Below are 72,089 nucleotides of genomic sequence, written 5' to 3'. Positions count from 1 at the left end.
GTAACTTATTTGACCACGTAAACTTTTGGGTGATCTAGGATGTTACCGCCTCTGGTGTTGCAAGTCACATGCTGATAGAAGTCAGGTAATACCTTTCTCAGATTGCCGCTATTGAAATCGCCCAGCACCAAAATGGCGGCGTTAACGTTCGCCACTTGTATTCTATTTACCTCGTCGTGGAGTCTGGAGAGCGCAACGTTGTTACTGGCTTGCGGTGGAATATACACTCCGATCAGGACGATCGCCGTTAACTCCCTCGGGAGGAAGAAAGGACGACACTTGATGGTTATATATTCCAGTTCTGGGGAGCAGTGGTTGGATAATTCCTTCACGTTAGTTGGATCGCTCCAATTTTTGTTAAACATGAAGGCAATACCTCCTCCACGTTGTTTACCGGACTCTGCTGTCCGATCCTTGCGATGGATAAAGAAGTGATCGGCTGGTTGGATTGCGTGGTCTGGAACCTCCGGTGTGAGCCACGTTTCGGTGAAGCAGTGAACGTTGCAGTCCCTAACGTCTCTTTGGTATTGAATCCTTGCTCGGATGTCATCCAGTTTATTGTCAATTGATTGTACATTGGCTAGCAATATACTGGGCAATGGTGTTCGGTGGCGTCTGGATCTCAGCCTGTTACAGATCCCAGCTCTCTTCCCTCGCCGTCTGATTCCTTTGTCTCTGGGGGCGAGCTCCGGTCCTGATGTCCTCAAGATCTCAACAGGCCATTGTTTTGGTTCAGAGAGCTGATCCAGAGAGTAATCCAGTCGGTAAGTTTCCCGTAATCCAATGTCTATAAGTGACTGACGGTCATACATATTAAATGCACCTACTGTTGGTACAGACAAAACTCTTAAAACTATAAATATTAACAAAAGTAAGCACAGTCTCGACGGAACGCACAGACAGGCAGCCGGTCGTAGCGGCGCCATCTACCTGGACCTGTAGCTTCTGCAAATCCACGGGGCACACAGACAAAGTGTGCAGAAAGAACCGCGACCAGAGCGCACGGTACGCGCATGGACAAGATGGTGGCTGTGGACAAGATGGCGACGACGGTGGACGTGAGACGAGTCGAGACGACGCCCGGAGAGTAGCGGGACAAGAGGACTTCATCTTCGGGGCGCAGACAGCGTACGTCACCCAGCCAACGCAGCTGCAGCAGGCCCAAAGGAAGGGACTGATCGTGGACACAGGTGCGTCGTCCCACGTCATCAACGACAGGAATCGATTCAAGAACTTTGACAACACCTTCGACCCGGAGAGACACAGCATGGAGCTGCCAGACGGGAAGCACACCTACGGGTTGGCGCAAGGGAGAGGAGACGCACAGGTATGCCTCATAGACAGTGAGGGGCGCCGGTGTACAGTGACGTTAAAGAACGCTCTCTACATACCCTTGTTCCCACAAGAACTATTCTCTGTTAAATCTGCTACTGCGAATGGTGCCAAAGTGTTCTTCAATGAAGGTAAAACATTTCTTGTAGAGCCTGACGGTACACGATTTAACATAGAGGTGTACAAGAGAATGTATTATCTACAAACAGTGTGTAATGACAATGACAAGTGTAATAATAATGATATGTGTAATGTGACTGTCAGTCACGATATTCAGACATGGCATGAGATCATGGGTCAAATTGGGTCATTGTAATTATGAGGATTTACTGAAACTCCAAGCAGTGACAGAAGGCATGCACATTGAAGGTGAAAAGCGTAGACCTGACAAAGAATGTGTAGTGTGCATAAAGGGGAAGTTCACTCAATCGAGAAACAGAAATACCACAGAAAAAGTAAAGGTACCACTTGCGCTAGTTAACACAGATCTAGCCGGTCCAGTAAGAAACGAGTCCATAGGAGGCTTTAGATATGTACAGTCTTTTACAGATGTGTGTACAGGGGCAGTGTTTAATAAACAACGAACAGACAAACAAAGAAACAGAACAGCACGTCAAAACAAACAAGGCAAGAGTCAGAGTGAGTCAGGGAAGGCTAGGGAATATAGGTGAGTTTTGAGCTTAGATTTAAAAGACTCGATGAAGGGGGCAGATTTGATGGACGTGGGGATACTGTTCCAGAGGTCAGGGGCTGCGACAGCAAAAGCACGCCCCCCCCCCCCCCCCCCCCCCCCCCCCCCCCGAGCGAGCAGTCTAGCAGCAGCGTTGTGGGGTAACTGTAGGCGGGCTATGATCGACTTATTAAGCCCCAGGTACAGGGTAGGCAAAGCCAGAGCAGCCTTCATCATTCTGAAGAACATCTGGTCCTCCAAGGACATCGCCATGACAACCAAAGTGCGGCTCTTCCATTCAAATGTAAAATCCGTCCTTCTCTATGGTTCAGAGACGTGGAGAATGACGAAAAGAATATTGCAGAAGATATAGACCTTTATAAACAGCTGTCTGAAACGCATCTTTGGGATCCGGTGGCCAAACAAAATCAAGAATGAGGAACTATGTCTGAAAGAAAGACAGGAACCAGTAGAGAAGCAGATCCTGAGACGAAAGTGGGGATGGATATGCCACACTTTGAGGAAACCTGCAACCAGTACTACAGGCCCTGACTTGGAATCCCCAGGGGAAGCAGAAGAGAGGGCGGCCTAAGAACACCTGGAGGCGGGACACTGAGGCGGAGCTCAAGAGACAAGGAACTAGCTGGGGGGAGGCAGAAAGGACAGCCCAAAGCCGCGTTGGATGGAGAAAAGTCGTAGATGGCCTAGGCTCCATTGGGAGCGATGGGCCTAAGTAAGTAAGTAAGTACAGGGTGTTACAATAATCTAGCCGTGAAGATATGAAAGAAATATATGATGGGGGAAGAAATATATTGCACTTTGCTGGGTCCTTGGCTGACTGTCAACATATGCAGCAAGTTTGAGCCAAATCTGATTAGAAATGGAAGTCAATGTCAGTATCCAGTCATTGTCAACAGGGAAACTCAGATTCAATTATCTGGGTTTCTAGCTTTGGGAGCAAGTTGTCCACAGTTACTTATTGAACCGTCCAAGGCCAGAAGAATAAAACTATATATAACACATTTTTCAACTGACTGATATTCGCCTTTAGGATGATCCTGCCGTGGATTAAAAAACCCTCTCCCTGTAGCCCGGTGTTTGCAGTGTGCAGAGGAATGACCCCGATGCCCGTTGAAGCGTGCCGAGGCCGGGCAAAGCACTGATACCGGCTCGACACCCCTGACAGAGGTACCCAGAGACTACAGTATGTGGCATTGACAAGTCTTATCTGGCACCTTGAGACTAGTAATGGTGTTGACAGAGAGTGACGCGTCCGCTGGCCTCCCCTCCTCCTTCGGGGGTCCGTGCCTCTCCGTCAGGCCTGTACAAGCCGTGGAGAGGAGCAGCACCAGAGGGTCTCCTGGGGGCCCGAGCCGCGCGCCGAGCTCTGCATGTATACTGCATGTCGGCACCTTCTGTCTCCGCACCAGGGGATTCTTTTGATGGTGGTGGGGATGGTTCATGGCGTGTGTGTGTGTGTGTGTGTGTGTGTAGTCTTCCCGCTTGTTTCTAGGCAGTAATATCTCCATTAAAGGCACAATCTGTAACTTATTTGACCACGTAAACTTTTGGGTGTAACAGTTGATGTGTAAGACATTCTTGGCCCGGTATAAGTGAAAGCAAAGGTTTGTTCTACTCCAGTGTTTACAAACGGAGAACCAAAGTGAACAAACCTGGGATGTAAATATAAATGGTAAATGGCTGCATTTATATAACAGCTTTCATCATACCTGCGGGAAGATGTTTTGAGTAGGGGGTGCTGTGCCGACCACGCAACACCCCCCCCCCGCCCCTCCCCTGGCGGGGGAAAAATTGTGTTGTATCTTGCTGCGTTGTATCACGTGGTGGCACTGTATAGACTATATAGGCTGTATACACTAGTATAAATGCGACCTTCAGCACCATGGACAAGCTGTCACAAATCACGGACCATACAAGTTTTATACACTACACCAAACTGTAGAATAACTACTTTACAAATAATGGATTGTCCAAACGTCGGGTTATAATACGAAAGTGTCCTTTATATAGAAGTTTACCGGTGCACGTTACATTACATTTCTCTACTTCACTGGCGCTCTCTGTGATCTATTCTAGTCGATTCATTACTAGTATGTATTACTCACCCTCTGCGCTGCTGCCTGTCAGTTCAACATAATGATGCGCTCCTTATACATCTCCGCGGCTTCAATCTCAGCATCCAAATCATATATCAGAGTTAGTTAGCTGTTCTATTTCACGGTCAGGTTCCAACAAACTGTCTTCTTAACTCCCAGTACATCCAATAAAGTGCTCAAGTGATCAACATTCAGAGTTTCCTTGTCAATTTCAATGCCCATCCGATAAAAAACTTGTGTAGTAACACCTCCGATTGCGCCCCGCTTTCGTCATTCTTTCAATTTCAGTCCGACGTTCCCCTTCACCCATTCTAGAGCTATCCAAAACGCTCATATCTCCCGGGTTTTGGCACCAAAATACTAGTATAATAATGTGACTGTTATGGTTTGTAACCGACCCCAATCGCACAACACAAGACAGGTATGAGAGTAAGCCAAAACAGGGCAAATATTTATTATAGAACAAAAAGCGGCACAGTCCCTTTAGGGGAGAACACAAAACACTAGAGTCAAGGAAAACTGGAAAATGCGGCACTGTGCCTTTAAGAGGCGAACAGGCTAAGGGACTAAGGCTAAGGGCCAGGGCTAAGGACCAGGGCTAAGTGTCAGGGCCAGGACCAGGGGCACTGGAGAGGGGGACAGGGACAGAGGCCCGGAGAGGCGGGCTGGAGACAAAGACAGAGAACAGGGTTAAGGCCTTGGACAGGGCGAGGGCCAGAGCTGCTTACAGGGATGAGGACAGGGTTCCGACGGCGGAGGCCTGGCACGGGAACAGGGGCCCGACGGCGGATGCCTGGCACAGGGACAGGGGCCCAACGGCGGAGGCCTGGCACGGGGACAGGGGCCCCGACGGCGGAGGCCTGGCACGGGGACAGGGGCCCGACAGCGGAGGCCTGGCACGGGGACAGGGGCCCGACAGCGGGGGCCTGGCACGGGGACAGGGGCCCGACAGCGGGGGCCGGGCACGGAGACAGGGGCCCGACAGCGGGGGCCGGGCACGGAGATCCTCCTCCTCCTCCTCGGATGCTGCAGACTGGCAGCGCAGAACAAAGGGGGTCCCAGGGGACCGGGATGGGAACACGCCGTCCTCCCGTGGAATACTAGGGAGCGACGACGAGCCTCACCCCATGAACGAGGATCACGAAGAGACGCCTTCTTCCCGTGGAATCGGGAGCGATGGCGTGCCGCCTTGACGTCTGGAGTGGGAACACTGGAAAACCTCCCGTAGAGAATTAGAGAGCGAAGACGGTGTCCCACTCCAGGCAAACGGCGACAGGTGGTGATGGCTGGGCCGTCGTCTCACGCCGGAGACGCGGCAGGTGATGGTGACATACAGAATGGTAACGTACAGAACTCCATGAACACAGACACAGATACAGAACGACCCGACCAGGACTGGAAGGGAGGTCCAGGTATATAAAGCCCTCTGGGGCGCTAATCATAAACTATGACAGCTGCGTGAAGGTAGTCCAAGGGTGGGGGCTGGTGAAGAGTAGAGGAGAGTAAATCATCGCAAGGGTGGGGGCTGGTGAAGGAGAGTAGAAGGCAGGGAAAAGTTCTCACAAGGGTGGGGGCTGGTGAAGAGTAGGAGGCAGGGAAAAGTTCTCACAAGGGTGGGGGCTGGTGAGGTGAGGAGACAGGGAAAAAAGGTCCAGGGAACAGGCGAATCCTCACAGTGACATTTATTTTGGATCAAGATCCATTCGTGCCGCGAGGGGGTGCTGTACCTCTAAGTGTGGATGCTGACGCCCCTTCAGCACCCCTACTTCCCGCGGCTATGGCTTTTATCCAAAGCGCTTTGCAATTTGTTCCTCACATTTTACACATTCACTCACACATTCACACACCGACAGTGGAGGCGACAATGCAAGGTGCCCAACCTGCTCATCTGAAGCAATTAGGGTTTAAGTGTCTTGCTCAAGGACACTTCGACACGCTGCCCGGGAGGAGTGGGAATCGAACCGGGAACCCCCTCCTAATGTACAGTCTCCTCCAGTGGCGGCCGCCACTGGGGGGCGCTAGGGCGCCGCCCCCCCTTCAGGCCCTGCCTGGTTACATGAGAGTAGAACAAGAATAAGTATCTTTTTGTTTTTTGTTTTATAGCCCTATAAATAATATAAACATGTTTAAAATGAATAATATTTACTCATTTTAAGTATGTTTGTATTTCCAATGCACAATATAACGTTATTATCGCAATTAAAAAACACTCGTTTTCCAGAGCAGGAAGTGACATCACGTTTTTTTTATTTTTTTTATTTTTTCGTATTTCTCGGCCCGGGCTATACTGCCCTGTCAAGGCAGACCGCAGTAACTTCAAAAAAGTGAAACTGAGAAAAATGGCTTTAAAGTTTTTTGACTTGCCATCCAAAATGTGTTATAGGTAGATAGATGATAGTACCCAGATTTAACATGTATTAATTAAGTAATCTTTAGGCATACAAAAATATGACATAATTATTTTAATTAACCCCCAAAAAGCAGATACTGCACTCTGCTGCACAGTTCCCTTAAATAATTATACAGGTAATGTACAGGCAAAGTGCAGTAACTTCAAATACAATGTTGTTTTCCCTCCAGCTTTCATAACTTAACCTAGCCATTTTATTTGGATCATCATCATTCCAATATATTCAGGTGTTAAATTTCATTTTCAAAATGGCTAGGTTAAGTTATGAAAGCTGGAGGGAAAACAACATTGTATTTGAAGTTACTGCACTTTGCCTGTACATTACCTGTATAATTATTTAAGGGAACTGTGCAGCAGAGTGCAGTATCTGCTTTTTGGGGGTTAATTAAAATAATTATGCCATATTTTTGTATGCCTAAAGATGACTTCATTAATACATGTTAAATCTGGGTACTATCATCTATCTACCTATAACACATTTTGGATGGCAAGTCAAAACACTTTAAAGCCATTTTTCACTGTTTGGAAGTTACTGCGGTCTGCCTGGTTTTTGAGTGTGATTTTGTAGTTACTGCAGTTTTTAAAACCCCATATCTCCAAAACTGAGCGACATTAACATCTGAAACTTGGTCACAAGATAAAACATTTATTGACAAGTTCAATTTCACTCATAACTCAATTCTGACTTTTTTTGAGTTACTGCGGTCTGCCTTGACAGGGCAGTATACGCGACAGCGCTCTGAGTGCGCGTCACAGTTTGATCGCTGTATCCGTCACAGCCAATCAGTGCATAACGCGTTGTGCGTTGAAATATGACTATTATGTTGGAATCTGGGCGCGATTTGAAGCGGTCTAGCCAGTAGCGTCAAGAATATCTGTAGCCGCATTTCGCGGAGACGCTCTCTGATTGGCCGACGCCAGTATTTTTTTCCGTAGCAGAATTTCACAGAGACGATCTCTGATTGGCCGAATCCAATTTCTAATGTTCCAATTCTAGGTTATTCCGGCTAGGTTGGTTCCTAGGTTGGTCGGTGGAGATAGTTGTGTTGTTGTGAGAATGATGCAGGCAGCTGTTTGTCTTAGACGAGCGTGCCGTGACTGCAAGTTCTTTAGACTGTTAAGCTTAGGCACTCTTTCAAAGTTGGTTAAGGTTAGAGTTTGTCTTAGAGCATGGCGATAGAACGCCAGGTAGTTTGCAGTCTGTTCGAGCGGAAATGGACAAAGGAATGTACTTGTGTTGTGCTAACGAGCTAACACTTGGCTAACAAGCTATATGGCGGATGTAGTCTGGAGACAGACTACAGTGGACAGTGGTCTGGAATACATCATCAGTGGATTATACACATTTATCAAGCTCTCCTGCCCTGGACGTTTCAACTAAACAGTGAGTCTCTCTCTCTCTCTCTCTCTCTCTCTCTCTCTCTCTCTCTCTCTCTCTCTCTCTCTCTCTCTCTCTCTCTCTCTCTCTCTCTCTCTCTCTCTCTCTCTCTCTCACGTTAGTAAATCGTTTTTTTTTAGGAGCAGTACTGTTAGGCTACTGCTGGCCATTCATGAAGCGAGACATTGCTGATTGTTTATTTATTTTATAACACAAGACTATGACTACCAACTGCCTAGCCAGCCGTGTATCAATCTTGGATGCAATAATAACGTTACGTCGTTACCACACTGACTATGTCGATGGCTCATTGATTTAACTACTGCAGCTCTCTCGGATTGAAAATACGTGGATTATGGCTTGTTCAATATCGTCTATGTTTGAATGAATGAATGAATGAGAACTTTATTAACAGATTGCAGAATGGGTACAATACAGTACGGCTCAATACACACAATTGTTAAGGGGATGCAGACCAGAGAAAGACGTTTGTCTTGTTTACATCAGGGTCCCAGATTTTCGATTCATATCCATAGTTTAATAGCTAGCCTTGGCTCGTTTAACAATATGCAAAATATGTGTACAGCCCTGTACTCATACTGAAGTTATTCTTGGTATATAATAGGTCTGATTGTGTAACGAATCGATTCCACGTCGCGCTGTGTGTGAGAGAGAGAAGGAGAGAGGGAGAGATGTTTGGTATAGCGCCCCTAGTGGCGAAGTACCCACCGGCCGCCACTGGTCTCCTCCCCATCATATGTATATATTTTCTGTTAGGATCTCTGGGTAACAGTACTGTATATTTGCATATCGTATGTCACAAATATAACAGTACTATATACCTGTATGTCATGTATGTCCCTATGTCATAAATGTCATGATGTCATGTATGTTGTGTATGTCATAAACGTCACTATGAATTGAAAATGGGGGACCCTGATGTAAACAAGACAAACGTCTTTCTCTGGTCTGCATACCCTTAACAATTGTGTGTATTGAGCCATACTGTATTGTACCCATTCTGCAATCTGTCAAATAAAGTTTTCATTCATTCATTCATTCATTCATTCATTCATTCATTCATTCATTCATTCATTCATTCATTCATTCATTCATTCATTCATCCTGCTCACTAGACTTGAAAAACTAAGTATTGAAGGCACCGCATTCGGTTGGCCTGGTCCTACCTTTACAACAGATCACTCACACATTCACACACCGATGGCAGAGGTAACCATGCAAGGTGCCAACCTGCTCATCGGGAGCCATTAGGGGTTAAGCGTCTTGCTCAAGGACACTTAGACATGGTGTCGGGCGGAGCCAGAATCAAACCGGGAACCTTCTGATTCCCTCTATCACAGTTCTTAACAGAAAGCAGCAGGTTCACCAGAACAGTACTAGAGGGAAAAGCGCATTTAGTAAATCAGCCTTCTCGATAAGAGCTGCATAGTTTAGGAACACCATCCCATCACACATCCGCGGTACTAATACACTCCGGTCCTTCACACACACACACTCAAAGCATGGCTGTTAGAAAATCAGGTCTGTGACCATTAGCAAGTCACGTCGCAGTCCAGCTGCCCAACCCCTGTATGCTTGCCCACTAGCCTGACTGTCCTGATTATGTATATGTAGCCTGCCTATACAGTGCTTGTTCATGTATGGGCTTTGATTTGTCCCTGTACACTATGTTTTTATAGATGCATGAATGCCTAGTGCCTAATGTACAGAATATGTTTTAAATTGTTTTTATATTAGCTTTAATGTCCTTCTATTTTTCTGTTTCTTTCTGGCTTAAACATCTAGCCCAGGGACTACAACTGAAAACTAGCAACCCTGCTAATGTTGGCATATTTAAAGTTTTTTTTTTATTTGTATTCATTTATACATGTATTGATATGCACTGTCCCTGATCAAATAAACTGAGTAAACTAAACTGATTACCAGATGACTGCTCTACTTCCTGAGCCACTGTCGCCCCACATCCATTATAAGCTTATACATCTAGTGATTCATGCACAAAAGTAATTCTTAGTTACAACAAGATTGTATGAACTAAGTGCTTGCCGTATTTAAAGATCACCATTGGCTATTACAAGGCAACTCTGGCATAAGCCCTGTTTGGAAATATGAGTCATGTGTTTCGTGTTCTAGTAAGACATTGGAATGCCTAGAGACCTTTTTCAGTGGACTAATTTGCCTAATCTTCATGTGAAATGTAGTATAGCAGTATGTAGAAGTTTAAATGTAGAAGAAGTATAGTACCGTGAAATGTAGTTCCTGGGACTAAAAGTTCAGGGTCATTTTGGTTGAAAATGTGCTATAGTATTTATTGTATGCTGTACCACCAAACTAAATTCAGATCGAACTGTCAAACTAGGCATTGCATAAATTATCAAATATGCATGAAATGTTGTCAGAAACATATTTTAGGTTAAACTTTAGGTATAAAAAGAGAATGTTGATGAGCAAACAAGTCGCCATTGTCTCTTTGAAAACAGGAGCAGAGAACCAGGGGCCGACCAGCTAGCAGCGTGTTTATCCAACCAAATGCATTCCACGTGGGGAATCGCTAAGGATGGCTCCAGTGCATCCTTGATCCAGACTCGCCCAAAAAATCCTGAACACCAAAATGGTGAAAGGGAGTATAACGTTCTAACTTCACAATTCAGTACTACATAGTTCACAGTCTTTTCACATGTTTTCAGAAAATATATTCTAACATTTATAATGTGTTTAGAAACAAATCTCTAAATTTGATTAACCCAGACTTTAAACACTGGACATTTATTTTTTATTTTAGATTGATGTCCGTACATCACACCGATGTCATGGATCACCAGTCCTAAGGGCCCATGGTGATGCTTACGGGCAAACAACTCATGCTGATAGAAGGAGCACATTCAGTGTTAGACTAAGACTCCCAAGATACAACACTGAACGGCACAGGAAGTCCTTCATTCCAACAGCCATCGGACTATATAACGCATCACTGTGCCTCACTGCATCACTAAGCAGAGAGTAACAGTACAAGCTCTGGCATATCTTTCTGTACTTTTTACATCGATATTTTACATGTTTTACTGTACATTTGACTGCATATTACTGTACATTTTTGGCTGTATACTTTAGAATGTATATACATATTTTAGAATGTATATCCCTGACTGTATTTTTATTCTTATTTGTGAATTTTGACTACCTAAATGTTTATTGTGAGCGATCTGTAGTGCTGAATTTCCCTCAGGATCAATAAAGTACTTCTATTCTTGTTACGACGGAGCAGGTAGGGTCCCAGTTGTGGAGGAAATAAACAGAGGCAGAGATTGATTTGCTCGTTAACAGTGGTTCTCTTTAATAAAAGAACAGTACACCTAGAGCAAATACTTATAGGGCAACACTGACGCAGAGCGTCTAGTAGATAAAAGGATAACAGGAAGCAACAGCAAAGTCCAAGTCCAGTGGTACCGCAGTGTACCGCGCTGGTGGGAATGTGAAGGACCGATGACTAGAACACAGAGAGACAGGGGTTAAGTAGGTCCACATACCAAGCATACCACACGCACCCCAGTGACAGCCAATAGGAACCCAGAGTGACAGGGGGACAAGTGACAGGGGAGACAAGTGACAGGTGACAGAATGGTGAGTGGTTCTCAGGCAGCAGCTAGAGAACCCAGAACGTCACAGTACCTCCCCCCGACGAACGGCACCAGACGTTCACCTAGGGGCATCGGGATGCAGCCGCCGGTAATCATCGATCAGGCTGGGATCTAAGATATCCCTTTGAGGCACCCAAGAACGTACCCCTCCCAATCCACCAAGAACTGAAACCCCCTACCCCTCCACCTACAACCCAGGATCCTCCGCACCGTCTAGACAGGCTGACCATCAATAATACGAGGCAGAGGAACAGCAGGAAGTGGCGGGGCCAAGGGCGATGAGAGGAATGGCTTCAACAGTGACACATGAAACGTCGGATGAACCCTCATAGAGCTTGGACGCCGCAGCCTGTAAGCCACAGGGTTCACCCGACGAACCACTCTAAAGGGTCCTATGAAGCGAGGAGCCAGCTTCCTGGATTCCACCCGGAGAGGGAGATCACGGGTGGAAAGCCAAACCCGCTGCCCAGGACGGAAAACCGGAGCCGGACGGCGCTTGCGATTAGCCTGCCGCTGAGGTTTAACCGAAGCCTTCTGCACCGCCGTTCGAACCCGGCACCACGTCCTGCGACAGCGAGCCACATGTGCCTGAGCCGATGGCACCTCAGCCACCTGCTCCTGCTCGGGAAACAGAGGAGGTTGAAAACCATATTGACACTGAAAGGGCGACATACCGGTTGAGGAGGAGAGGAGGGTATTATGCGCGTAACACCTCAGCACCCCCTCCAGATCCTGGTTGACGCGCTCCGTCTGCCCGTTCGACTGCGGATGGAATCCAGAACCTGGAGGCGATCTGAGGACTCCGGTCAGACACAATATACACTGGGAGCCCGTGGACCCGAAAGACGTGCTGTACCACCAGATCAGCCGTCTCTCGGGCCGAGGGAAGCTTGGGGAGGGGAATGAAGTGGGCCGCCTTAGAGAAACGGTCCACTACCACCAAAATGGTAGTGAACCCATCTGACAGGGGAAGGCCAGAAATAAAATCCAGGGATATGTGCGACCAGGGGCGTTTGGGAATAGGAAGCGGCCGGAGGAGACCCGCTGGTGCACGGCGAGAGGTCTTACTGCGTGCGCACACCGGCCAGGCTGCCACAAAGGAGCGCGTATCCCCCTCCTCTGTCGACCACCAGAACCTCCTACGGATAAACTCCAGAGTTCAAGGCCTCGCGATTTACCCGGTGGCTACAACAACACATGCATGCATGTAGTCACTGTGTGTTGTTGTAGCCACCGGGTAAATCGTGATTTTTTTTTATTTGTTTGTCATGACAAACCAATTACATAATCCAACATATGTGTAAAGGCACAACATATTCCAGTTAACTGTATCTTTTTTTAATGATTCGTTACGGCGCAATCAATACTTCCATGCGTTCGGGTATTCATCAGACAAATCGGATCCGGGATTCGGCTCCCATCAGTCGGGCAAGAACGGCAGGTTTTCAGCCTCTCTCCTCTCTCCTGGAGCTTAGCGCTCGGCCAATCAGAGAAATGCGGAAGGCGCTCGGCCAATCAGAGAAACGCGGAAGTGCAAGTTGGTTGCCTTAAGTGTTCACGCATCCCGGTCAGCGTGTCGAAGTGTCCTTGATCAAAACGCTTAACCCTTAACTGGAGACATCCACCAGAACCCAGGACCTGTTTTTACACGACAACAGGCGAAGAATCAACAGCTCATCCTCACACCGTCGCCGGCCGACGACAGCGTCAACAACAGCAACGCAGCCTCCACTACAGACAGCAGATGCACCAACCCACCAGCAGGCGGCGACATCCCCTCACCGAAGCCCATGCAGAGGAGCCGAGAGACGAGAGGGAGAGAGCTTGTATGGGACATGGGACACAGATCAGCGCGGGACGAGATCACCAGGGACCCGCTGGTTGACTTGGCTAGCCCCGCCAGGCCAGGTAGGCTACCCGGGCCAGGTCAAAGGACAGACCCACCCCCCCTCCCCCACAACGGAGGGCCTCCAGACACATCTGAGGACAGCAACCAGCCCCCCCCCCCACGTCGCGGGCTTTCACACCGACCAAACACACCAGCAGAGGACAAAGGATCATCCCCACCCCCCTCCCATCGCGGGACACCCACCTTGATCAAAGGATCCCCCACCCCCCCTCCGGACATCACAGAGCCCCCCCCCCTTCCCACAGAGATTGACGACACAGCAGATAAAAACGGACTAGGATCCCCCACCCCCCCTCCGGACATCACAGAGCCCCCCCCCCTTCCCACAGAAGAAGAATCCTACCTATATCTCAAGGATATTGACGAAACAGCAGATAAAAACGGACTACATATCTTTCATCTTAATGTAAATAGCCTCAGGCACAAACTGGCAGAAATAAGACAAAATTTCAGTAGCGGAAAGGTAAACATACTATGTTTCTCAGAAACTAAACTGGACTCATCAGTAACGGACCCGGAAATTGAATTAGAGAACTATTCTTTAGTCCGCAATGACAGGAACAGGCATGGAGGAGGTGTCTGTATGTACATCCATCAAGACACCAAATTTATTAACCATACAGACCTAGATCATGAGGCTATTGAAACTGTTTTTGTAGAAATTCTATTTGAAAGGGCTAAATCTGTTCTAGTCGGCACAATTTACAGACCGCCAGACCAAAATGGCTTTTATGACGTGTTGGATGCGTGCTTAGCTGGAGTCGAGGATACAGAAATGATTCTTATTGGGGATTGGAACACGGATATGCAACAAAAAGATGCACCCGTCTTCAAATCCTACAATAGGTTTTGTGATCTGCACGGCCTCAGCCAGCTAATCACACAACCCACACGTGTGTGTGAGTCAACTCAGACTACCATTGACCTCATCCTGACCTCTGACAAGTCCAAGATCGCCAATAAAGGGGTTATAGCATGCGGGTTAAGTGATCATTATATGATATTCTGTACGCGCAAAAAGCTAAAACAAAAGGCTGGCTGTCACAAAACAGTCACATCTAGAGACCTAAAAACGTACTCTAGCGAGGCCTTTAACCTTGAACTGAAGAGCCTGGACTGGTCAGATGAACTCAATGGTACACTGGTTGAAGAAACATGGCTTGGCTTCAAAACCAAATTTTCAACGATACTAAACAACATGGCCCCCCTAAGAACCACTAGGGTAAAAAATCGCGCTGAGCCGTGGATGCACGCTGAAATACTGACCGCTATGAAAACCAGAGACAAAAAATGCTCTGAGTTTCGTAAAAGTCAGTCAAAGCTTAACATAAGCACGAGCAGTGAACTCCAAGCCCACGTGACTGAACTCAAACTAGAAAGAAACAGTCTAAGAAATGATGTAAACTCCATGATCAAAACAGCAAAGAAAAAATTCATCAATGACAAAACCGAGGAAAACAAAAACAAACCGCGTGAACTTTGGAAATTACTCAATAACCAACTAGGCTGCAGTAAAAAACTTAAACCCAGATTCTCAAACATAAACATAAAGACGGACAACACGCTCATCACAGAAAAGCTGGATGTAGCCAATTACTTAAATAGTTTCTTCACAAACATAGCCACAACACTGGTAAACAAACTACCCTCCCACTCAGGGCATTATGGGGTAGAACACATAGTAGCATACTACAAGAACCTAGGGGTCCACAAAGACGACTTCAAACTGGAAATGGTAACAACAGATGAGGTACTCAAAAAACTGAGCGCCCTCCAACCCAACAAGGCCACTGGCCATGACAACATCCCCTCCAAATTCCTCAGAGACTCAGCAGCCGCCATCACCCCAGTCATCACACACATAATAAACCTCTCCATAAAACAGGGACACGTCCCCAAGGACTTCAAAATTGCGAGAGTGACCCCTCTGCACAAAAAAGGCAGTAAATTAGACCCAGGCAACTACCGCCCTGTTTCTATCCTTACCTCCATCTCGAAAGTCATGGAAAAAATTGTATACGAACAGGTCGAAAAATACCTTGCGGAAAAAAATCTAATCTACGAATTCCAATCTGGCTTCAGAACATCCCACTCCACTGACACATGCCTTCTCTATTTAAACGACCACATCAAACAAGAGGTGGACGCGGGCAAATACTGCGGCATGGTCATGCTGGACCTACAAAAGGCTTTCGACACTGTCAATCACACCATTCTGATTGACAAGCTAAAAGCAATTGGTTTTGATAGTCTATCAGTGAGCTGGATGCAATCCTACCTGGAGGGGAGAGAGCAGATGGTGGAGGTAAACGGTACCCTATCCCCCCCCCTCACAGTAAACTGTGGTGTTCCACAAGGAAGCATACTAGGTCCGCTACTGTTCCTAATTTATGCAAATGACATGTCGTCAGCTTGTGACTGCAACTTGTTCCTGTTTGCGGACGACTCAGCCCTGCTGGTCTCTGACAAGAACAAGTTACAGGTTGAAAAAACCCTCAGCTCAGAACTAGGCAAAATCTGCATATGGCTCGCTGATAACAAACTATCATTACACATGGGCAAAACAGAGTCCATTCTCTTCGGTTCAAATAACAAACTCAGCAAGACCGACGGCTTCTCAGTTACAGTGGGTGACAATATTGTCACAAGGAAAGAAGATATTACCTACCTGGGTTCCATCCTAGAGGCAAATCTTTCCTGTGACAAAATGGCATCCAATGTAATAAAAAAAGTCAACCAACGAACTCGATTCTTGTACCGGATCTCCTCACTGGTAAACAAGAATACCCTGAAGACTCTAGCAGGAGCACTCATTCAAGGGTACTACGACTATGCTTGCACCTCATGGTACCAAAGCACCTCAAAGGCGCTAAAAACAAAATTACAAACATCTCAAAACAAACTGGTCAGACTACTGCTTGACCTTACTCCTAGAACCCACCTCACCCCTGCCCACTTTGACAACCTAGGATGGCTTAGAGTAGACGACAGAGTACAGCAACTTGCAATGGGCCTGGTCTACAAGATACACTACACGACCAAGGTACCCATGTACATGACAAAATACTTCCCAAAGGTCAGTGAATACCACGATCACAACACCAGAGGGAGCTCCACAAATCATGTTAAACCCAGATTTGGCTCAAACAAGGGACTAAACACGTTTCGCAATTATGCCACATCAATGTGGAACGCCCTACCCAAAGCTGTAAAGGAATGTGAATCACTACCCACTTTCAAAAACACTCTCAAAAAACACCTAAGGGAGACTGCAACCCGAAACTGGCCCCTGTAAATGTCCGAACACAACCCCCTCCAATGTACAGTAAATTACCAAGTATGGTCTTGTCAATAATCCAATGTACAGTGTTGTTTGTACAGTTGTACAGTGTCCCCCACCCACCCCTCCTACCCAACCCCCCCACCCACCCCTCCTACCCAACCCCCCCCCCCCACTCCTACCCAACCCCCCCCCCACTCCTAACCAACCCCCCCCCCTACCCACCCAACCACCTCCAATGTACAGTCCCCCCCCACCCACCCAACCACCTCCAATGTACAGTCCCCCCCCACCCCAACCTACCCAATCCAATGTACAGTTTCCACGCCTAATGTATATACTCTTTTCTTTCTGGACTCTTTTTGTATCACAAACAGTACTGTAATTGCAAATCTGGTATGTCATAAATGTATAGATGGAGCAGTACTGTCTATCTGTATGTCATGTATGTCATATATGTTACGATGAATTGAAAATGGGGGACCCTGATGTAAACAAGACGAAAGTCTTTCTCTGGTCTGCATCCCCTTAACAATTGTATGTATTGAGCTGTACTGTACTGTACCCATTCTGCAATCTGTTAATAAAGTTTTCATTCATTCATTCATTCAACTGCTCCCGATGAGCAGGTCGGCACCTTGCATGGCACTCTGCCATCAGTGTGTGAATGTGTGAGTGAATGGGTCAAATGTGAGGAACAAATTGTAAAGCGATTTGGATAAAAGCGCTATATATATCCAGCCATTTACCATGATCCATAATGTTCTCTGAACATTTACAACTGTACTTTTCATTGCTACCTGGCCAATAGCACTTGCCTTTATTTTGTGTCTGAAGTGGCTCCCTATACTATATACAGTGTGAATATACAGATTCTGTATATATATATATATATATATATATATATATATATATATATATATATATATATATATATATATATATATATATATATATATATATATATTCACATTGTATACATTTATCTATATTTGTATATATATTCACACTGTATATATTTATCTATATCTGTATATATATTCACACTTTATTTACATTCATCTATATCTGTATATATATATATTCACACTGTATTTACATTCATCTATATCTGTATATATATTCACACTGTATTTACATTCATCTATATCTGTATATTCACACTGTATATACATTCATCTATATCTGTATATATATTCACACTGTATATACATTTATCTATATCTAAACCACTAGCTAGTATGGTTTATAGTGTATTCATACTTAGCATATTTACTCCATAGCTTTCGCTTTCACTGTTTCTTTGCACTCTGGTTAGATGTCAACTTAATTTCATTGTACTCTGTACTTGTACTTGTGCAATGTCAATAAATCTAATCCAATCTAATCAGCATAGACTGAATTCACCTGAAGTTGCATTGTTTATGCCCTATGCCATAGTTTACCTGAACACAAAGCGCATCCAGTTAGAGAGAGACTGTTGACTTGGTGAAATGACCTCTTCAGTCTTATCCTTCTGTGGTAATAATACAAATCAAAATGACAGAAGTTAGCGACTCGTATAGAAGCTGCCACTGAACTTCAATAAAGTAAAATGACAGAAGGTATAGCGACTCATATAGAAGCTGCCACTGAACTTCAATAAAGTAAAATGACAGAAGGTATAGCGACTCGTATACAAGCTGCCACTGAACTTCAATCAAATGTTGCTGAATCTATTCAAATAAATAATTAGGGAAATAACTGACACCTATTGTTTGGAGGGAAAAAACATTACTTGTTTTTTCTCTGAGCAGTTCTATGTCGTATAAGCTCTCGCTCAGCGTCTATTGCACATATCTCACTCTTGTGCATGTGCACTGAATAAAAACTCACAAAATGTACCTTTACATACCAACATCCATCTGGCCACACCCCCCGCCACCTATATAAGCAGGGGTGTGGCCACACACTCACCTCCTTCTTCACTTTCACCACAAGAGAGTGCCTGTATACCAATCACTTGACGAGGTTATTAGCTGAAGAAAGTTGAGTAAAGCGTTCACATTATTTCTTGCTTTTTTCTTTCTCTCATACAATTCAAAAGAAAAAGGCTAAGTTATAATGTTTACCTCGGGGGGTCACACTAGCAACGTCGCACTTCACCAGCGATTCTTCGTTGCCTCCTCTGCCGTACGTCTTGGGGCAGGTTTGACGCCGCTGTCGTGGGCGGCGTCCGGTGGGTAGCATGCCTCTCCAAGGAGCTGGTGCACCAGTGTCGTCTCCTGTGAGATGGCCTGTTTCCGGCTCTGGTTCCTTTGCCGCCGGAGAGTCGTCTGCCGTTGGATGGCCGGCTCCTCTCGTGGCGGAGGATTTGAGACGCAAGCTTTTTTCGTCTGCTCGCTCTCGTCGTAGGATGGCAGCTTGCAGACGCGAACGGCCTGGTTTCGGGGAGTTGCTGGAGCCGGATAATTATGCGTCTGTTTCTCCGTGGCCGATGGAAACAGAGGATTACATGGTAGAGGCAGATGGGTTGTTGTTCGACGCCCCGGTGGAGTCATGTCCGCCTCCCGTTCAGGTTGAACTGGCAGGGGGTGATATGTCTCCTTGGGGTCCCTCGTATTCTGGTGTTGGGTTAGAACCTCCGACTCAGCAACGAGATGGCCTACTATCAGCCACATCGGAATGTGGCTCTGCAATGGTCAGTAGTCTGTCGCATGTGAGGGACGTGGGCTCGGTGGGAGAAAGTATGCAGGGGGAACTGCGTGCTTTGTTCCCCGAGCTCATGGCGGCGGCGGCAGTCGCAAATGGCGTGCCCCTGCCGCAGCCACTGCCTGCTCCTGTCCCTGATGATCTCATAGGTCATTTATGGCAACGTCGTCTTGTGAGGGAGACGGGCGTTGCCTACCCATTTTTCCCCTCAATGGAGGCCTACGTCCGTCAGGGACAGGTGGTCTCCCACATCACGGGCCTCACTTCCGCCTACGTGCGAGTCACGAGGCTGGTGGGTCTGGTAGAGGGTATGACGGAGGGGGTGCCTCGGCTTGATAGGTCGATGGCGGCTCTCCTTTGTCCTGAGGTGGTGTGGGAGCCTTTGCGGAAGCCGGTTCCCCACGGGAAATTGGCGAGGCGGTTGGCCAACTGGAGCGACCAGTCGTTCATCGCCGCGACTCAATCCCTAGCTGCCACGTCTAACATCGCGCAGCTAGCGAGGTTTATGTCCGGGATAATGACGGGCGGTACGGAGCTGACCGAATTACAACATGATCAGCTCGCCCAGGCGGCCGGAGCCATCCTGCATCTGGTCCAGCTGCAGGCCGTCGCCGCTGGGAAGGTACGCGCCCTGGCCACTCTGGCTCAGTGCCACCTTTGGCTTGAGCAGGCGCGTGTGCCGGAAAAGAAGAGGTTTCTACTACTGACGGCACCCGTCTTTGATGCTGGGCTCTTCGGGTCGGCGTTGCAGCTCATGACTACAACCTGCAGGGAAATGCAGGAGGAGCGGTCCGTGCTCCAGCCTCATTTCCCCCCGCCCGATGTCGCCGGTGGAGTCAGGCGGAAGGCTCGTCGTTGGGGATCCGCGGCCGAAGCCGCCGCCGCTACCACCGCCACTGCTGGCCCTTCGGCGAAGAAGGCCAGGAGGAGAGAGGGCGCCTCGACCACTGCAGCCGGCCCATCCACCCTCGGAGGTGACGGTAGGGATCGTCGAGACCAGGTGCCAATCCTTTACCGTCCCTCCGGGGCTCCCCGCGGTGGCAAACCCTGAGCGGCTCGTGGCAGGCGTCGCTAGAAGAAGTGACTTTTCCCCCTATTGTTTCCCCCGTTTCCCTTCCCCGGCCCACGTATGATTTTGTCCAAATAAAAGTCCTTCCTAGGAGGGACTGTATTTTGTTACAAACTGTGTGTTTATTCACTACATATGATGGGGATACGATGTGTGAACCTTCGCTAGTGTGGGTTTGATAGGAGAGCTAGACTTTTAGTCTTTGTTTGGTCGCTACATTACATGTGTGCTTAGCAAGACCTGTGGCTGACACTCGGTCGAAAGGGTTTTTTCTTCCTCGACCTGAAGACTTATGTTCTTCATATAAAGGTAGAGGTTAGTTGTGTGTTCTGTTGCTTAAACGGTGATATTGAGCCACAACACTGTTGTGTTGGTCTGCAGTAGTGCTCGTGTGTGTAATGGTACCACGGTCTTTTAGACCGCTCTCTCTCTCTATCAAATCTTCTGTGTTCTTGCAACATAAAACACGGGTGTCGTGTTCACATATAAACCTTGGCCTTGTTATAAACCCTGTTCACAGACTTGTCTGTGGCTAGCGTGCGTTGGGCCAGCTTATCCTTGGATATTCGCTGTTCGTTAGCATGCTGGCTACTTAAGGTATCATATGGCTATTGTTGTTGTCGTATTCGAGGGTTGGGCTTGCAAGGGGGTAACCGCATAAACCCCTCCTTCCCTCTTCTGATTGGTCGTTTTTTTTTTTTTACCCTCTTTTCTTTTGGTCCGGCCAAGCTGTTAGGTCAGCTCGGCACAGGGGGGGGGGGGTTCTCTGACTCCGCACCTAGCACGGGCAGTTGAGTCATGGGATTCCCCCCGTCATAGAATACATCACTGGGCACGTTTCTATTGAACGATGGCTTCCGTGAGTTTTTTACAGACCCATGTGTTGTTCTCTGTTATTGTCAAGTTGTCGGCGCAGAGCGTAGGAACTTGGTGTTCTGCTACGTTCGATATATGTGTAACTTGAGTCTGTTGGTCACATGGCTCAATGTTACCTTGACTTTTCAATTTATGGCTCACGTGGGAAGTCTCTCTGAGGATTCCCGTCTCCCTCTTGTGGAGAGGTTGGCGGGGTGTAAAAATGAAAAGATTTTTTCCCTCAGCCGCGTCACATGGGATCCATGTCAGTCTGTGTTTTCTCTCTTTCTTGAATAAAGAGCAGAGGAAATGAAGCACGGCGGCTTCTTGTCGTTCTCCCAGGCGGCTTGGAGGAACAATGTCTGGTGTCTTGTAGACTATCCATTGATGTGTTTGGGTCTCGACGTGTACATAGTGCTGGCCCTGGGTGTTTCTGATAGGAATCACGCATGAGGCTTGCGCGCCTTGGTTGCTCATTATTAAAACAGCGTTTTTATGGGGCAACTGGGATGGAGTTTGTCTCTTCCGAGCGCCAGTTTACTAGGTTTGTCTCGACGAATTCTCGTTCATATCTGGGGGATGTTAACGGAATATATCAAAGCATAGGTAGAGGGGTCTCATGCCCTTGGGGTGGGCCACTGAGCGCGGTATGTATGGGACCGTCTGGTTGGCGCCCTCTATAATGTTTTAGATCGACACGCGTACCTACCCCCCCCCCTCCTAGAGTTGGGGATGTCGGCGTGATTAGGGCACGGGACTGGTTCTGGTCACGCTGGTCCAGGTCAGTTAACCCGTTGTCCGCCGGGGATGCAGATCTTCTGTTCTGGTACCCTGAGGGACTTGTGCTTTTTTCAGGGGGGAAAATGCCGGGTCTGCCCGGGTGTCACAGGGTTAGGCGTTATGGAGATGTTCGTGGTTGTACTACGTTTACCCCTCACTATCGCTTGGTACATGTTGTGTTGTACCTTGTGCTGTGCTAAAGGGGCCTGGTTTTTTTTCTCCATTCTTTTCGCCCCTCTCTTCTCCCACTTACGCATGGCTGAGAGGGGGCTTGTAACTGAGGGGTACAATTCCCTGACTGTATTGTTAGATATGATACTTACTACCACTACCTCTTGTACTTTAGACTCTGGCCACCCAGTACTAGGTATAAATAATTATGATGAACACTCCCACCTGATGAAACGGATCCAACACAAATGTACCAAGTCGAAAGTCTGCGTTTAATAATAATACATAGCAAAAGGTATGTACAACGATCACTTAATTACATTTATGATTTGAAATAGTATGCACTTTTATGGCAAATGAGTATTCGTAGGTAGATCAATATCGAATGTCCAATCTCTGATTGCGCAGGAAGCAAATATACAACCTGGAATATTTAGGGAACAATAGCAATGATACTTGAATGATTATATAGCTGGATACACTAGGAGAAGGTTCCGACTGCTTGTAGGACAGCTGGAGGGGGGGGGTAGAGTCTGGCTGTATCCCGTCTGGCCGAGGGTATCCTGGGAGAGCCCACAGTCGTGCGACCCGGTGCCCAGCGATCCTCGATCCACAGATGAAAGCAGTTGGACTCTCTGTGGCCGGCGTCCTCCGGTCCACGATGGAGAGACGTGAGGCGACCTCGTCGTGTAGAGCGTCTTCTCACCTGTCGTCCTCTCCGGGGGGGGTATTTCCAACACACCGCAGTGTTGGCCTTTATCCATAGAATAATCAAAGTACTCAAAGCATAATCCAAGCCGGGGAAGGCTAGCCGTCGTCGGTAGAATAATCCAATATACAGGTCCACTCGCTCTTTGGCCTGGAGCTCCTCGGGTGCAGCTTCACGTGGGGTCAACCACCCTGGATAAGCGTCCAGCTGATGCCCGAAACGATGGGGGTGCTGATTACTATAGAACTCTTACCGCACGAGGCACTACATATGAATAGACTATTATTAGCTTAATAGAATACGTCCAACTCGACGATATAGTGCCAAATATGACTATTCAAATATTAATATACAAGATGTCTCAATGCCGATACTGGGCCGAATTGGCCTTACTGCCCACACGTGGTTCGCGGGGAGGCTTTTGCGTCTGCCACTCTGTTGGAGGGTAAGGAACTGGACTAAAAGAAAGCTCTACTTTAATAGCGCAGTATATATACGCACTATGAACAAATAGTACCATTAGTGGTGCGGTAGACATATTCCTACGCGGAACTAGGACTTGTCCATACATGTTGAGCGGTACGATTGAACCTGGTCTGAGGGGTATGGCGACCTGGCACCAAGGTCTCGTCCAATGGTAGAATGGAGACTATTATGGGATGTTCAGTAGACTAGAAGGGATATTCAATGCATATTGTACAAGGAATATACAAGGGATATCAGGGGATATACAAATACAATTAAATATATATATATAAATAAATATATATATTCGGTTTAATCTGATCCTTCAGAACAGCCGCCCCCTAATTGGTCCCAACCCAATTAGTTAAGCAGAGACAGATTAACCGCACTGTCTACCACTCAAGGGTTCGCTGTAAGGGTCAGTCAACTCACAAAGTCATAGGGTCATGGTCATCATCGATTGTGTCTGGGAGTCGGGGCAGTTCTATGAGCCTCGCCACAGGACGGGTGTAAATGCGCCCCTGGACGAGTACTTCAGCTGCTCGGACCTTGCCATCGGCACCGGTGATCACTTTGCTTACGCGGCCAGCCGGCCACATAGCTCTGGGTAGTGACTGGTCAATAATCATGACGACTGTTCCTTCCGTCAAATTGTCTCTCTCTTTTACCCACTTCTGGCGGGTCTGTAGAGACGGTAGGTAGTGCAGTAGGAAACTGCTCCAAAACTTGTCGGCTAATACTTGGCTGTACCTCCACATTCGTCGGCCGTTCGCTTCTTCAGGCCGGTACATTGTCTGGGGTAACGCGGGATCTAGCCGCCCCGTCAGGAGGGTGTTGGGGGTGACTGGGTCGACATCTGCTACATCACTGGAGACGTAACCGAGGGGCTTTGAGTTCAATACTCCCTCAATCTCCGTGAGGACTGTCATTAGGACTTCTTCCGCCACAGTCTGGGCCCCAAGTACTGCGTACAGGGCTGTCTTTATAGAACGTACTTCTCGTTCCCAAGTTCCACCGAAGTGGGGTGCGTTTGGGGGGTTGAATTGGAAGTCAATCTGGGCTGGAGCGAGGTGGGTCTTAAGTTCTGGGCCCATAGCTTGGAAGCTCTCCCTCAGCTCTCTTTCTCCGCCTTTGAAGTTTGTCCCGTGATCGGACAATAATGTAGACGGTTTTCCTTTCCGTGATGTGAATCTTCGGAAGGCCATAAGGAATGAGTCTGCGCTCATGGTCGGAAGGAGCTCGATATGTATCGCTCTGGTGGTCATGCATTTGAATACAATACCCCTCGTTTCTCGGTGCCTCTTCCTTTCTTTATGTGCAGCGGGCCAAAACAGTCCATGCCTGTTGAGTGGAATGGCTTGTCGCCGAGTCGGAGGCGACATGGAGGTAGGTCAGCCATCCGTGGTATGCTGGGCTGCGCGCGCCACTTTCGGCAGTCTAGACAGGTTCGCTGGAAGCGTCGCGCCGCCTCTCTTCCTTGAAGTATCCAGTAACGACGTCTGATTTCCGCGAAGACTCTCTCTGCTCCTGCGTGGTGTACATCCTCGTCGTATTTCTTTATAATCAGCTCTGTGACCTTGTGTCGGCTGTTCAATACGATCGGGTACTTAATGTCATCCGGTAAATTGGGGGCTCTCCGCAGGCGACCACCCACTCTGATGAGGGTATGTGTGTCACTCTCGGGGGCCAGATGAATCAATCTGCTGTCTGATGGGACGGGCTTTCCTCCCTGTAGACAGTCTAGTTCATCGGGGAACGAGTCTCTCTGGGCTCGTTGCAGTAGAAGCAGTTCTGCTTCCTCGTAGTCAGCTGCTGACATATCAGCGGGGGACTTAATCTCTGGGTGGTGCCGCAGGAATGTCCGTTGCTGCGCACTCTCTATGGTAATGCAATCGTCTATGTTGGGGTCTGCGGAGACAACAGTGCTCAATCCACAGAACATGGGTTTCTTATTCTCAGCCTCCTCGTCACTTGCTTCCCTCGGGGTGGGCGTGGGCCAATCTCCTTCCGGGAGCTTGAGGAATGCTGGTCCGTCACTGTAGATGTTATGACGGGTTATGTCATCTAGGGACATTCCCCGGGTGATGACGTCAGCTGGGTTGTGTTTTGTATCAACATAGCGCCAGTTTGCTTCTCCGGTTAACTCTCCGGTTAACTCTTGAATCTCAGTGACTCTGACTCCCACGAAGACTTTGTATTTGCATGAATCCGATTTGATCCAGGCGAGTACTGTCGTGGAATCTGACCACAGGATTGTTCTATGCACCGGAATGGTGAGCTCACGTTGGATGAGCGTGGCTAGATGCGCTCCTGCGAGGGCTGCGCAGAGCTCTAGACGTGGGATAGACTGTTGCTTGCGTGGGGCTATTCTCGAGCGGGCGAGGATGAATGCTGTGTAGATCTCTCCCCCCTCTTCTTGGGCCCGCAAGTAGGCTACTGATCCGTAGGCGACCTCGGAGGCGTCACTGAAGACGTGTAAATCCATTTTACATGTCTCTGGCCTCACCGTGGGTGGGAAGTAGCTTCGGCGTATATTAACGCCTGGGAGTGAGTGGAGTTCCATCTCCCACTCTCTCCAGGTGGATGCAAGGTGTGCGGGAATGGGGTCGTCCCAGCCCTGGTCCTTGTCCCACAATGCTCGTACAATCATCTTTGCCCTGGTGGTGTACGGTAGTATACATCCTAACGGGTCATATTGTCGGGCGAGTGTTCTGTACACACTCCGTCTGGTGGTCGGTATTGCCGTCGACCTTCCCTGCTCCGTGGTCAGGGGTTTGTGTCTATAGTGGAGCGAATCTGTTTTGAAGCGCCACACTAGTCCTAGTGTCATCTCTTGGGCTTCTCCTGGGATTGTGGCCATCCAGGTCTCGCTGCTCGCTGCCTTGTCCGCGGAGGAGAGGCTGCGCAGTACGTGCGGATCGCTGCTGGCCCACTGCCTGAGATCAAAGCCGCCTTTGATCAGAGAGGCGCGGAGTTTATGTAGGAGAGCCTCGGCTTCTTCCTGGGTCGAAACGCTTTGTAGACAGTTATCTACGTAGAAGCTGTTCTTCACACTGTGTCGGACCTCTTCGTCCGCTGCTGGGTCCTCTGCGACATGTCTCTGTAGTGCAAATGTAGCACAGCATGGGCTGCATGTAGTTCCGAAAGGGAGGACTTCCCATTGGTAGATGGCTGGGTGCTCATCTCCTGGCCTCTCTCTCCATAGGAACCGCAACAGGGGCTTGTCCTCCTCTACTAATCTCACCTGCAGGAACATCCCTTTGATATCCCCGCTGATAGCCACCTTGTCCTGGCGGAAGCGGAGTAGTACGCCTAGTAGGGAGGGGCCGAGTGTAGGACCGGGCAATAGCTCTTTATTCAGATTTTGGGATCCGATCTGGTAGCTGCAGTTAAACACGATGCGGTCTTTGCCGTTGTGATGAACCTTGTGGTGGGGCACGTACCACGATTCAGTCGTCTGGTCGGCCTCGTTAATGTCAATCTTTGTGACGTGTCCCGCTGTGATGAGCTTCTCAATCTCAGCGCGGTATACACTTTCTTGGGCGGGGTCCTTGGCTAAGCGCCGCTCTGTGTTTAGTAGGTACCGCTCTGTGGCGTCTTTCTTTGCGTGAAAGGTAGGCATCCCTTCCCGCCGCAGGAGTGGCGTGGCGTATCTCAACACGCCGCTGACTGGGACTCTCTTTGTTCCCGTCTCGAGGAGGTTAATGGCGTAGATGTCGTCTTTAGAGCGAATGTCTTTCTTTTCGTTCTTAAAGGGCATTTGTTCTAAGGTCCATAGCCTCTCTACATGCTGCAGGAGTGCGGTGTCTCCCTCTGTGACTCGGGAGTGGAGACAGCTAGTGGCTGTGGTTCGGTTGAGAGATTTGGCGAGTGGGCCTTGGAGAGTCCATCCTAGGCGGGTCTCGACTGCTGCAGGACAGCCTCTGGGTCCGGTATGAACCCGGTCTATCGGGACAATGAGGTCTGCATGGTCGGAGCCTATCAACAGTGTCGGGGTAGCACCGTCTATGAGTGGGATCGGTAGCTTGCGTAGATGTACATATTTCTCCATCAGCTTGGCTACGGGGTATGTGTACCGCGAGAGTCCTATTTCTTGGCTGGTGAAAGCGTCTGTAATCCTGTACCGTCGCTCGGGCTGGCCGCTTGCTGCGATAGAGAATGAGACATTCTCGCCCTTTATCGTTTTCAAATCTCTTCTTATTGTCCGAATTGTCATTTGGTTTTCGCTCCCCCGCAGCCCTAGCTGGGCCGCAGCGGACGCGAGCAGAAGGGTCTTCTCTGACCCGTCATCAAGGACGGCGTAAGTGTCCATGACTTTATTCTGGTAGCTCAATGTCACACGGACTACCTTTAAGAGCACTCTGGCTCCGCTGCTGCTGGCGGGGTCGATGTACATGACGCTTGCTTTGCTGCTGGATGGTGCGGGTGGAGGCCGCTGTCTGTTACTGTCGTGGAGTATGTCCAGATGGGCTCCATCGCACCGACTGCACTTTTTCTTTAAGCGGCATTCGGCTGCCATGTGTGATCGCGCACAGCGAAAACAGCGTCTGTTGGACTTTATCCATTGACTCGCTTCCTCCGCATTCATCTTGGGGAATGAGTCACATTGTGACAGCCAGTGTTCTTTCTCACAGTAGGGGCACACTATCTTCCACTTCTCCTTTCTTGAGGGGGTACTGTGGCTCCTACTGCTTGGCACTGACTCCGATTGGTGCATGACAGTCACCGATCTTCTTCCATCATTTAGTCTCCTGGTTCCTTCTCTGGAGCCAGGGGTGCTCCGTCCGAATGTATCTAGCCGTAAGCTGCTGACTTCTCTCGCCAGGAAGTCGGCTAGATCGAGGAGGTTCGGTTCGGGGCCATTAGGGTCTCGGTGGTCTCTCTGCCGCCTAAAGCGCTCCTGTCGGGCGGGCGGTAGCTTCTCCAAGATCCTCTCTACATTTGAGTTGGCGTATAGTTCATGCCTACCCTTTTCCCTCTGCGCTCCCAGCATCCCTACCAGGGACTGCACTCTGATGGACAGGTCGTCCAGTGCTCGATTGTCTGTTGCTGGGGGTAGGCGGTCGATGTGCCTGATCTCCTGGATCACGTAATCCCATATACGTCCATATCTCTGGTCCAACGCTACCAGCGCTGCGGTGTATGGGGTCGTGGAAGTGGCGTAGGCGAGCGCTATGTTGTGCGCGCGGGGTACCTTTAAATGCTTCAGTAGTATCGCGTATTTATGGCGTTCATCAATGACATCCACCAACATTGTCTCCAGACACATGCGGAGCTCCGTATACTGGGCCCGGTTCTCCTGGGTGAAGTCTGGTACCATAGGTGTGCCAATGTATGACGCGGATTGTTGATACATCGGCGAGCGTTGGGGGAGAGGCCTCCTAGGCGAGTCTCCTCCTGCTCCTTGGCGTGGGCTGGTACCGGCTGTGTACCATGGCCCGCTGGTCCAGGTGCTGTTCCTCGGTGCGGGTCGTGCGTCGTGCTCACCCGTGAATAGCGTCGGGGGTCTGTAGCGCAGCTCCGCGGGGGTATAGCCTGGGCTGTACTGGACCTCCTGGTCCGGTAGAGTACTGTGCTGTCGTCGGGCGTGGTTCTCCTCCTCTTCCTCTTCGTCTTCCGTTAGGTCATCCAGGGCTTGTAGTCTCTGATTTAGCCTCTCCGCAGTGTATGCTGCTCCTTCCCGGTGGCTGGGTCTCGCGTGGACCGGTTGGGGAAGGGGGTCTGCGGGGGGTATAGACCTCGTCTGTTGGTCAAGTTCAGGGTCGCTTACTCGGCTAGGGGATGCCGCCCTGGAGTGATGTCTAGACGAGTTCCTGGAGCCTCTGGTGGAGGGATGGGGTGTTGTCCTTCTGATCAGCTGTTCTATTAGTTGCGCTTGTGCTCTGTCGCGCTCGGCTTCGCGCTTGGTGAGATCCGATTCTCTCTGGGCACCGGTGGCGGCGCGCTGGGCGTCGGCCCGGTCTCTTGCCATATTCTCTTCCATCTGAATGCGTCTTATTTCCAGGCGTATGTGCTCTTCTTCGCTCCGTTGCTGTATCTGCAATCGATCGCGTTCACCCTGGAGTCTATCGCGTTCAGTAGAGGCTTTCAGGCTGACGAGGAATGCCTGCTGTAGTGTCCTCTCTGCCTCGCTGGGAGAAGACGGTTGTATAGGGGAGCCGTCTCTTGGGGTACTCCGTGCGGAGTCTTGGAGCTCTATCTCCACGGTGCTCTCCTCATCTTCTTCCGTGCCGAGTTCTCTCTCGGTAGTGTTGTCTTCCTCCCGGGACTCGTCGGGGACTACTTCTTCGGTATTGGCGGGGTGTAAAGTCATGTCTGGTTCCCCCTAGTCCCCACCGTGAGCTGGGTCAGTTACGTTAGAACCCATAGGGGCCTTTATGGTCGGGGTAGCCTGGTCGTTAGGGTTAGACATAATTTTACTTTCTAGTTTTACCGCGTTTACTGTTGGTAGAAGACTAGGTTGTTGACTGACAGCGTAAGCCTCTAGGTACTGAGGGAGCTGTCGTTTGCGCCGCGGGCGTTGTTGGTTAGGAGGATCGTTTCGTGGAGTGTTCATCATAGGCCATTTTAATATTAATAACGCTATATTAATATTACACTGATTACCCTCCGGCTCGAAGGACCAATTGTAACTGAGGGGAACAATTCCCTGACTGTATTGTTAGATATGATACTTACTACCACTACCTCTTGTACTTTAGACTCTGGCCACCCAGTACTAGGTATAAATAATTATGATGAACACTCCCACCTGATGAAACGGATCCAACACAAATGTACCAAGTCGAAAGTCTGCGTTTAATAATAATACATAGCAAAAGGTATGTACAACGATCACTTAATTACATTTATGATTTGAAATAGTATGCACTTTTATGGCAAATGAGTATTCGTAGGTAGATCAATATCGAATGTCCAATCTCTGATTGCGCAGGAAGCAAATATACAACCTGGAATATTTAGGGAACAATAGCAATGATACTTGAATGATTATATAGCTGGATACACTAGGGGAAGGTTCCGACTGCTTGTAGGACAGCTGGAGGGGGGGGGGTAGAGTCTGGCTGTATCCCGTCTGGCCGAGGGTATCCTGGGAGAGCCCACAGTCGTGCGACCCGGTGCCCAGCGATCCTCGATCCACAGATGAAAGCAGTTGGACTCTCTGTGGCCGGCGTCCTCCGGTCCACGATGGAGAGACGTGAGGCGACCTCGTCGTGTAGAGCGTCTTCTCACCTGTCGTCCTCTCCGGGGGGGGTATTTCCAACACACCGCAGTGTTGGCCTTTATCCATAGAATAATCAAAGTACTCAAAGCATAATCCAAGCCGGGGAAGGCTAGCCGTCGTCGGTAGAATAATCCAATATACAGGTCCACTCGCTCTTTGGCCTGGAGCTCCTCGGGTGCAGCTTCACGTGGGGTCAACCACCCTGGATAAGCGTCCAGCTGATGCCCGAAACGATGGGGGTGCTGATTACTATAGAACTCTTACCGCACGAGGCACTACATATGAATAGACTATTATTAGCTTAATAGAATACGTCCAACTCGACGATATAGTGCCAAATATGACTATTCAAATATTAATATACACGATGTCTCAATGCCGATACTGGGCCGAATTGGCCTTACTGCCCACACGTGGTTCGCGGGGAGGCTTTTGCGTCTGCCACTCTGTTGGAGGGTAAGGAACTGGACTAAAAGAAAGCTCTACTTTAATAGCGCAGTATATATACGCACTATGAACAAATAGTACCATTAGTGGTGCGGTAGACATATTCCTACGCGGAACTAGGACTTGTCCATACATGTTGAGCGGTACGATTGAACCTGGTCTGAGGGGTATGGCGACCTGGCACCAAGGTCTCGTCCAATGGTAGAATGGAGACTATTATGGGATGTTCAGTAGACTAGAAGGGATATTCAATGCATATTGTACAAGGAATATACAAGGGATATCAGGGGATATACAAATACAATTAAATATATATATATAAATAAATATATATATTCAGTTTAATCTGATCCTTCAGAACAGGGCTGTTGAGGTGTTTTTTATAGAACTCCTCTGGCATCCCTGTGTACGTCCCGGTCCGCCGGGCCGAGTCCGAAGTTGTTTTCGTCGACCCGTAGGCCTGGGATAACCCCTTTTTTGAAAACTAAAACGCTTGTACTGCGGTATAGCCAGTGTATACCCGCAGGTGTGTTTTGGAGTTTTTTCCTGAGGGGTTATAGGAACGACCGCCGCATGTTGAATCAAGTGGGTGGTTGATTCCCTGGTGTGTTGGAGTGGAGTCAACTCCCGGGTTACCCGTTTGAGTGTGCCCCTGCACGTTCATGATGTCTGCCAATCGTGTCAGCCTTCTCTGCCTCGGCCCCTCTAGAGCAGGGGTGGGCAATTATTTTTCCCGGGGGGCCGAATGAGCAACTGAAAATATGTTGGGGGGCCGGGCCAAAATTCCAAACTCAATTATGCATAATATACATTTTATTTCTATATAAAAAGCAGTAAATGGCATTGTTTTGACCCCTGGTAAGAGTGTATGTTATTATTTGGCAATTAAAAGGTGAGGTTAGCTTTAAAAAATATCATTTATTCAAATAGAATTAATTTCCAAAATGATAAACAAAATGTGAAACATTAAAAACAAAGGGCATTTTGAGTTTCATATATTATTGAAACAAGGATTTTCTTAGCTTTCTAAAGACATCACATCATCTTATAGCAAAAATAAACAAGACATGTCACTGAACTGTGTAAGGAAAAGTGTCCCAGTTTTGTAGCCTTTTTTACTTTACATTCATTTAATGTTTTCAGAACTGTGCAAAAAAAAGAAAAAAATATATCAAGTGTCCCATTTCACTTGTTATATTTCCACATTTTAGTGTTCTTCAGTTATTTTTTTTTCATTCAGTGTGAGAAATCCAGTCTCTGTTGAGCTTTAACAAGTCCATCAAAGTCAGGTTGCATGTCTGAGGTGGAGATGCGAAGCACAGCTGCCAGATGTTCATCAGTGAGAGAGGATCTGTACCTGGACTTGGTAAACGTCATGACTGAGAATGTCTGTTCACATAGGTGAATCCAAAGAGAACCAACATCTTCTGAGCATGTCTCCTAAGCGTATATTGTGCATGTGAACGTTGACATGAAAAGAAAAAAAGTAAAAAAAAAAAAAAAAAAAAAAAAAAAAAATATTTAAAAAAAAAAAAAATTATCATGTAATCTTTCGCGGGCCGGTCAGAATCATCCCCCGGGCCGTACAATGCCCAGGTCTGCTCTAGAGCATAGGTGTCAAACTCACGGCCTGTGGGCCAAATGCGGCCCGCCACGTCATTTGATGTGGCCCCCCAAGAGCTCTAGTTAAATTTTTTTTTTCATTAATCTTGGGTTAAGAAATAGCGGTGTTAAAATAATTGTGGGTTAATGCGTTAATAAAGCTTTGACAGCCTTAGTTATTACACATTCTTACACATACATGTGTGTTGAACATCTGAGGTATTAATGAAGTAACAAAGGAAAAAAGCCAAAAGCACTTACTCCTCAGACATTCTTTGACAATTTTACAGCCCAAAATACAAAAAAGATCCAGGCGGAATAGGTAACAAAGGGTTGATGAAATATTGTCTGAACTGTCAGATGCAAGCTGGCTGTGTGACATAACCGAGCATCTCGCTCAATTGAATAAGAAGCTGTAGGGACGCAAACAAGTCCCACCCAAAACTTGACCAATATAGTTGTGAACTGAGACAACCCTTATTTTGTTATTTTTGAGTACAGTTACAGTTGTGTGTTCATGCAGACACATAATAGCAATTTCATTACGAATTGAAAATGGGGGACCCTGATGTAAACAAGTCGAAAGTCTTTCTCTGGTCTGCATCCCCTTAACAATTGTGTGTATTGAGCTGTACTGTACTGTACCCATTCTGCAATCTGTTAATTAAAGTTAATTAAACTATCTTCCACTAGTTGGATGTATGGCCTCTGCAAGGTTGTGTGCAGCCATTTGTTTTTGTAACATCTGCTACATCTGTCCCACGTGTTCTTTGCAGCTCACAGGTGTTAGTTCTGCCCCACTTGACTGTGACAAAAAGGTTTTGAACAAACTTAATGTCATAGCTTGTATTTGATGATATTCTTCTTTGTTATTTACTTGAATGGTTTGATCATTGATTGATGGAGTAATATGGGGTTCTGTCCTCCCCGGTTCTGATGGTTGTGGGGGGCCTCAGTGGGGTACATTTGTCGAGCAGCAGCTCCCGCTCAGCTCCTGTTGTGCAATAGACGCTGAGCGAGAGCTTATACGACATAGAACAGTAGGTTATGAATATAACCGTGTTCTATGAGTATAGTGACGCTCAGCGTCTAGACGCCACTGCGGCCCTTGATCTTGCATTGTGGTGAAAGATTGAGAAGGAGGTGAGTGTGTGGCCACACCCCTGCTTATATAGGTGGCGGGGGGTGTGGCCAGACAGATGTTGGTATGTAAAGGTACATTTTGTGAGTTTTTATTCAGTGCACATGCACGAGAGTGAGATATGTGCAATAGACGCTGAGCGTCACTATACTCATAGAACACGGTTATATTCATAACCTACTGTTTCTTTTAGAATAGAATAATGTAGTTTTCACATATATCTTTGTATAAAATATAGCTTTTGAATGTGTTGTTTAATTCATTCATCCTTTTTTGGTCATCTTTGCCAAGGGTGCCAATGATTCTGGAGGGCACTATAAAGCATTAACATTAACCTAAAAGGTGTGTACGGCTCTCTTTAAATAAAATGCAAATTCTAATTAGAATAGAATAGAATAGAAATACTTTTATTATCCCGTGGGAAATTTGACACTGCAAATCGCTCAACATTTAAACATTTAGACAGGACAGGTCACAAATTAGAATAATAACACAAATCAAATCAAGTTGCCTAGGATAAGAGTAGAGTAAAATAGAATAAAATGAAATGAAATAAAATATACAGAAATAAATACAGTAAGAATATACTGAGTATGGGGGAAGCAGTGTAAACAATTTGGTCAATATAATTATAATTTAAATCTAACTAAATGAAATATATATTCCAGTATTCACAGTGTCACAAGGTGCAGTATGCTTCAGGTAGTGTATTGTCCTCCTTGGGTTCCTATAAGTCCTAGATCAATGTCTGGCAGCCGTCGCTGCCCCCTGTTGTGGAGCATGGAGGCCGCTAGTCGCGGCCTCCTGCCACTATTGAGCTGCCGCTCTGTGCTCAGTGATGCAGTGAGGCACAGTGATGCATTATATAGTCTGATGGCTGTTGGAATGAAGGACTTCCTGTGCCGTTCAGTGCTGCATTTGGGTAGTGTAAGCCTAGCACTGAACATGCTCCTCCTATCAGCCAAGTCTGTGTATAGTGGGTGGGTGGGGTTTTCCCTGATGGCCTGGAGCTTAGCAAGGCTCCTCCTCTCCGCCACTTAAATTTATTGCATTTAAATTCTGAACCAAAATACGCGTGCATGTTCTCATTACAAACAATACAAATAAACCTACATGCATAGTTGTCCACACAACTCGATCCCTTTATATTCTTTGCATTTCATTTGTCCTTTTTAGAGTTTTTTTCTTCCTCCATTTGATGATTTTCTTTGTGTGTTATTTTAGATGTTGTTCTGCCTTCAAAAAGCCCTCTTAGCTCACTGGCTAAACCAAACATTGTTATAAGATCTTAAATATTTGATTAGCTAGATAACACTCTTTTTCTTCCATCCAGTCTACACACTTGTAAGCATCTCGCCAGATTGCGGGTTTGAGTTGTATCAGGGGATTGGGCACACTCTGACACAGAGCAGTCTCTATGCCTGTAGATCACAGTGGAAAGCAGTCCAACTCTCTGCGTAGGAGAATGGGGAGGAGGGACTCATTTCACCACACAGCACAAACGCCCACTAGCTGTGGGGTTTACAGTGATATGCTAGCCATCAATCATACGTATTGATCATCAACACTACTTGGAGAATAGCAATAAAAAGTGTGCATATCCTTTTATAAATTTGTACAAAAAACAGCCCACAAAACAGCCATAGAGGCGTTGGTCTCTTTCTGCTTCATAACGTTATTCCCAGGGTCTTTCTTGGGCAGTATTGTATGTCCTTTGATAATCCATGACCAGCGAAAATGCATGTGTTTGTGAAGTACTGAGCATACAGCTGGGTAAATTAGTCTTGGATTATACAAGACTAGTTTCACAAGTTGTGAAAGAGGATTTTTCATATACTGTAGTTTTGCTGTTGTTAAACCACATCTCCATTAACTTTAATTCATCAAGTATTTCTAATCGCATGTCTAATCACTGTGGAGACGTGCAAGAGAGACCAAACATCATGAATTCAAGGCATCACAGGGTGGTTTTTGGGTGAAGTGCTCCTTTAAGTCACTAGAAATTAGCATTTAAAAGTTTATCTTCCAACATGCTCTGTGCTTCCAGCCTTCCACCACCCATGCAATCCTGGCACCTTTCTCAACCCCTTTGCATGCCGGGTGTGTGTATTTGTGTTTGCATGCCTGGTGTGTGTATTTGTGTTTGCCTGTGTATGTCTGTACAATGCTTGTTATATTTACAGGCTACCTTGTATGTTTGTTATATTTAATCAGATTTCAGAAATCAGAAATCAGTTTCAGCACATCATCAAGGAGGCCATCGAGAGGTACTGGAAAGACCTTAAGGCGTACAAGAAAGGAAGAAAGCTGAGCACGGCATATTGAAAGGTCGTGTCGACTGGAACATGTCGCTAACACCTAAATCTGCAAGCTGGATGTGGTGCGGTGCCCCAGAGAAATAAAGATAGCTGGATGTGGTGTGGCCCCAGACAAATACTGAGAGCTGGATGTGTGGCCCAGAGAAATACTGGTGCCCCAGAGCTGTTGGGTGCTTATACACCACAGCAATGACTGCATGGAAAATGAACTCCTTTTACGCGCGGTTCAGGGTGGGCATGGGCACCGCTAGCTGAACGGCCGGTTACCGCGACGGGGAAGAGCACACACTTTTAGTGACGGAGCACAATGTGAGGAGAGCGTTTATAGGGGTGAACACTAGGAAAGCTGCAGGCTCAGATGGCATAACAGGGTGAATACTTAAGTCCTGTGCTAACCAGCTAGCCCTAGTGTCCACCACTATATTTAACCTATCCCTGGCCACGTTTGTGGTCCCTGCCTGCTTCAAGGTGTCCACTATAATCCCTGTACAAAAAAACACCTCCCCAGCAGGCCTAAATGACTACAGACCGGTGGCACTCACCTCTGTGGTCATGAAATGCTTTGATAGGCTGGTCAAGGATTACATCTGTGCCTCCCTCCCTAGTACCATGGACCCTTTGCAATATGCTTCAGGGCAAACAGGTCCACCGACAACGCGGTCTCCCAGGTACTGCACGACACCCTTTCTCACCTTGACAGTCAGAAGGGGGGCTATGTGAGATTGCTGTTCATTGACTATAGTTCAGCTTTCAATACCATAGTCCCCACCAGACAGGCTGACAAGTTGATTGATCTGGGTCTGAATTCCACCCTGAGTGCCTGGATCCTGGACTTTCTGACCGACAGGCCCCAGGTGGCCAGGGTGGGTGGGCACACCTCCAACTCAATCACCCTGAGCATCGGGTCCCCCCAAGGCTGTGTTCTCAGCCCCATGCTGTATTGAATGAATGAATGAATGAAAACTTTATTAACAGATTGCAGAATGGGTACAGTGCAGTACAGCTCAATACATACAATTGTTAAGGGGATGCAGACCAGAGAAAGACTTTCGTCTTGTTTACACCAGGGTCCCCCATTTCCAATTCATCGTAACATATATGACATACAGATAGACAGTACTGCTACATCTATACATTTATGACATACCAGATTTGCAATTACAGTACTGTATTTGTGATACAAAAAGAGTCCAGAAAGAAAAGAGTATATACATTAGGCGTAGAAACTGTACATTGGATTGGGTAGGTGGGGGTGGGACTGTACATTGGAGGTGGTTGGGGGTGGGGGGGGGGGTGGGTAGGAGTGGGGGGGGGGGGTTGGGTAGGGGGGGGGGGGGGGGGTTGGGTAGGAGGGGTGGGTGGGGACTGTACATTGGAGGTGGTTGGGTGGGTGGGTGGGGGGGGGGGGGGGGGGTAGGAGGGGTGGGTGGGGGACACTGTACAACTGTACAAACAACACTGTACATTGGATTATTGACAAGACCATACTTGGTAATTTACTGTACATTGGAGGGGGTTGTGTTCGGACATTTACAGGGGCCAGTTTCGAGTTGCAGTCTCCCTTAGGTGTTTTTTGAGAGTGTTTTTGAAAGTGGGTAGTGATTCACATTCCTTTACAGCTTTGGGTAGGGCGTTCCACATTGATGTGGCATAATTGCGAAACGTGTTTAGTCCCTTGTTTGAGCCGAATCTGGGTTTAACATGATTTGTGGAGCTCCCTCTGGTGTTGTGATCGTGGTATTCACTGACCTTTGGGAAGTATTTAGTCATGTACATGGGTACCTTGGTCGTGTAGTGTATCTTGTAGACCAGGCCCATTGCAAGTTGCTGTACTCTGTCGTCTACTCTAAGCCATCCTAGGTTGTCAAAGTGGGCAGGGGTGAGGTGGGTTCTAGGAGTAAGGTCAAGCAGTAGTCTGACCAGTTTGTTTTGAGATGTTTGTAATTTTGTTTTTAGCGCCTTTGAGGTGCTTTGGTACCATGAGGTGCAAGCATAGTCGTAGTACCCTTGAATGAGTGCTCCTGCTAGAGTCTTCAGGGTATTCTTGTTTACCAGTGAGGAGATCCGGTACAAGAAACGAGTTCGTTGGTTGACTTTTTTTATTACATTGGATGCCATTTTGTCACAGGAAAGATTTGCCTCTAGGATGGAACCCAGGTAGGTAATATCTTCTTTCCTTGTGACAATATTGTCACCAGGGGCGGATTTAGGATTGTAGGAGATCCGGGACTTAGCCCAGATGGGCCCCCCCCCCCTTTTTTTTTTTTTTTTTTTTAATTTAAAAAAAAAAAAAAAAAAAAAAATTTGTATTTTTTGGGCAGGCAAGGGGTGGTTTGGAGGGGGTCCGGCACAACCCCCTCCACGACAGATTTTTTTTGAATTTAATGAACCTGTACGTGCAATTTCCTGCAATATAGAGCCTTCAATCTTGACCAATAAAGCTGCTCTTTTCACTATAAAACTCAGTTAACCATAACGTAGTTATGGTTAGATTTATATATTGGGGGGGGGATATATCATATTTTTCATATAATCAAAAAGTGGTGGAGCAAGATCATACCTTTGCTCCCCCAAGTTCAATAGTGGGAGAGCAGAGATGCTCCGAATGCTCTTATGGCCAGGCGTCTATGATTCACTGATACAAAGTAAAATAGTGCAGTGCAATAAAATAGTTAGTCAAATAGAATAAAATAATGCAATAGTGCATTGCAATAAAATAGTTATCATCGTATTTTTTCGGGAGGCCGGTAAGGAGTGCATTACAGTAGTCGAGTTGGCTTGAGATAAAGGCATGGATCTGGTTTTCAGCGTCCTTTTGATTTATAAATGGCCGTACTTTAGCTATGTTTCTAAGGTGGAAGAATTAAGTTTTTGTCAACTTGTTGATTGTGATTTAAAGCTTAGGTCTGAGTCTACCATAACACCAAGACTTAACTCACTCAAATACAGTTAGCAGCTGGATAGACCACAGATTGAAATTAGCTTCTGCTAAATCTGGTGCAAACATATTTTCATGTAACAATGATGAATTGTAAAAAAAAAAAAAAAAAAAAAATCATTATTTTTTATTTTTATTTTTTATTTTATTTTATTTTTTTTTAAATAGATTCGGGGCTTTTCAGAATACATCCGGGGCTTGAGCCCAGGTAGCCACCCCCTAGCTCCGCCCCTGATTGTCACCCACTGTAACTGAGAAGCCGTCGGTCTTGCTGAGTTTGTTATTTGAACCGAAGAGAATGGACTCTGTTTTGCCCATGTGTAATGATAGTTTGTTATCAGCGAGCCATATGCAGATTTTGCTTAGTTCTGAGCTGAGGGTTTTTTCAACCTGTAATTTGTTCTTGTCAGAGACCAGCAGGGCTGAGTCGTCCGCAAACAGGAACAAGTTGCAGTCACAAGCTGACGACATGTCATTTGCATAAATTAGGAACAGTAGCGGACCTAGTATGCTTCCTTGTGGAACACCACAGTTTACTGTGAGGGGGGGGGATAGGGTACCGTTTACCTCCACCATCTGCTCTCTCCCCTCCAGGTAGGATTGCATCCAGCTCACTGATAGACAATCAAAACCAATTGCTTTTAGCTTGTCAATCAGAATGGTGTGATTGACAGTGTCGAAGGCCTTTTGTAGGTCCAGCATGACCATGCCACAGTATTTGCCCGCATCCACCTCTTGTTTGATGTGGTCGTTTAAATAGAGAAGGCATGTGTCAGTGGAGTGGGATGTTCTGAAGCCAGATTGGAATTCGTAGATTAGATTTTTTTCCGCAAGGTATTTTTCGACCTGTTCGTATACAATTTTTTCCATGACTTTCGAGATGGAGGTAAGGATAGAAACAGGGCGGTAGTTGCCTGGGTCTAATTTACTGCCTTTTTTGTGCAGAGGGGTCACTCTCGCAATTTTGAAGTCCTTGGGGACGTGTCCCTGTTTTATAGAGAGGTTTATTATGTGTGTGATGACTGGGGTGATGGCGGCTGCTGAGTCTCTGAGGAATTTGGAGGGGATGTTGTCATGGCCAGTGGCCTTGTTAGGTTGGAGGGCGCTCAGTTTTTTGAGTACCTCATCTGTTGTTACCATTTCCAGTTTGAAGTCGTCTTTGTGGACCCCTAGGTTTTTGTAGTAAGCTACTATGTGTTCTTCCCCATAATGCCCTGAGTGGGAGGGTAGTTTGTTTACCAGTGTTGTGGCTATGTTTGTGAAGAAACTATTTAAGTAATTGGCTACATCCAGCTTTTCTGTGATGAGCGTGTTGTCCGTCTTTATGTTTATGTTTGAGAATCTGGTTTTAAGTTTTTTACTGCAGCCTAGTTGGTTATTGAGTAATTTCCAAAGTTCACGCGGTTTGTTTTTGTTTTCCTCGGTTTTGTCATTGATGAATTTTTTCTTTGCTGTTTTGATCATGGAGTTTACATCATTTCTTAGTCTGTTTCTTTCCAGTTTGAGTTCCGTCACGTGGGCTTGGAGTTCACTGCTCGTGCTTATGTTAAGCTTTGACTGACTTTTACGAAACTCAGAGCATTTTTTGTCTCTGGTTTTCATAGCGGTCAGTATTTCAGCGTGCATCCACGGCTCAGCGCGATTTTTTACCCTGGTGATTCTTAGGGGGGCCATGTTGTTTAGTATCGTTGAAAATTTGGTTTTGAAGCCAAGCCAAGTTTCTTCAACCAGTGTACCATTGAGCTCATCTGACCAGTCCAGACCCTCCAGTTCAAGGTTAAAGGCCTCGCTAGAGTAGGTTTTTAGGTCTCTAGATGTGACTGTTTTGTGACAGCCAGCCTTTTGTTTTAGCTTTTTGCGGGTACAGAATATCATATAATGATCACTTAACCCGCATGCTATAACCCCTTTATTGGCGATCTTGGACTTGTCAGAGGTCAGGATGAGGTCAATGGTAGTCTGAGTTGACTCACACACACGTGTGGGTTGTGTGATTAGTTGGCTGAGGCCGTGCAGATCACAAAACCTATTGTAGGATTTGAAGACGGGTGCATCTTTTTGTTGCATATCCGTGTTCCAATCCCCAATAAGAATCATTTCTGTATCCTCAACTCCAGCTAAGCACTCATCCAACACGTCATAAAAGCCATTTTGGTCTGGCGGTCTGTAAATTGTGCCGACTAGAACAGATTTAGCCCTTTCAAATAGAATTTCTACAAAAACAGTTTCAATAGCCTCATGATCTAGGTCTGTACGGTTAATAAATTTGGTGTCTTGATGGATGTACATACAGACACCTCCTCCATGCCTGTTCCTGTCATTGCGGACTAAAGAATAGTTCTCTAATTCAATTTCCGGGTCTGTTACTGATGGGTCCAGTTTGGTTTCTGAGAAACATAGTATGTTTACCTTTCCGCTACTGAAATGATTTCTTATTTCTGCCAGTTTGTGCCTGAGGCTATTTACATTAAGATGAAATATATGTAGTCCGTTTTTATCTGCTGTGTCGTCAATATCATTGAGATAAAGGTAGGATTCTTCTTCTGTGGGAAGGGGGGGGGCTCTGTGATGTCCGGAGGGGGGGTGGGGGATCCTAGTCCGTGTGGTTGATCTTGTGGCGGTAGGTGGGGAGGGGGGGATGGGGTCCTGTGTTCATTGATGTTAGGAGGGGGGGTGGGGATGATCCTTTGTCCTCTGCTGGTGTATTTGGTCGGTGTGAAAACCCGCGACGTGGGGGGGGGGGGCTGGTTGCTGTCCTCAGATGTCTCTGGAGGCCCTCCGTTGTGGGGGAGGGGGGGTGGGTCGGTTAGTCTAGCTGTCCTGGCGGGGCTAGCCGAGTCAGCCGGCGGGTCCCTGGTGCTCACGTCCCGCGCTGATATGAGTCCCCTGATTGCAAGCTCTCTCCCTCTTGCATCTCGGCTCCTCTGCTTGGGCTTCGGTGAGGGGATGTCGCCGCCTGCTGGTCGGTTGGTGCATCCGCTGGCCGTTGTGTCCTGGGCCGGCGACGGTGTGGAGATGCATGCTATTGACGGTGTGAGGATGAGCCGTTGATTCTTCGCCTGTTGGCGCGTTAAAACAGGTCCTGGGTTCTGATGAATGTCTCCCGACAGGAGCAAATACAATAAAAACATCGATTTTCTATCAAACTTGCCTGTCGGGGGTAGTCTCTTTCTTTCGGGATTCGCCGTCAACAGTCTGTGAATAGTTGCTGCTCCAATAGCCGGATGTTTACTCTCCGAGCCATTCAACAGGTAAAAGTCACAATGGGACTGTAGATTTGCGCGTTTGTTGCCTTCCACCGCCGTTTCCTGACGATTCTGTGCTGAATTCAGGCACACGTCTGTAATCCAAAGTATGGCGAGCAAGAAATGCATAAATATTCCTGTATATCTTCTTTTTGTTGATTTTTGTTGTTGGTTTCCATGGGAACAGCAAGAGCTGGATATTCTGCGACCGTTCATGTCGAGAGCCGGTGTTACGCTGTACACACATGACTGTGTGGCCAGGTTCAGCTCCAACTCCATAGTGAAGTTTGCGTACGACACAGTGGTGGTGGGCCTGATCTCTAACAACGACATCTAGATCTCTAAATCTATTCTATTTTATTATTCTATTTAATTATTTGTATTTTTGCACAATCGAGGCGGCCATGGCCACCTTCATTTCACTACATGTCTCGTGTATGTATGTGACAAATAAAACTCTTGAATCTTGAATCTTGAAAGAAATCTAATGTTGAAAATCAAAAGAAAAAAGGGAAAGTGATTCCTCTGTCCAAGAGAGCTTAGGGCAGGCACGTTGGAACTATAAAACGGGAGGGGGTGCTGGGGGGTCGCCAGATGATTTTTTTTCTTTTTTTTTGCGGTCAGGCCACTGAACTTAGAAGCAGGCCAGGCCAGTGTTTCTAGTTGCACCAGCGCAATAGTTAGATAACCTATGTGGGGAACAACCAGGAGATCACTGCAACTCACACAAGTTGGAGAACTATCTCTCTCTCTCTCTCTCTCTTGCTCTCACACACACACAAAGGGAGCCGCATGTGATTGGTGGAGGCGGGATCCTTACGAAAAACTGCTAATCATTGACACATGCTAGCCTGTAATAATCCCCCCCAGAAAAATGTACTTTGCATTTGATATATTGCAAATATATGCCATCACACACACTGGCATTTAAAGGGTTAGAATTATAAAATGAATATGTGGTGTTATGATCAGGGCTGAAGTTGAATAAAATATTGTATTTATCAATTACAAAAAACTGAAAATCCATACAAATCTGTGTTGTTGCTAATCATACATATGCTAGCCTGTTTTTTAACAATAATTTGTGATGCCATCACAAACACTGGCATTTAAAGGGTACAATCCTGGTGGGGGACCCCCAGACCCCCTGCTTAAAAAGTGGCCTGACTGGGGCTATATTTCCTGGCCTGAATGATTTCCCCAGTCCGGCACTGGTTAAAAGCCTCCAATGCTTATTAGTGTGTGTGCGTTTGAACGTTTGCATGTTTCAACCATACATTTCCATTTAAAATATTTTTTTTACCTCCTATAAAAAAATACCGTTTTTTTTGGGTCGCGGCCTGAAAAGTTTGGGAACCCCTGGTCTAGCCTGTACCCCCCAGACATGTTGCTGGCCCTGTCAAAACAGTATCCTATCAGCCTCTCCATGGGCAGGTTGAGGCATAAAAGTATTTTATACACAAAAACAGTGTCTCGGCTGTTGTGTCTGGGCCGGGCATTGTAAAAACCCCAAAAGAAATTCTGAGCTTCCAAGTTGTCATCGGCGAACTGTATATTACATGAGAATTGTTCTTTTCCAGTGAGTGACATCAGTGGTTCCGTCAGCGCTCAAGCCAAAGAATGGGCTTTTGGATGCTTTGCCTCTAATTTGTCGCTGAATATCATGGGCAAACAGCTGTAAGATTTCGTTTTGGATGTTGTTGGACATCCAGTTGTCTCTCTTTTGGAGACAATTCTTCAACTCGGGATTAGACTCGGTGCGCACTCTTTCCATCATGAGCTGCCATAACACCCCATCCCTATTTGCATCACCCCTCAGTGGAAGCCCCTGGCGCCCGAGGGGGGGTATAGGGGAACAGACTCAGTTAACTCTTCAATACCTGATGCTGAGGCTGAACCTGTCGTCTCTGTCTCTCTCTGACGTTTATCAGATTTAGTGGGACTGTCACTGGGACCGGCGGGACGTTTAGAAAATAAATCTGATATTTTTCTTTTCTGCGAGTGAGACATTCTGTGATAGCAAAGTCTGACTACTAGCTAAAATCGACTGACTGCGCAAGCACTGTATCACAGTAGCTCAGTGGTTTGTGGCGCGTGGGAAGGGCGGGAGACGGGAGGTGAATACAATTAGTTGTTTCACCTGTCATTCAATCAGTCTGTGACAGTCTGTCATCACCAATCTGTCATCACAGATTGGAGAATGGCTACAATACAGTACGGCTCAATACACACAATATTAAAATGGTGAAGTGCTTTGAGCAGGATAAACTTATAATATACAGTGTTACAGTTATACAGTTACAGTATATACAAATATATAAATACTGTCATAAAAAAAACATAAAAAAAAGAAAATATATAGGCTATAGGCCTATATATATATATATATATATTATTTTTTTTTTTTTTTTTGCAATAATTGAGAGGGGGTGAGTGTTTTGAGTCGTTGCCTTGCTGCGTTGCTCCTTTGTCGTGGCTGCAGGTCGTGGGGCGCGTGACCTGTCATTCCTCCGTGGAGTTTGGAAGTGGGGGGCGTGGGGTTCCCTGGTTTCCCCGTGGTGGCGAGGTCGCCAGGACCGGGGGAGATGGGGCGGCCAGCGGGGGTGGCATTCCCGTCGCCGTGCATGGCAGTGTGAGTGGCGTGCGGGCTGTTTGTGTTTTCCTTCGGTCATGACATGCTTTATCAGGGGGTGTGTTGGATGGGGATGTGGTGGGGATTGATGTGTGGGGTGTTTGGGGGACTGGCTGTTCCGGGGAGGTTCATATGCCTTCGAACAACACTGTACTTATTGTACATATTTTATGCCTATTCTTATGTCTGCACTTTATGCATTGTTTTTATTCTGTCAACTGTATCCTGATTGTATGCCTATGTTCATTTTATGCTATTTGCTGTGAAGCACTTTGGGCTGCGGTCCATGTGTGAAAGGTGCTATATAGACAGATTTATTATTATTATATTGTAAAAAAATAAATGTATGCATTGCAATGTCTGTAAGTCTCGACGACATTGAAAATGAGGGTGACCTCAATTGTTCTTTTCGAGAATAAATAAAGGTTTGATTGTTTGCAGCGAGGACTACAGGTTCTTTGCTAAATTTAGCCAAGACTCAGTAGCGGCGCTCAGCCCAATATAATCAAATATAAAATAAATGCACTTGTGCTTTTGGCGCCAGACAGGCTAAACCTGTCAACAAATGAAATAAGCAGAATAAAGCTTGCTGTCAAATACCGGTTAACTCAGGAGTAACCTCCACTACAAAAAATAAGCTTGTGATAATGTGTTGAATACGAGGCGGGCAAACAGTAATTTAGTTAAATTATATATGACTGTATTCAATGACACCAAAAACACACAGCAAATCAGATAAACAAAACACAAGTGCAATTTTTTTTAATAAGCTAAACAAAAAACAGTCCAGACTGTGTGTGCTGAGTGAGTGAGTGAGTGAGTGAGTGAGTGAGTGAGTGAGTGAGTGAGTGAGTGAGTGAGTGAGTGAGTGAGTGAGTGAGTGAGTGAGTGAGTGAGTGAGTGAGTGAGTGAGTGAGTGAGTGAGGGGGGGGGGGGGGCAGGCTGGGGTAGGCTGAAGTGGTGGCTGAGGAGAGCTTGGATATTATCTGTTCAATTAGCTGTTGTTCTGATGTCTGAGGCAGTGGTTCCCAAAGTCGGGGTCGCGACCCAAAGGTGGGCCGCGAACAGCCACGGGTGGGCCGCGAGATGATTTAATTTTTTTTTTTTTTTTTTTTTTGTCAGGCCACTGAACTTAGAAGCAGACCAGGACAGTGTTTCTAGTTGTATTCTAAAATTCTATTCTATTGTATTCTAAAATGTGACTATATGGTTTTATATTAACTTAATAAATAAACAAAAACGAAAAATCTACTTATTTCAACGAACATTTCAAACTAAATAACAGATTATGCACATAAAACGCTGAAAACAACCGAAGCAACAATAGTATTTTAATGAGGCTATTATTATTATCATTATTATTTTGCAACAAGTTAGCCCTCTCATAAATAGCACATATAAATGAATAACTAACTTGAACTAACTTAATAGGATTGAAGTGATATTTGGCTTAAAAAATCGGTCGCCTGGCAAAAAAAAAAAGAAAAAAAAGCCTGACGATGTGCATTGGGCCGCGGCTCTCTGACGCCTTATTTTCTGGGCCCTGGCCTGAAAAGTTTGGGAACCCCTGGTCTGAGGGACCGCATGCGTACTGATGCAGTCAGACGTAGAGACTAAAACCTTGAGTTAATGTGGTTTAGTGATGCAAATGGATTTTTTATCACAGGGTATTTGCACTCAATATTTATAGAAAGCTTGGGATAAACGCACACAAATAACATATAGTGATGTATTTTGGCCTCTGATGGCGTGCATGGTGTAGCTTAGAAACATTGGGAAGTGATTGTTATGTTCAATTGTTGTGTTTGGTGTCTTATAATCCCGTAAGGGATGGGTCGTCGGACATGACACGAAAATAAAATCTCATTAATTCATTAATTCATAGAGACCGGCTGAGGCAGGAGGGAGCCTGCTCTGTCCACTGGGACGATGGGCTCGCCCTGCAGCCAGATGTAGAGACCCTGAGGCAGGAGGGAGCCTGCTCTGCCCACTGGGACGATGGGCTCACCCTGCAGCCAGATGTAGAGACCCTGAGGCAGGAGGGAGCCTGCTCTGCCCACTGGGACGATGGGCTCACCCTGCAGCCAGATGTAGAGACCCTGAGGCAGGAGGGAGCCTGCTCTGCCCACTGGGACGATGGGCTCACCCTGCAGCCAGATGTAGAGACCCTGAGGCAGGAGGGAGCCTGCTCTGCCCACTGGGATGATGGGCTCGCCCTGCAGCCAGACGTAGAGACCCTGAGGCAGGAGGGAGCCTGCTCTGCCCACTGGGATGATGGGCTCGCCCTGCAGCCAGACGTAGAGACCCTGAGGCAGGAGGGAGCCTGCTCTGCCCACTGGGACGATGGGGTCGCCCTGCAGCCAGACGTAGAGACCCTGAGGCAGGAGGGAGCCTGCTCTGCCCACTGGGACGATGGGGTCGCCCTGCAGCCAGACGTAGAGACCCTGAGGCAGGAGGGAGCCTGCTCTGCCCACTGGGACGATGGGGTCGCCCTGCAGCCAGACGTAGAGACCCTGAGGCAGGAGGGAGCCTGCTCTGCCCACTGGGACGATGGGGTCGCCTTGCAGCCACACCGTTTGGAGGGGGGGGGGGGGGGGGGGGGGGTCGCTCCGGACCTCCCTGACAGAGGCTGCCTGTGGGAGTACAGGTTGAGCAGGCACCATGCAGCCAGCTGCCCCAATCACTGTCTCACTGGCTGTTGGCTGGGAGTGAACAGCTTGGTATAGATCTCCCCAGTCTCTGGTGTCTCTCTCTCTCCTCTCTCAGTCGCCACTATTGCATAATGAGCACTGCAGGCTTCCAGAGCACAGCAGGGGGGGGGGGGGTTGGGGGTGCTGCGGACTGGGAGTGTGTCAATGTGTGTGTGTGTGTGTGTGTGTGTGTGTGTATGTGTGTGTGTGTGTGTGTGTGTGTGTGTGTGTGTGTGTGTGTGTGTGTGTGTGTGTGTGTGAGATAGCTTATTGCTCAAATATGAATGGGAAATGTGCTCATTTTTCTAAATGAAGGCCACATTGTTTGATCACAGAGCAGTATATTGGATCTGTCGCTTAGCTCAGGACATGCAGGTGTGTGTCCACCTCGCCCTGACTGAAATATGCACCTGTCAAAAGTCACAACTGACTTAATGACTACTCTAATCTTAAAGGAATTTGTTTTAGCACAAGACCCCTTCTGTCAATAGTAGCTCATCAAGGACTTCACACACACACTTTCCCATTTAAAGGAAAATGCTGGTGTTTGTCTTTTTGTCTCTATGTTAAATTATCTAAAGGCCAGTTAAATAATCTAAAGGCCTCTATGTTAAATTACCTAAAGGCCTCTATGTTAAATTATCTAAAGGCCTCTATGTTAAATTATCTAAAGGTCAGTAAAAGTATCTAAAGGCCTCTATGTTAAATTATCTAAAGGCCTCTACAGTATGCTAAATGATCTAAAGGCCAGTTAAATTATCTAAAGGCCTCTATGTTAAATTATCTATAGGCCAAACAACTATGCCATACATCTAAAGGCCTCGATGTTAAATGATCTAAAGGCCGATGTATGGCATAGTTGTTTAGGTAATGTGATGCTAGGTTGCATGAGTTCCAATGGTTTTTGGCCCCACCATGTTTCCTCCCCTGCTGAGGCAACAGTGGGCTGGATATGATATGATATGATATGATATGATATGATATGATATGATATGATATGATATGATATGATATGATATGATATGATGTGATGTGATGTGATGTAATGTGATGTGATGTGATGTGATGTGATGTGATTGTGATGTGATGTGATGTGATGTGATGTGATGTGATGTGATGTGATGTGATGTGATGTGATGTGATGTGATGTGATGTGATGTGATGTGATGTGATGTGATGTGATATGATATGAACTAATTTGACCAGGCAAACAAGAAAAAAATAAATGACATTCTAGAAACAACTGACTGTACTACAATGAAGTAATGTGATTCCATATTGACGTAGAAATAAAAAGAAAGTGATAGATGTTTTTTTATCTTAGCTAACGTTTTTCCATTTTAGGAAAAACCTTTCTCTAAGCGAGGGCTTCTTTACTTACTAATTACTTTAAGCGGATGTTGGGAGTTAGCAAATCTGTGGCAAATCCACTGTCCACACTAGTTCCTGAGCTATGCCTTCTACAACGCTGTTCGGTTTCCGGGTTCCTCTGATTGGCCACTAAGCCCACGTGACCCTACACTAGCACGCCCCCCTTATGGCTGAGAGTAGTGGCAGGCAGAGAGCCTTGCTACTACTAGCCGAGTGTAGCCGAATGATGAATGAAAATGTATCTGTTTCACCTAACAACACTATTGCTCCGTGATCATAGCCATCCATCTCTAAAGCTAACCACTATTTGTAAAAGCCACAACCATGTTACAATATGTAATAATGTAAATCATTGTGTCGTTGTACATATTGTGTATACACTGTTAGAAGCTAACGTAGCTTAGCTTGGTAGCTATTGTTGTGCTAACGCCATACCCCGACACCCAGCTTGTTAGCCAGCATGAATGCCTGATGTAGAAGGCATAGACGGAGGTTGCTTGTTGGCCGGCATGAGTGCCCGATTTGGGGTGGTTCTCTCCTCTTTGTGTGCCTTTGTCCTCCCGGGTGTTCTGCCAGGGGAGCTTGTGGACGCGACAATAGTGGTGGTTGTAGGGTGTTTGAGCTTGTAGCGTTAGTTAGCTCATAGCTATCGTTAGCTTCTAACGGTGTATACACAATATGTACAACGGCACAATGATCAAACACCTTATAACTACTACTATTGTCATGTCCATAAGTTCCCTGGCAGAATACTTGTGAGGACAAGGGTATACAAAATCGGGCATTCATGCTGGCTAACAAGCTGGGTGTCAGGGTATGGCGTTAGCACAACAATAGCTACCAAGCTAAGCTACGTTAGCTTCTAACGGTGTATACACAATATGTACAACGACACAATGATTTACATTATTACATATGGTAACGTGGTTGTGGCTTTTACAAATAGTGGTTAGCTTTAGAGATGGATGGCTATGATCACGGAGCAACAGATACATTTTCATTCATCACTCGGCTAGTAGTAGCAAGGCTCTCTGCCTGCCACTACTCTCAGCCATAAGGGGGGCGTGCTAGCGTAGGGTCACATGGGCTTAGTGGCCAATCAGAGGAACCCGGAAACCGAACAGCGTTGTAGAAGGCATAGACGCGAGGGGGTGAGCCTCGTGGTCCTCGACTTCACATCAAGCCCAGGTTAAGGCAAATATTTTTGGGTTTGGGTCAGGGATCAGGGTCAGGTGGGAGCCAGGTCAGGTGGGAGCCAGGTCAGGTCAGGTGGGAGCCAGGCCAGGTCCGGTGGGAGCCAGGTCAGGTCAGGTGGGAGCCAGGTCAGGTGGGAGCCAGGTCAGGTGGGAGCCAGGTCAGGTCAGGTGGGAGCCAGGTCAGGTCAGGTGGGAGCCAGGTCAGGTCAGGTGGGAGCCAGGTCGGGTCTTTGTCAACAGGCATAGTTCCTAGTGCCTGGAAGACGGCTCATGTATCTCCATTACATAAAGGTGGAGATAGAAGTGACCTAAATAACAACATAGTGCAGCCTGGGAAACCCTAAGAGAAATAATAAACAAAAAGAGTCTACAACATCTCTGAACGTCTACAGACTCCATTCTACAGGAACCAAAATGGCTTGCGGAAGAAAAGATCCACCGTCCCACAAATTCTAGCCATAATAAGAATCATTGAGAAACTCATGGTCTCGAATACGAGAGGCTCCATCATTTCTGACGGTGTAATCATCACCTGACCTTTGAGGCTCACATAAAATTCCTATACAAAAACTCCATTCACCACCTGAGGACCATTGACAAACTTCGCCCCACACTCACTCTGCCCGACGCCGAAAAGCTTATCCAGGCCTTTGTCTCCTCCAGGCTGGATTATTGCAACGCACTCCTCATCGGGATCCCTTCAAGAATATCCAATGGCTACAATGCATCTAGAATAGCGCTGCTAGGATCCTGATGGGAGTGCGTAAATACCACCATATCACACCCATCCTCATGTCCCTTCCCTGGCTCCCTGTCTCACTTAGGATCGAGTACAAATTCTCCCTGCTCATTCACCAATGCCTCCTCCTGTCATGGTCAGGGCTCGGGCCTTCCTCTGCCCTCATCCTGCCACGCCCATATATGGGCGGCTTCCTGCGGCAGCATTCCCACGCTGCCAGACGAGCATCAATCAGCGCGGCTGTGAGGGATTCCCTCATCAAGCAGCCCCTATATCACCTGACGGATCCTGTCGTCCCTCGTCGCAGTGTTAAACTGCCTACCTAGGTACGACGCCTCAGTCCGAAGACCTGCTAGACACTCTCGTATTATTATTCCCTGTTCTAACCTTCCTTCTCTTGTGCCCAAGGACCTCCGTTCCAGCGAGCCCGTCTGGACCCCTGGAGCTTGACGAAGGAGTTCCTGCTCTCACCCCCGACACAGCCGGTGTCTACCTTCTCCCGTACAGCACAAGGAGTGCACCTGTCCTAAAACATTCTCCCGTACTGCACAAGGAGTGCACCTGTCCTAAAGAACATTCTCCCGTACTGCACAAGGAATGCACCTGTACTAACCCCAAGAACATTCATTCCTGTCTGTTGTACATTTCTGGATGTGATTTCTGTCTGCTTGAGGAAAATGATTAAAACACCCTAAACCGCTCCATTCTCTCTCCTCCTGTGTTTGCTATTGGGCTCCGCAAAAACCCCCTCCTCACAGAACACTGCGACCATGACGTCGGACCCAGCAACACAGGACGTCGGGGAATGGAGCAACAATATCCAGGCCGCCATCACGGGACACGCCATTCTGGTAAACCAACACTCACAAATACTAGACGACACCATTGCCCAACTCGGCACTCTCGCGCTTCGCTCCCAGGAACGAGACAGACAATTTGAGCGTTTTGATGCGTATGTCACTGCCCAGCTAGACGTCCCACCTGTTGTCTCCCCACCTGTGGTATCCCCACCTGTTGTACCCCAGTACAGGGAGCCCCATGTACCCGCGCCAGAACGTTATGACGGAAACGTCTCTAAGTGTCGTGCCTTTCTTTTCCAATGTTCATTAGTATTCGGGCAACAGCCACAAACCTTCCAGAGTGAAAGATCCAAAGTCTCCTACCTGTCTCGTTTGCTCACGGGTCCCACGCTAGAATGGGCAACCGCCCTCCACTTCAGTAGTTTCCCCCTCTGCGATTTGTACTCTGCTTATGTCGGCGACATGCGAAAGGTTTTCAACCATCCCCCCGGTGGTTCGGATAGTACTGCCGCCTTGTTTGCAATCCGCCAAGGTCATCGCAGCGTGAGCGAGTATGCAATTGAATTCCGTATCCTGGCAGCGGGTTCCGAGTGGAACGACACGCCGTTACGAGGGGCTTTCCGCCAAGGCCTCAGCGAAGTCCTAAAAGATGCATTGGCGTCTAATGAGAAGCCAACTTCCCTTGACGAGTTGATTAACTTAGCCAGAGAATTGGACACACGCCTTCGCGAACGCCGCCGTGAGAAGGCTAGTGCCGTCAGTAGTGTGCCGCTGCAGAGCCGCAGACCCTGAGCGCGCCGTCAATAGTGTCCCGCTGCAGAACCGCAGAGCCGAAGACTCAGAGCCTATGGAACTCGACCGCTCTCACCTCCCTCTCCGCGAACGCCGTCACAGACTCAGGACGGGGGCATGTTTGTACTGCGGGCAACTCGTCACTCCATCGCTTCATGCTCGGTTCGCCAAAACGACGGGGCTCGACAGTGAAGCTGGGCGCATGTTCGAGCCTTAATTATGCTCCCAGCTCCGGCCCAAACATGCAATTCAGTGCCACGCTTTATCACAATGGTCAATCGCTTCCTCTGTCCGCGCTGGTCGACTCAGGCGGAGACGAAAACCTCATTGACGCTGGGGTAGTGTCCCGCTTCCACATTGCCACCGACGCCTTGCCAATTCCCTGCGATGCTCAAGGTCTAAACGGGAGGTTGCTCTCGCGAATAACCCGCCACACCATGCCTCCAACTCTCAGGGAATCATAGCGAGGACATCCGTTTCCACGTCACTAATTCCCCCCATAATCCCATCGTTCTAGGCATGCCTTGGCTAAAGCTACACAACCCTGTAATAAACTGGCCAACGGGCTCAGTCATGAGCTGGAGTGCTCACTGCCATGCCTCTTGTCTACAGTCGGCTCGGTCGCCACTGGGAGTCGCTGGTTCTCCCATTCCCAACGAACCTATTGACCTTTCGACTGTTCCTCCAATTGATCACGATTTAGAGGCTGTTTTTAGTAAACAACAGGCTCTCTTCCTGCCACCTCATCGCCAGTACGACTGTGCTATTGATCTGCTCCCGGGAGCTACGGCCTCAGGCATTATTACCCCCTCTTCCTCTCCTGTTGGCGCGGGGTTCTTTTTTGTGTCCAACAACATCACGGTCAAGAACAAGTACCCCCTGCCATTGATTAGCTCTGCTTTCGAACCCCTGCAAGGTGCCACCATTTTCTCGAAGCTGGACCTCAGAAATGCCTATCACCTTGTCCGCGTCCGGGAGGGAGACGAGTGGAAGACGGCCTTTAAGACCCCGCTCGGTCACTTCGAGTACAAGGTAATGCCTTTTGGGTTGACCAACGCCCCTGCTGTCTTCCAGGCCCTTGTCAATGACGTTCTCCGTGATGTCCTTAACCGCTCTGTCTTTGTTTATCTGGATGACATTCTGATTTTTTCCCGCTCTATGGAGGAGCACGTCCAGCATGTCCGCCGGGTCCTCCAACGCCTACTGGAGAACAAGCTGTTTGTCAAGGCGGAGAAGTGTGAGTTCGACGTCTCCTCCATCGGGTTCCTCGGCTACATCATCGAGGGCGGCAAGATCCGGGCGGACCCCGAGAAGATCAAGGCGGTGTCCGACTGGCCCCATCCCACCAACGTCAAGCAGCTCCAACGCTTCCTGGGGTTTGCTAACTTCTACAGGCGTTTCATCAGGGACTACAGCCGGGTCGCTGCACCCCTCACCCAACTCACCTCGCCTTCCGTGCCCTTCGTCTGGTCTGACAGAGTGGACTCCGCCTTCGCAGAGCTGCGCCGGCGCTTCACCTCCGCGCCCATCCTCGTCCAGCCGGACGCGTCCCGCCAGTTCGTGGTGGAGGTTGACGCCTCAAATACTGGAGTAGGGGCGGTCCTCTGCCAATGCTCCGCTCTCGACCAGAGACTGCATCCCTGCGCCTTCTTCTCTCGCCGCCTGACCCCAGCGGAGGTCAACTACGATATTGGGAACCTGGAGCTCCTGGCAGTCAAACTGGCCCTGAAGGAATGGAGGCACTGGCTGGAGGGCTCAGAGATCCCCTTCCTGGTCTGGACTGACCATAAGAACCTCGCCTACGTCCAGACGGCCAAGCGCCTAAACTCCCGCCAGGCACGCTGGGCACTGTTCTTCGCCAGGTTCAATTTCACCCTGACCTACAGGCCTGGCTCCAAGAATACCAAGCCAGGCGCCCTCTCCCGGCAGTTTGTCCCCGAAGAGGGTCCCGCACACCCTGACACTATCCTCCCCTCCTCCTGCTTGGTGGCCGCCGCCACCTGGGAGATCCAGTCCGTCATCCGGGAGGCCCAGCGCGTCCAGCCTGATCCAGGTAACGGCCCACCTAACCGGCTTTTTGTCCGCGACCTTGTCCGCTCCCAGGTGCTCCAGTGGGTCCACGCCTCCCGGTTCGCCTGTCATCCTGGGATCAACTTGCACTGGTGGAGTGTTTGGCTACCAAGTCGAATGGAAATACTGACAATTTGAACTGCATGTGTCACTCCTCTGTTTCTTTTTGGTTTTATGGGTATTCAAAGTTTACAATCACTTCCAATGGAAACTATAATGTTTCTGCAGCGTGCATTGATCGAAACACTGCTTATTTGGCAGCTCTGCTTGTTACCAGTATCCAAGTTCTATCCCAAAAGTATTGATACAGGGTGTATTTGAATGGAATCAAACTGAACGGATCCTGTGAGCAGGACAAGATGGTGCCACTTTGAATCATACATTTCAGGAGGACATGCTGCATCTCAGGAGGACATGCTGCATCTCAGGAGACCAGTTGCATCTCAGTAGGACATGCTGCATCTCAGGAGACCAGTTGCATCTCAGGAGACCAGCTGCATCTCAGGAGACCAGTTGCATCTGAGGAGGACCAGCTGGTTGAACAGTCTACGTGGATATGAAATAGTAGAGAAATGACAGAGGTGAGGGAAGAACTCAACAACACTGGTATTTTCCTTTGACGTCCATACAGTGCTATAGTTTTTTGTAATGAGAATTGCTCAGAGTAGATGTAGTGAAATAAATCACGCCAGAGATGTTGTTGGCTATACTGAGAGTTTTTACACATCAGCACATTTTAGCACGTCTTCTGGTCCTGTTAGAAATGGGTATCTGTATGCATAATATATATACAGCAGGGAGAAATATAGATCATGATTGTCTGTCTGTATTTATTTTATCACTGCTTTTCACTGACAGACTGTCTGACTGTGGAACTGAATACAGTACCAGCAAGAATTATATTCCTGGCATCCTATCTCAAATCAAATACAATCTAAGTTTATTGGTCACATACTCCATCATACAAGTACAATGTGCAGTGAAATGCTTGTTGCCGACTCCTTAAGTGTTCTACTACACAATAAAATGAAGTAAAAGTAAAAAGTAGAACATGTATATTTACAAGTGTGGATGGGCTGTCAAATATGAACCAAGATGGGTTATGCTGTGCAGTTGAGTTAGATGGAACCAGACAGAATGTCCAAGTCTTAGATATGTGTATTCACATGTATATGAACAGTATATAGAATTTTTTTTTCTTTTTTTCTACTTTTTCTCCTCCTTTTTCTGTATTTTTCTCCCATCCCAATTTAGTCGTTATGCCAATTCCCCCCTCCCCTTCCTGGTCGTTGCGCGCATTTGCCCCCCCACTTGCCGGTCTAGGGAGGGTTGATAGATACTCCCCTCCGATACATGTGGAGTCAGCCAGCCGCTTCTTTTCACCTGACAGCAAGGACTCTCACTGGGGGAGCGTAACGCGTGGGAGGCTCACACTACTTCCCCCAGTTGCCTCCCTCGCTGAGCCGGCGCCCCGACCGACCTGTAAGAGTCGCTGTTTACAACGACCAGGATACACACCCCGCCGGCTTCCCACCCGCTAACACTGCCAATTGGTTAGTATGGACGACCGACCAAGCCGGAGGCACCGCTCACAGCTGGATTCGATACCAGTGTCTCTGCGGTGGTACTAGGCAGGCGCTTAGTCCGCTGCGCTACCCAGCCGCACTAGTATATAGAATCTTATAAATATACACTAAGGTGCTGCTGTGAGATACACTGCATACACATAATTGACCAGGTAAGCAAATAATGAACACAGTGATATTGTTGTGCGAGGAGTCGGGTTGGGAACTACAAGCGGTCCTTGGTCATTATTGTTCAGGATCTGGGTGGCCTGCGGTCAGAAGCTCCTGCTGAGCTAACCCTAACTAACCTTACTGTCATGCACTTGTCCTAATAAACTAACCTACACTGTAGCACTCAACACTTTGATGAACATTGTTACTCAGCTGATAGTGTTGTGCCCTTCCTGCTGACTTGTCGTACAGAACTTGTAAGTCGCTTTGGATAAAAGCGTCAGCTAAATGACTAAATGTAAATGTAAGAGGCTGTTCTCCAGGTGACAGGGGTCCTTCATGGTTCTCTCTGTCCTGCACCGCCTGGTCCTGATATCCTGGAGATAAGATAAGATATTCCTTTATTGATCCCCTTGGGGAAATTCAGGCATCATAGCAGCATGGGGGAGGGGAGGTACAGGTACATGTGATAGAAGACATGATACAGGTCATACAATTATAGTACGGTGGAGAAGTACAAATAGAGCGATGTTAGATCACCCTGGGTATTCATTTATAATTGGTGCAGATTTTAATGCCATCTGGGATCCCTTGATTGATAAATCTAGTCTTACCACATCCTATGACCAGAAACAGGCCTCTACGGCACTACAGGCCTGGTCCAAGGATACAGGAGTAAATTATTTGTGGCGATCGCTCAATCCAACGGCGCGAGAGTACTCCTTTTTCTCAGCAAGACACAGGACATTTTCTAGAATAGATTATGTTTTTGCATCCCCTAGACTATTTGATAGCTTTGACGTTGAATTGGGGCCCATTGCACTGTCAGATCACAACTATTTACTCCTAAAGGGCTCATTCAGTAGAATGACATTCAGAGCCCCAAGATGGCGCTTTAACTCGACACTGTTGAAAAACAATGAATTCAACCTACAATTCAAAAGTAAACTCAGTGAATTCCTGCAGATTAATGCGTGTTTGGTACAAGACCCCAGAACGTTATGGAGATCGGTAAAGGGTTTTATCAAGGATAACACTACTGTCTTTGCCTCCAACCTCCGCAAGAAACGTCAATCCAAATTGGTAGAGTTGGAAGTGCTTCACTCTTCGTTGTTCTCCTCTTTACAACGCAACTACTCGTGTCAACTGGAGTCTCAAATTAAAGTGTTGAAAAAGGAGATTAACTCCATTAAGACAACAATCTGAATTTCAAATACGCAAAACAAGACAACATTATTACTTTCATGGTTCTAAACCTAGTCACCTACTAGCTATGAAGATACAATCCAGTGAACAATTTGCTGATATCCCTGCCATTAAGGACCAACAGGGAATTGTTATTACAGACCCCAATAAAATCAACGAGACTTTTCGTACGTTTTACTCCAACCTGTACAAGTCAGAAGTGATCTTCGATCATAATAAACTGGATACATTTCTTGATCAAATTAACTTACCTAAACTTTCAAAGGAAGACGCTAAACGGTTAGACGCACCTATTACACTAGAGGAACTTAGGGAGGCTATATCTGAATTGCAAAGTGGTAAGGCCCCTGGCTGGGATGGCATTCCACCCGAACTGTACCTCTCATGTTGGGATGTAATTGGACCCCTATTACTTGATATGATTTTATACTCAGTCAAAGAGGGGAACTTCTCCAGGGATGTCAATATGGCACTCATATCTATCCTACTTAAAAAAAGATAAAGATCCCACCGAATGCGGTAGTTATAGACCCTTAAGCCTCCTCGGAACCAATCTCAAGCTGTACGCTAAGGTACTAGCCATCCGACTTCAAAAACATATGACATCTTTAGTTCACCCTGATCAGACAGGCTTCATAAGAGGCCGCCTGATCACGGATAATATTAGACGGTTACTGCATGTGATAGATTCAAGCAAGGATGCCGCGCCTCCTACAGCTGTATTATCCTTGGATGCGATGAAGGCCTTTGACAGGTTGGAATGGTCTTATTTATGGGCAGTACTTAGAAGGATGGGGTTAGGAGAGGGGTTCATTAATATGATCAAAGTACTATATACAGATCCATCGGCCATGATTTTAACAGGTAAATTCTGCTCCCCACACTTTCCTGTGTCGCGCTCGTCTAGACAGGGTTGTCCTCTTAGTCCCGGACTATTTGCTCTATCCCTAGAGCCTTTGGCACAGTACATAAGACAATCCCAGTCCATAGCGCCGATCTCAATTAAGGGAACACAGCATCACATTAGCTTATATGCGGACGATGTAATATTGTTCATGCAAAACCCTACCACCTCCCTACCTCATCTTCTCAAAGTAATAGATGATTTTGGCAATCTATCGGGATTTAAGATAAACTGGCCAAAATCGGCCTTCCTTCCACTTAATGTTACTGCGAAGGCTACCATCCTCCCAGCAATATACCCATGGTAGAACACTTTAGATGTCTTGGAGTTGAAATATTCCCCACTATATGCCAAACGGTAAAGTATAATTATTCCGGATTGCTAGATAGGATCACAAATGACTTCGACAGGTGGTGAAAATTAAAAAACTCATTAATTAAGATGGATGTTTTACCCAGAATTAACTTATTCAGCTCGATGTTGTCGTTACCCCCCCCCCCCCCCCCCCCCCCCCCTGTTGGTTACTGGCAAAAATTACACTCCGCGGCATATACATTTATTTGGAACAACAAACCTCCATGAATAAAAAGATCCACTGCACAGAGAAATAAAGCCGACGGGGGTTTAGCATTTCCAGACTTTTACTATTATTTTAAAGCGTTCTCTTTAAGACCACTGATCACCTGGTTTGATTCTCAAGCATCGGTATCCTGGAGACCATTAGAGGAGAACATAGTGGCACCACATAGACTGCAGGATATAGTGTACACCAACTTATCAATTAAGCAATGCAACTTGAGATTTGGCCATCTTATTACACATGTGATCCGGATATGGCGTGACACACAGAAAAAGTGTACTAACCACCATAAATGGCACAGTCATTCTCCCCTATTTAATAACAATTTACTCCTTATTGCACAACAACCTATCAGATTTCCTAGATGGGAAAAGAAAGGCATACACACATTGGGGGATATCTTCGATGACCATGGTTTCTGCAGTTATCAAGATATATTTAACAAATTTAACCTCACCAGCTCCACACATTTTTTCTATCTACAATTAAGAGCAGCTTTGAAGGCTCACGGAGTCCCATTAAATATTCCACTTGAGCACAACAGATTTCACAAATTCTTTTATGAAAAGGAGACATCGAGAGGCTTCGCCTCTGACTTTTATCGTCACTTACTTACGTCCTCATATGATGTCCTTCCCCTAGACTCGGTTTGGAGGAAGGATATCCCAAACTTGGAAGTAGATTTTGATTGGGATGCAGTCTTGGCAAACGTTCGGCTATCATCACGCAACCCGGATCACCAACAGATTAATCTTAATTTTGTTCATAGGATTTACCTAACTCCTAGACGTTTGCACCTAATGGGGCTCAGACAAGACCCTCGATGCTCCTTGTGTTTAAACGGTGCTCTTGGTACATTTATGCATATGTATTGGGAATGCCCTCCTGTTAAGATATTCTGGGAAAAAGTAACCACTCAATTATCAGAATTTTTATCTCTGACCATACCTATACTGCCTTCCGTATTGTTGTTGAATGATGTTTCTCAGTTATAAACCTCTGTACATGTAAAGAGACTAATTTTGTCCGGTCTTACGGCTGCCAAAAAGTTGATAGCGTCACGCTGGATTCAACCGGATAAAATGTGCCGGAAGGTATGGGTTCTTACCTATCTCGATGTGATTTATCTAGAGATATCTACTGTACGAATTGTAGGTGTTAATGAAGCCAGCATAGCAATCTGGTTAGCTGTGGTGGAGAAGATAAAGGGAAGCATATGAACTTGTAATTTCTGATGTTAAATGGAATAGTGGATGTATAGTCCAAGTGGGGGTCCTGAGGGGGGGGGGGGGGGGGGTGGAGGGGGAGGAAAGAGCGAGGAAGAGCGAGCAAGAGCACATGCATTGTATTGTATTGTATTTATTATTTTTATATCTTTTAATCTACATTTATTTTGATTTAATTACTGGACTGTCATTATTGTTATTGTCCTGTGATTTATCATTGATTTTTACTGTTACTGTATTGTTTGTCTAGTTTTATGTTAAAAAAGGGAAAATAAAAAACATTTGTTAAAAAAAAGAGAAGTACAAATAAAAATAGAATAAAAATAGGCAGTGTAAACAATATAACAATATAATTAACTTTGAGCATGCACATATGGGCAAGTAGCAAAATAGGCAATACTAATCTAATATATCTAATCTAAAATAAAAAAAAATGCTAAATATATGCTCTGATGAAGCAAGTATACAGTATACACATACATAAGGTATGTATGCCGTGATATACTTCATACGTTATACATTGTCCGTTTAGGTGGGAGTCAGACACACTCACAGTGATAGAAGTCAGAGAGAAGTGAAGCAAGCAACATTTGTCCTCATCAATACAGTACCTTACACATATCAGTCAATGTCAACGCGGCGACACTGTTGCAAATAAAACACATTTCACACAATAATAATCAAAGTGTTTTTATTGTTGTTTTCACACAGAAAACACACAACATCTCACACTATACTGTACAACATAACTCAATGATATGCATCAATCCTATATCCTAACTACCAACAAAACACAAATCAAACTAACATACTAGACACAAGACCTAACCCAGACACTCTGGAGAGGGGGGGGGGGGGGGGTCCACAAGCTCCCATGTAGGCTATACAAAAAAAATTTGAATAAATACTCTCTTACTTACTCATTTACTCATTCACTCACGTTACTCATTTACTAGTAACTCATGCTCAAAATAAAAGAATAAAAGGCTGCCAGAGTAGTGGACGCAGCTCTCGTTGTCGTCTGGCATCAGATGAGGCACTTCACTGCTGTCGATACTGCGCAGATCAATCCCTCATTCGGCGGACTAGTAACTCATGCTCAAAATAAAAGAATAAAAGGCTGCTAGACCTTATAATAGCTCCTAGTAGAACCCTTCAACGTAAACCGGAGGTGTTTAGGATGTGTCATCACCTCTTCCACGCAACGTTTATGAGCTGCCAGTGCTGCCTTTATCCAATTAACTAGGATCAGTCTAGTCGCCAACAGTGAAGAGAAAGCTATAACGTTATTTTGGTTAATAGTCAGTTCTTCTCCCCTTGGTTGTTTCCCCCAGAAACGGACTGGGCTCTATATCCTTATCACAGATAAATGAAAAAGTTCTAAACATTTCTGCCCAGAACTCCTCCAGCTTGGGGCAAGACCAGAACATGTGACTTATGTTGGCCGGTACCCGTCTGCACCTAGGGCAAGCTGGGTCAGCTCCTGGGTATATCCTTACCAGTTTATCCCTAGATAAATGTAATCTGTGGAGCACTTTAAATTGTACCAACCCATGCCTTATACACACACAGAGGATGAATGTATTAATTCAACTGCCCATCGCCAAGCCACACATTTCACACAAGACTGAGGTGTTGTTGTATAGCTTTACTGGTATTGGATGTCAAGCTGGTAACCAGGCTGGAACAGGGTATTGATGCTGTGAAAGGAATTAATTTCCGGATAATCATCTGGGATTTATTTTGCGTGATCGATATATTTAATGATATCTGTTCACGTTGCAAAATCACAAGATAAATAATCCAGTTACTGTTCGTGACATTGAACTGAATGATAATACATAATTATTTTTTATATAATATCCTAAATATTGAATATTTAATTTTGATATGTGATCAGGAATCCGAGCAATCTTGTCGGCTAAAAGCTGCAAAGCCGCAATTCATCATAATTCTCACCTGAAAGGTTGTTTATAAACCATCCCTTACGCTAAACCCTAATCATTACCACTACCCACAAATTAAAAATACATTGTTGAAAGTCAGTTGAAGCTACCCTGTTGACAGGAAGTTGAAAATCCAGGTACTACCCACATTCTATTGACACATACTGATAAGATGTAGATAGTCTACAGTTGACTATCAAAATAAAATGTGACCAAATCCACTTTGCTTTTGAATCAACTTGGTTGAGGAGTGTTCATGAAAATTCATGAAAATGCATACACAAGGTTACCACAAGGTTGCTACCAAGGTACACCTAGGTAGTTCATAAGAGGTGACAAGGGTTTGTATCAACAATTTACATTTTTATTGCAATGATGGTATTATAAAGAGGTAATAGGCACACTAGCAATCTGAGAAGGTTTACCAGCATGTTACAGTGAAGGTGGCAAAAGCATAATATGGTTGTTGGCGGATTTGCAATCTGTGTTGAAAGTACTATTGGGGGGGGGGGGCGGTTAGGTGGTCGAGCGGAGATTGCGTTCGTCACCAGCCCCGGAGCTGTGAGCTTGGTTCGCCTGTTCGAATCCAGCTCACAGCTCCGGGGTTGTCACCAGCTTGGCTGGCCGTCTGCACTGATACAATTGGCTGTATCAGAGGGTGGGAGAAGCTGGCGGGGTGGGTTCGGGTCGTTGTAAACAGCGACTCCTACAGTTCGGTCGGGGCGCCTGCTAAGCGCGGATTGGACGTGAGGGGGATAGTGTGGTCCTCCCACACGCTACGCCCTCTCAATGAGAATCCGCGCTGCCAGGTGAAAAGAAGCGGTGTCGGAGGAAGCACGTGGTAGCCTCCACTCTCCCAAAAATGATCTGACTGTGGGGGGTAAAGCGCAGCGACCAGGAAGGGACTGGGAATTGGCATACGACTAACATTGGGATGGGAGAAAAATCGGAGGAAAATGGAGGGGGAAAAAGACAAAAAAAAAAAAAAAAAAAAAGTACTATTGGGGGGGGGGGGGGGGGGGGGCATGTTATGGTTAATAGGATGTGTCGTGGATTTGTGTGTGTATGGATTTAGTAGCCTTAAATATTATGTAGGTGTTGTTAGGCGAAAATTACATACGTGGAGCCCTGGTGTGCAGATTAACAAGCCTGAGCAAGATGTGCAGAAGTGCTTATCTCACGTTGATGGCACCATGTTTGTAATTGTAAGATTTACTTAACTCCATGTGGGCTTTAGGCTGCTAGCATACATAACATACTTGAGGTGGATGGGGCAATGAGAGATGAACTACAATCTAGGCAATTTCTCTGCCTGTATGTGATGTGCTTTCGCTAGATGTTTAGAAAGATTGCTTGTGTTTCCGCCCGACATGCAATGTGGCAACAAGCAGTAAAGAGTTGTAAAACTCACTCTGTGTAATGTGACGTTATGGAGGATAGTCTGTCTCCCTCATCTCTATCCCTCTCGCCCCTACATGTACTGTACACACGCACACACATATCCTTATATTACATTATATAAGATAATTACAGCTGTCTGTAGATTTTCTTTTACCAGTATGTGATCTAACAATATCCTTATATTTCACAACGGACTGGAGATGGTAGCAGCACACTAAACTGTGTTATGGGGGTGTCTATAGAACCCAAGAGCAGAACACAGGCACAGGAGAATGTAGCGGTTTAGAATGTTTAATTAAGCAGGGGGGGGGGTCCAAGGGTCGGGGGGGCTGGTGATGAGGAGCAAGGAGAGGGGGAGAGACAGACAGACAGACGGCGTGGGTAGGTGAGGTCCAGGGGGTGCAGGCTGGGGGAGAGACAGACAGACGGGCAGCGTGGGTAGGTGAGGTCCAGGGGGTGCAGGCTGGTGGGGTCCGTAGTCGAGGTGTAGGCCCGGAGGGGTGAGGTCCTTGACATCGGAGAACAAGGATTAGTATATAGCAGATTCACTGGGCGCACAAACATACAGTAGGAGTAGTACTAATAACTATGTCTAGAGGAGCGTCCTTATACCACAGGTATAAACAGGTCGTCACTTCTAGCAGAGAACACGATTTCCACTGCTGTGATCGTTTTCTAATGACACAATTTCCCTCATTTCAGTGTTTTCCCCCTCTTTTAAGCCTCTATCCTGTTTGCATCATGCAAGTAAAAAGGCGGGGGGGGGGGGGGGGGGGTCGTAAATGGCACAGCACACTAAATCTTTTTGGGTGTGCTTTCTCTCTCTCTCTCTCTTACTCTCCATTTCAACTTTGCATAAATTCCTTTGCATAAATACACATAAAAGGACTATATCCACAATGCAAATTATTTGAGAGAACATAGATAATAAAGCCACAGATGAAAGTAACTTGCCATCATGGTAATAATTGTATTTGCATAGTTGAGCAGCAGGAGTACAGATGACAGTACATGTAGTAGTGTCTGCTCCATTGCCAGTATGACCTCAGAATGCGCATAGTAACTGTTTCCAAACTGCTCAGCCTCCCTGATCATCACACCAGGCTTAGTACATACTGTATAATCTGTAAGCACACCTACACACATTATACACCTACACACACTGATATAACTAGAGAGGGGGGGCATATACACCTAACACCAGTACTCGAGTTGTGAAAAAAAAACGGGGCATCGTCCCCCGGTAGAACATTTTAATGATTTTAATACCCAAATGAAGTATTTCAAAACTAGAATTACAGAGTGGGAGTAGATACACTATACTCTTGATACCACATAATTATTATTGGAGGGGACAATTAATATATTTCCTATTTTGGGGGGGACTTAGCAGGCGCCCCGACCGAACTGTAGGAGTCGCTGTTTACAACGACCCGGACCCACCCCGCCAGCTTCTCCCACCCTCTAATACCGCCAATTGTATTAGTGTGAACGGCCAGCCAAGCTGGTGACAACCCCGGAGCTGTGAGCTGGATTCGAACAGGCGAATCCAGCATCTCCGGGGTTGGTGACGAAAGCAAACTCCGCTACGCCACCTGACCGCCCCAACTTTTCATTATTGTAAGCACAAAGATAATATACTTCTAAAACAACATGCATGATGTTATTATGGATGTTTGGCACCTCAGAATTGGAGTCAGTCCCCGCCCGGGCTGCCAAGGCACCATGGCTCTTACAGTAGGGTCAAAAGTGGTTGTAATGGATGTCTAAGGTCTTGTAGGTTAACAGTCCCAATTTACCATTTTGTTCAATCCAACAAAGTCAAATGTGTTTCTAGAATATTGAATTATAGTGTATTTAAAAAAACAGTTACTGGTATATGATCAAAACTGGTATCTAAGGGTTTATTTTCAATTGTGATTAATTAAATCATTATGTAAATTAAACAATAACCCGTTCTAAAAAAAAGGAGGAAAATAATGAGAAAAATATTGATCCATCATCATTTTATTGCAGTTCAAATTTAAGTTTTTTAACAGGGCATCAAATGCTAATTGAAACTGCTCAGAAAAACAAATAGCACTTGATATTCCCTATATTAGACCAACGGGTAACAACAAAACAACCAAAACAATAACAATATTGAAACACCTTTCTTATTTTAATACTGTGTGTGCATGTGTGTGTGTGTTAAAAACAATTAAAATACATTAAACTGATAAAAGAAATAAAATAATAGACCTAAAATGATGATAATAAATCATATTCAGCCTATGGATTTCCTTTGTCCTACATAAATTATTAGAAAAACGGGAGGGTTGGTTGATAGGTATGTACATAATGCAAGTCGCGCGCAACATCTGTTTGAGCTGCGGGATGAGGCGTGCTTGTTTCTGACAGAATGCGTCCCAGCTCACTGCCCACCTTTCCGATCCCGACTGGATAACAGGGCTAGCATATTTGTCTTGCATATTTGTTAAAATGAATGGCCTAATCTGTCACTACAAGGTGAAAACACAACCATCCTGTCGCTCAATGATAAAATACAAGCGTTCACGAGGAAACTCGAGCGCTGGAGTAGAAATAGGCCGGATTTCCAGAGCTTAATTAATTTATGGAGGAAAATTAACTGAGTGTGAATACAGTGATTTTGCGCAAGCTCCCACGCGCACTGAGGATGGCCAGTAGCAGTACCGTGGGAATTTTTATTAAACATCTGATATTTCCGCGGGTCTCGTGCCACTGTCAATTAAGGCTAAGCGACCGACAGTCAGTGGCACAAGACGCGCACCGTTTGACAGTGATGCGCAGCATATTTGCGAATTGCGAGTGCATGCTCTCGTGACTGAGAGGATGGCCAGTACGCGGACATTTTTATTAAACATTAAACATTCTGATACTTTGATGTAAGGGATGGGAAGGGGGGATGGCCGTTTTAGAAGGGGGATGATATTGACAGTTTTTATTTCAGGGGGGATGGCATCCCCCTGCATCCCCCCTCAACTCGAGTACTGCCTAACACAGGGGTTCCCAAACTTTTCAGGCCCAACCCCCAAATAACGGTGTCAGAGAGCCGCGACCCCCACTATTATAGGAGGTACAAATATTTTTTTTATAAATGGAAATGTATGGTTGAAACATGCAAACTCTCAAACGCACACACACTAATAAGCATTGGAGGCTTTTAACCAGGGCCGGACTGGGGAAATCATTCAGGCCAGGAAATATAGTGCAAAATATAGCCCCAGTCAGACCACTTTTTAAGCAGGGGGTCCCCCACCAGGATTTTTTTTGTTACAAAGACTTCATTTCCTGCATTCTGGTGCAGGAATTCTTTTATTTGTACCCTTTAAATGCCAGTGTTTGTGATGGCATCACAAATTATTGTTAAAAAACAGGCTAGCATGTATGATTAGCAACAACACAGATTTTTATGGATTTTCAGTTTTTTTGTAATTGATAAAAAATACAATCTTATTCAACTTCAGCCCTGATCATAACACCACATATTCATTTCATAATTCTAACCCTTTAAATGCCAGTGTGTGTGATGGCATATATTTGCAATATATCAAATGCAAAGCAGATTTTTCTGGGGGGGATTATTACAGGCTAGCATGTGTCAATGATTAGCAGTTTTTTGTAAGGCTCCACCAATCACATGCGGCTCCCTTGTGTGTGTGTGAGAGCAAGAGAGAGAGATAGAGATAGTTCTCCAACTTGTGTGAGTTGCAGTGATCTCCTGGTTGTTCCCCACCTAGGTTATCTAACTATTGCGCTGGTGCAACTAGAAACACTGGCCTGGCCTGCTTCTAAGTTCAGTGGCCTGACTGCATAAAAAAATAATAAAAAAATTTCTTCTTTTTTTTAATCATCTGGCGACCACCCCGCGGCGGCTCGCGACCCAACTGGGGGTTGCGACCCCGACTTTGGGAACCCCTGGCCTAACACACCAGTGAACATAAACTGTTTATATGAAGAGACAGGGGCTCATATACTACTACTTCAGCAACACCATTACTTTATTCACCATGGTATCACTTTTGTTCTCAGATACTGTAATACCATGGTATAATCTGATTGATCTGCAGGGACCAATCCTTTGTCCTGTCTTATTTACCATTTATATTAATGATATTGTTTCATCTTTGAGTGGATGTCAAGTTCATCTTCATGTAGATGACACTATTGTCTATTGTATTGCTGACTCTAACCAGCATTGAGAACCTGTAACTCTCATTTAATGCTCTGCTAGATGCACTTATTGGCCTTAAGCTTGTTCTAAATGTAAGCGAAACAAAATTCATGATATTCTCTAGGGCTAGAGATGTTGTTTACAATGATTTGAATATATGGACTGTGAATGAGTCTGACATTGAAAGAATTACAGAATACAAATATGTTGGCATCTGGCTTGATGATTTACATTTAAGTACCATAGACAATCTTGCCAGTAAATTGCGGCAAGAAAATAGTTTTCTTGTCCAGGAACAGAACCAGCTTCCTAATGATTAGCAAAGAAAGAGGGTCGTTGAAGCAGTTTTTCTGTCCTGCATTATAGATGTGATTTATAGAACTGCTGCTCCTTCCACTCTGAAACCTCTAGACACGGTCTGTCATCCTGCTCTCTGATTTATTACTGGTGATAGATATGATGCTCAGCACTGCATCCTGTGTGATAAAGTGGGTTGCTCTTCTCTGGCAGAGAGGCAGAATACACATTGGTATCTGTTTATCTTTAAGGCCATTGCTAGGAAATGACCACCTTATATCACAATGCTGCTAGGTTGGAACTATGGACCCTGTCTGACACGCTCAGATGACTGGCTTATGCTTGAGGTCCCAGAGTGCAGACTGAGCTTGGAAAGTCAGCCTTTTGTTTTAATGCCCAGCTTCTTGGAATGGTCTTCATCTCTCGCTAAAAATCAATACCCCACTAACCTGTGGGTAGTTTAAAAACACGATTACAAATCTCCCTGCTGTGTGTGACTGTTTTACATTTTTGGATCTGTGTGTTTGTCCTATTTATTCTATCACTAATTTGTCTAAAGCTGATCCTCAACTGCCTTCTTCAAGGATAAATAAAGGCTTGAATGAATGAATTCAAGAGGCAGGGGAACTATGTGAGAATGCTGTTCATCGACTACAGCTCAGCATTCAATACCATAGTCCCCTCCAAACTCATAGCCAAGCTCAGGGACCTGGGCTTGAACTATGACCTCTGCCAGTGGGTCTTGGACTTCCTGACGGGCAGACCCCAGGTGGTAAGAGCCGGCAACTGCACCTCCTCATCCATCACGCTCAACATAGGGGCCCCCCAGGGCTGTGTTCTGAGCCCCCTCCTCTACTCCCTGTACACACATGACTGCGTAGCACAGCGGAACAACAACACCATCATCAAATTTGCTGATGACACAGTAGTGGTGGGCCTGATCTCTGCCAACGACGAAAGGGCCTACCTGGAAGAGGTAGAGAACCTGTCACAGTGGTGTCAGGAGAACTGCCTCTCCCTGAACGTCAGCAAAACAAAAGAGATGATTGTGGACTTCAGGAGGTCGGGGGTCAAGGACTACAGCCCCCTCAGCATCGACGGGGCACCGGTTGAGAGAGTGAACAGTTTCAAGTACCTCGGAGCCCACATATCCGAGGACTTGACGTGGACCACACACATTGACAGTGTTGTGAAGAAGGCACGACAACGCCTCTACTTCCTCAGGCGCCTAAGGAAGTTCCAAGTCAGTCAGAAGATCCTTAGGAACTTCTACTCATGTACAATAGAGAGCATCCTGACCGGCAACATCACCTCCTGGTTTGGGAATAGCACTGCACAAGACCGTAGCAGACTACAAAGAGTGACACGTTCAGCCGAACGCACAATTGGAGGGGGGCTTCCCACCCTCCAGAACATTTACAACAAGCGGTGCAAGGGGAAGGCTAAGAGAATTATTAAGGACTCGAGCCACCCGAACAACTGCCTCTTTGAACTGCTGCGGTCAGGCAAGCGATACCGGAGTCTTAAGGCGAGCACAGAAAGACTCAGAAGAAGCTTCTATCCCCAGGCCATCAGGCTGCTAAACGAACAATAAACACTATGCAACAACCATCAAATGCACACAGCACACACACCCACACGCACACACTCACTCAAACAAACAACACACTGCAGCACCCACTCTCCACACTTTAGATCACACAAACACACTTTACACTTTATATTTATTGATAAAGGATTTGCACTACAACTCGTACACCTACTGTGAATTGTACCTAAATTGCACCTCGTCCCATTTCTGCCTTGCACTATATAGTATTGTATATTAGTACACTGCACAGTATTGTATATTGTATGGTAACTACGTCTATTCTGCATCGAACATTGTACATATGTCTAAACTGAACACTGTGACCTCATTTTTTTACTTCTAATTTTACTATGTTATTTTATTTCATACTTATCTTGTCTTGCACAGTCTCTGGAGCGTAACAGTAAGAAGCATTTTGTATAAAAGTATTCTGTACTTCTGTATGACAAATATTAAAGAAACTTGAAAAGAAACTTGAATTAACCACATTGGTGCATCCCTGCCTTTCATGCTGCCATGACGCCTGGATTCCCCCCCCCCCCCCCCCCCCCCAAGGGCATTCATTCGAATTAGAATTTCCCAGAGGGAAATTTGACACTGCAAATCGCTCAACATTAAACATTTAGACAGAACTGGTCACGAATAAGAATAACAAAACAAATCAAATTGCCTAAGATAAGAATAGAATAAAATAGAATAAAAATGGAATAAAATATAGAGTAAATAAATACAGTAAAAAAAATACTGAGGTCTACATTAGGTGTAATATTGCACAGTGCTGTTTCAAAAGTAAGAGTCCAGGAAGATGGTAACTGTCACTCTGTGCTCAGTGATGCAGTGAGGCACAGTGATGCATTGTATAGTCTGATGGCTGTTGGAATTAAGGACTTCCTGTGCCGTTCAGTGCTGCATTTAGGTAGTGTGAGCCTAGCACTGAACATGCTCCTCCTGTCAGCCAAGTGTACTGGGTGGGAGGGGTTTTCCCTGATGGCCTGGAGCTTAGCAAGGCTCCTCCTCTCCGCCACCCTCGCTAGGGAGTCCAGCCCCACCCCAACCATGCTACTGGCCTTCCTGACCAGCTTATCCAGCCTGTTTGTGTCCCCTGCTCTCAGTCCGCTGCCCCAGCAGGTCACAGCGTACAAGAAGGCGCCCGCCACCACCGACTCATAGAACATCCCCAACATACTTGACATTGAAGGATCTCAGCCTTCTGAGGAAGTAGAGTCAGCTCTGGCCCTTCTTGTACAGTGCCTCTGCGTGTTTTGACCCGTTCAGTTTGTTGTCGATGTGCACACCGAGGTATTTGTACTCCTCAACCATGTCCACATCGACTCCCCTGATGGAAACAGGGGTCACAGGTGCACTCCTCCTCCTGCCCAGCTCCACCACCAGTTCCCTGGTCTTCGCCACATTTAGCTGCAGGTGGTTTTTATCGCACCATGTGACGAAGTCCACTACCAGTTCCCGGTATTCCCTCTCGTCAGCGTCCTTTATACATCCCACTATCGCAGAGTCATCAGAAAACTTCTGAAAGTGGCAGGACTCTGACCGATAGTGGAAGTCGTTGGTGTAGATGGTGAAGAGGAAGGGAGAGAGGACTGTCCCCTGCGGCGCCCCGGTGTTGCTGACCAGTCTGTCTGACACACAGCTCCGTAGGCGCACATACTGTGGTCTGCCCGTCAGATAGATAACAACCCAGGACACCAGGGGGGCCTCTACCTGCATCGCCTCCAACTTCTCACCCAGCAGCCCAGGCCATATGGTATCAAAAGCACTGAACTCAAAGAACATGACTCTCACAGTGCTCCCCGGCTTGTCTAGGTGAGTGTAGGCTCGGTTCAACAGGTAGATGACATAAAGGAACGCTTGACTTGATCTGCGGCTGGAGGTTGATATACTGTGTACCAGCAGCAGATGTACTGTAAGACAACACTGCTTGTTCAGATCTGGAGGTTGATATACTGTGTACCAGCAGCAGATATACTGTAAGACAACACGGGAGGCTGATATACTGTGTACCAGCAGCAGATATACTGTAAGACAACATGAGATGTTGATATACTGTGTACCAGCAGCAGATATACTGTAAGACAACACGGGAGGCTGATATACTGTGTACCAGCAGCAGATATACTGTAAGACAACATGGGAGGTTGATATACTGTGTACCAGCAGCAGATATACTGTAAGACAACACGGGAGGCTGATATACTGTGTACCAGCAGCAGATATACTGTAAGACAACACAGGAGGCTGATATACTGTGTACCAGCAGCAGATATACTGTAAGACAACACAGGCGGCTG

The sequence above is a fragment of the Notolepis coatsorum genome (assembly GCF_963971535.1).
Source record: "Notolepis coatsorum genome assembly, chromosome: 2".
In the NCBI taxonomy this organism is placed as follows: Eukaryota; Metazoa; Chordata; class Actinopteri; order Aulopiformes; family Paralepididae; genus Notolepis; species Notolepis coatsorum.
The sequence above is the reverse complement of the archived record's forward strand: the minus strand, read 5'-3'. Positions refer to the sequence as shown.